Here is a 72,089-nt window from a genome sequence, read left to right as displayed (position 1 = left end):
GCTAACATTTTGTGCTTTAAAATGATGAAATGGATATTATACTTAAGTAAAATCATAGATATGTGATGATTGATTGGTGATATACATGTTTAAATAACAAGCATGCAAGTTAGGTGTGAAAGAGTGATTTGGTAATAAATCTGCTTGGGACAGCAGCAGTAATGTGACTTTGGAAAATCACCATAAATTGTGGGAGATGAGTTAGAAGCTGCATAAATTATGTAATTAAAGCTTAATGAGTCTAGTTTCAAATGGAATAAACGAGAACATATTTTGAATTCTGTACAATGCGAAATTTGATTCGTAATGAAGAGTGGTCAGATTAGTCAAACAGTGAAACATGGTAAACTTTGAGAAAAATCTGGTATTGATTGGCTAAACCAAAAATTCTAAAAATTTTATCGATAGAAGATATATGAGTCTATTTTCAGGGAAAATTAACGGAACTTTATTTGGAGTTTCGTATCTCCAGTTATAAATAATTTAGTGACTGTTGCTCAGGAAGACAGCTTGCAGTGAAATTATGATTATGTGGTAAACATTGACAAAAATTTGTTAATGAGTTGCTTATTGATTTCTTATAAGCTTACTATGATCTGTAGGTGTGGTTGGCCGAATATTGTAAGGGGTTAATCGTAGTTTGTATTTGAATAGTTAGATTAACGTGTTAGTAATCCAATTGTAGGCGGTTCGTGTGTGGATCTAAATCGACATATCGTCGCAAAGCATGTGTGTAACTAACACCCTCTTTCTTAGTCTAGATCGGCAAAAGCGAAAAGCGAAATGCCGAAAACCGGTATTTTGTAGATTTTGAAGTGTCACGAATGCTCGTGAGATAAATCGATTAATGTTTTTGGTAAGCTGCAATGTTTGGACGCAAAGTGCATGATTTTTGTGCCCTCGATATTTTTGGGCTTAATGGGCTAAAATTGGAATGATGGGCCAACGGCCCAATTCAGAAGAACCCTCGAGACGTGATTACGTAGTACGTGAAAGGTAGGAATATGCATGAAAAACCCTAAAATAGATAAATTACTGAAATACCTTTAAAAGTGGAAAATTTACGTTTACCCCTAGCAGATAAATTACCAAATACCCCTAGGTTAAATTGACTTAAATGAATGTTTGATGTTGTTATTTATTGCATGCCATGTTGTTATTATCTCGATGCATGGGATTGGGATATTGACGGAGGAAGTACTAAAAGTGGCTTGTCCACGTCTTGGAGGCTTTGCCTCAATTTATTGTTAATCGAGCGACAAGAATGCAAGCTGTGGAGTGTTAAATTTGGGTGGGTTGAGCTATCCCACATGGAGTGTATGGCTGGTACGGGTGGAGTGTAGTGGTTGGTGGGTTGAGTAGTCTCCCAAATGGGCTTGCATATGTTATTGATGTTGCATGTATTTTGAAATGGGCCTATGGGCCATATGTTATCTGAATAAGGGCTAAGGCCCGGTTTATTGTAATCTGAAAAGGGCTCGGTCCAATTACCCTTCACATTACTGAATGGGCTTAGGCCCAATAGGCTTGAGTGACTTGGGCTTTGAATGGGTTTTCCTTACACATTGAGTTTCCCAAACTCACCCTTTTCATCCATGCAGAAATCCCCAACCATAGTGGGCTTGGAGTCGTGAGGGAATTTGAGTGGCCACCGATTCGAAAGTTTGATTTTCTTCGGTGAATGGACATCCTTTTATTTACATTTGAAGTTTTGGGTTTTTAAATGTAATAAGGCCGCTTAATTATTTTTGATGGTTTTAATATGTATTACTAAGATAGGTATTACTTATTTTAACTGTTGAAATTGGATAGCTTTAGGGTGCGTTTTCAAAAACAACAATTGATTTCAAAATAACACGACAACAAGCAAAGCTTCCGCAATGAAAGTATTTTCCAAAATTAATCACTTTTCCTAAAAATGACTTAATCAAATCGGTTTCCTAGAAATATCCATGACGTTAAGGTGTGGCAATGGCGGTATGCATGTCTAGGATTGGATCCGAAGGGAGCTTGGTACTTAAGCAGTCCGATGGACTCACCACCTCTTTTTTGGTTTCCTACCTGGTGCACAGCTTCCATTCACTTTAACCTATAATGAAATTATCTTTTAAAACACTAAGTAAGTTTTTCTGGATCAACAATAGAAAATATTTTGAACGCTTCGATGTGGCATGTCGGATCCGGTCATAACGTCTGGGCCGGGTTTGGGGTGTTACAGTTTGGTTATATTTGGGCCCGCAAATTGGGCTTGTACATATATGATACTGACTAAATTTATGGTCGGATTTTTGTTTAAATTTATTTTTATTTTAATCATGAGATATATGATATTGTAGTTACTGACCTCATTTATTAACCAATTAATCGGAAATTCAATCCTAGTTAAAGAATTTGTTAGAGTTGTGTGACCGAAATTACTGTTAAATAAGAGATTACTTGCAAGTTAAGTTAAACAAAATATATTTTCTTTGTAGAAGGTTTAGTATTTATTAGTATAATATATTTAGTATTTATTAGCATAATTTATTTCAACTACGAATGTAGCCTACAAATAGGTTCTTTTTCAACATTAGAAAACACACCCATTAAAAAGATTAGAACTTATAACACTTTTGGAGAATTTTGCGTTTAAGTTTCGAGGATTCTTTGTTTTCAGGTTTCGGGGTTTAGTTTTTGTCTCCATTTTTTGTATTATTCGTTCTTTTTCTATTATAGTAAAATTATTTTTGCTCGTGATTTTTTACTCCTTTTGAAGGAGTTTTTTCATGTTAAATTTGTGTGCTCATTCCGCTATTTTTACTTGTTCGTTACTATAATCTAGAGGTGAATCTAGAGGGCTGGCAGGGGCCTCAGCCCCCCTAAAATGAAAAATTTCTATTTAAGTCCTTTAGGAATTTTTAAAAATTTAAATTAGTAAAGATAAAATTACACTTTGACCCTCTTAAAATTAAAAAAAATGAATTTAATTATTTAAAATTATAAAGATATAGACTATTAAATTCTATAATTTTATTTTGGCCACTAAAAAAAATTTCTCCCCTCCCTGTGCTATAATCGAGAGCTATGGCTTTGGAATGAATATTTTCGTTTCCTGTAATAATTAAAGGGTAAACTACAAAAATAGTCACTTTTATTTGCCTCATGTTACATTTTAGTCACTTATGTTTGAAATGTTACGTTTTAGTCACTTATGTTATTATTTTGTTACGAAGTGATCACTCTTCCGTTAAGTTCATTATCTCCGTAACGGTAATCCTACGTGGCGATCCAACTAGATATTATTGAATCGCTAATACATACTTCATCCGATAAAGTATGCATTATTAAAATTAAATTAAAATATCAAATAAGAAATAAAATTATAAAACAATATGTTATTTGGAAAATAACTATTATTGTAATAAGATACACGTTTTATTAGGTATAAGTATTTAAAATTTTGTTTTTGTAATGTGATACATGCGTATCTATATATATATATATATATATATATATAATCATATTAGTGAATCTGCTAATACATACTTCATCCGGATGAAGTACGTATTAGCAGATTCAGTAATATCTAGTTAGACTGCCACGTAGGATTACCGTTAGGGAGATAACAGAACTTAACGGAAGAGTGATCACTTCGCAACAAAATAAAAACATAAGTGACTAAAACGTAACATTTCAAACATAAGAGACTAAAATGTAACATGAGGCAAATAAAAGTGACTATTTTTGTAGTTTTCCCATAATTAAAATCCCAATTTTATGGTACTGTGGAGAAACAAGAGATGTTTAAACTTTTATTGAAAATCATGCATGAAACTTTGCTTATAACAAGAATACACGGAAAATATTATGGAAAAGATGTTGGAAACAAACCCTATATCATCCACTACTAATTCTTTCTCCTTCCATTTTGATTGATCCTTCTTCTCTTTTGTGGGTTTTGCTTGATCATCTTCACTAGCCAACGGGGTCTCCCAGTTGTGAAAACTATGTATCCCATACTCAATCCAAGCACTAGTCCACTTCCATAACCCATTGCTGCAATTTTCCAAACAAGTGTTGTTTCAAATTCGTCCGCAACTATTGATGGAGGTGATTCTGGTTCCTGATTGTTGCCACATTTCTTTGACAATGGAAATCCACATAGTCTAGAATTTCCATTGAAGGAATCATTTGAGAAAGTATCGAAATGATTAGCTAATGGTATTTGCCCCTCAAGATTATTATGAGAAAGATTCAATGCTCCAAGAAATGTCAAGTCAGTTAACTGCATTGGGATTTTTCCTTGAAGCTTGTTTGACGACAGATCCAATGATTCAAGTGCTACCATTTTTCCAAGTGATGGTGGGATATTTCCTGCTAAGCTATTGTGCGAGAAGTTGAGCACTATGAGTGACTTAAGTTCTCCAAGTTCTTTGGGAATCGACCCCTTGAAATGGTTGCTTGAAAAATCAATTACTGTGAAAGAAGTTAAAATTCTCTCAAGTCTGAAATTCAACCCTTTCATTGTTACAATTAAAGAGTCTTGATAATAATCTCCTCCCATGTACACTGGACCACTTTTTTCTACTTGAATATCTTTCATTGATTTTGAATTTTCAAATAACTCAGGTGGGATGTGACCAATAAAATCATTTCGAGAGAGATCAATCACTCGAAGGCTGCTGAAGGAAAATGTTCCATTGAAATTTTGTATGTCACCATGGAATCTATTAGATCAAAGGGCAAGAACATTTAGATTTGGAAGCGTACCTAACCAATAAGGAAATGTATCATTTATGTTGTTGTTGCCCAAATCTAAAACTTCCAAGCTCTGGCAGTTCGTTAATGACCGTGGAATTGATCCTTCAAGTTGTTTACCATTGAGTTTAACTGTTCTCAAAACAACCATTGAGAGCTGGTCGTTAAAAGTCCCAAAACAATCTGGAATAGTTCCGCCCAACTTGTTCATGGACAAGTCAAGTACATAAAGAAAACTCAAATTGCAAATCTTGGAAGGGATTTCTCCAACCAACCCATTGTTTGAGATTAAGAAATAACCTAATGCCTGTGGTGGAGTTGGAAGTGATCCTTGAAGTGAATTGTAGCGAAGGTCCAGAACAGACAGATAGTTCCCTGGAATTTGCTCTATGCTAGTTATGAAGTTCATAGAAAGCTTCAAAGTGCCCAAGCCCTCCAATCCTTCGGCTTCCCATTTTGTAATAGAACCATGAATTTGGTTATTAGAAATATCTAAAACTTGCAAGTGCTTGGATGCATTCAAGAAGCTTGGGAAATGTTGCATGTTGCCAGAAGAGAAATGAAACTGATTTATCATGGGTAGGGTAGAATTGACATCATTACTACACCTTGTTAATGATAGTAAGTTGTTAAATGAAAGATCAAGAAACTCTAGATTCCTAAGCTTCATAAGCATGCATAACTTGATATTGCCACTCAAGTTATTAGATGAAAGGTTAAGAAAAGTAAGGTTGATGAGGTCAAAGAAAGAACTTGGAATTATTCCTTGTATTTCATTCTATGATAAATAAACAAATCGGAGTAGATTGGGCTCTTGGATTGTGTCAATGGGACCATAAAGTTTGTTAGAGCTGAGGTCTAGATGCTCCAAAGATGGTAGACGAAAGAACAGACCTGGCACTCTATCAGTAAGCAAGTTTGCATTTAAGTAGAGTTCTCGTAGATACGAAAGTCCACTTATGTTGTTGGGAAGAGTATCGTGAAGGAAATTCCCAAAGAATTTCATGTAAGTAAGGTTGGTGAGGTTAAATGCTGATAATGGGAAGACACCGCTGAAATTGATAAAGGAAAAATCCATGGAACTTAGATCATTTAAGTTCCCAAAAACATCTGGAATTTGCCCTTGAAACATGTTGCCTGAGATATCCAAGAAGGTGAGTTTTGTGAGGTTTCCAAGTGCTGAAGGGATGAACCCCGTAAAAACACAATGAAAAAGGCTGAGTGTTTTCAAGTGTTTAAGGTTACCAATTGAGCCGGGTAACCCTTTTGAAAACCTTGTCTCTGAAACATCCAACAAACTAAGGGAACTGTTCCAATTTGTTTCTGGTAGATAACCAATGAGATTTGGACTACGTCTTAAACTGATGTTTTGAAGATATGGAAGATGGAAAACTTGGGTTGGAAATTTCCTTGCAAATAACAGTTAGAAAGACTTAGATGCTTCAATGAGAAAGTCAAGTTAAGGAAAGAAGAAGGTACAACCAGAGACAAATCCATATGGTCAAGGACCATATTTTCTAATTTTGTAAGGTTATGGACAAGCACGTTAAAATCATGGTTCCTAACCAACAAACCATAATTCAGACTGAGATCAAGCGAAACTAGTTCTGACAAAAAGAGAGATATCAGGTGGGACAAAACCAGTGAATCCAGTGAGAGAGAGATTGAGATAAGTTAGACTCCTCAACTTACCAAATTCAGATGGGATTTCAGTGTTGCCGAAATCATTTCCGGCAAGGTTGAGCCATCGAAGGTTTTGAAGTGAGAAGAGGGAACTGTCTGATTGGAGAGAACCAATTAGTCCACTACTACTGAGATCAAGGCCGACCACATTGCCTTTCTTGTTATCACACACCACACCCTTCCATTTGCAACAGTCAGTACCTTCATCCGAAGATTCCGTCTCATGAAAAGAAGGAATTTGAAGTTCTTGTAGGCAAATACTATAGGAAAGGGAAAGGCTTCTCTTGAATTTCAACAATGCAGAACTGTGTTCGGGACGACATAAATGTGTTGGAGGAAGAGACAAAGAAAGGGATAGCAATGAAGAGTTGAAGAAGCCCAAAAGGAAGCATAGGATTAAATATAACATCTTTCTCTTATGAACCCAATAGAAAAAAGATGAACTAAGAATTTGGTTGTGGAGTTGCTTATATAAGTTTCAAATGCAAACATTTCCACTATCAATTTGTGGCATTCGTCAACTCATGGAGTACCCTTTTTGTTTTGTTTCTCTTTTGCTTAGAAACATCCAGCAATGGCCGGACATTATCACTCCATTTGGCATTATCACTCTTAAGGTTTCTTTAAAATAATATAATTTAGAATAAAGTTAATGCATGTCTTGATTTGATTTGATAGTCTTTTACTTGCACGACACAGTTAGAGTCCAATTTTATGTTCTGAATTAATATTTAATAAACCAACACTATGCCTATGTATTAAATTATATATTATAAATGCATTAGTATTTTGCCATGACTTATATTCTAACCAAATAATTTGGCCTACTGTTAAAATAGATGAAACGGTTACCATTGCTGGGATTTAAACATTTGTTGGATTATACTTTGTTAAGTAGATATAATCAACCAACATAATTAAATTCGAATTAAATCGTTGACAATCTTCTGTAATGTGCGTTGCAATATGGTGTCTAGTGTTGAAGTGTTACTCTTTCTTTTTTATTTATAATATATATAAAAATAGGAATTTAAGAAAAAATTTGAACTCATGAGAATGCTTTTATTTTTCAACATATTACTAAATTTACATTTTAAATAAAAAATTATAATAAAAACCCTAAAAAAAATTCACTTTTTTTTTGAAGCCCTTTGTTTCTTCTCTTTTGTTTTTTTTTTAGCGATGGTGCCAATTTCCAGGGCTAGCTATCGCCCGTTTTCTTTCCCCTCTCACCAACTCTCTCTTCCTTTCTTCTTCTCATTCACTCTACATGTCTTCTCTCTTTTTCAATTTGCAGATCTATTTTGTGGATATCTTTGTTATCTTCACAAGTTGTGATGGATAGATGACGATGCCTGTCGTTTGCTAAAACTCAACCGACCACCAATAGTTTTTCTTGGAAAGTGGTTGGCTCTTCATCAGCTTCTTAATCTGTTTTTTTTAGAATTTTTTAGAATAATAAATGATTTCACGAGTCGATATGGACTTGTGTTGTCTTAAGTTTTATATGTAATTTTTTATTTGTTTTACAATGGTTTAATAAGTCTTTAGTTTTAGAAGTTTTAGTATGCTCTTGTAGCACGGCTTTTAATCTTGCTTATGCATGTAATCTTAGTTTTACAAATGATTTTAGGGATAGTTTTGTTGTCATCCTCTATAGTTTGGTGAATGCTCGATTCTTTTTTCGATTTTCGCTTGTCGCTTTAGACCATCCGGGGCTGATTTTCTTATCGTGTTAAGTGATTGCAATCACTCCAGATATGTCGTGCTTGAGTTGTGAGAAAGTCAATTGTCAACGTGTTACAATGTTTTATTGATGCTGAGGCTAAAGCCTTTGTTGTGTTGGTGGAGCTTGTCCTTCCCCATCTACGACGACTGCTTGTTATTTTTTTCCCCTGAATTGTATATAGTTTCATTCATTTAATGAATTAATGAATTAATGAATTCACCTCTCAAAATAAAAAATAAAAAAATTGAAATAAAATAGAAGTTATGATAATTATACATTTAAAAATAATATAATTTAATCGAAGTTGTTATAATTATTATATTTTTAAAAATATTAAAATTGTTATAAAATAAAGAGAGATGGAGAGAATAAAGAACAAAGAAAATATAAAAGCAATAGAGAATGTACTTTATTGATCAAATGGATAATTACAATATTTTATTAGAGTCTCTATTTATAGGCATAAGAAGTATAAAAGAAGTAGCGATCTAATTCTAATAACTATTAGAATTTAAAGCATATCAAAACTTTATCTTGATCATGATGGACATCCACTTAATAAGATATTCATAATACTGCCCCTTGGATGTCCATTGGTAGATAATGTGCCTCGTCAAAACCTTATTAGGAAAAATCCTGTGAGATAAAAAACCTAATGAAGCAAAAATAGTACACAATCTTCTATTACAAGCTGCCTCGTTAAAAACCTTTACCAAGAAAACTCAATAGGGTAAATCTTTGGTTAAAGGAAAAGAGTACAACTTGTTTTTAGACTCCCACTAATGACAACATTACATTACATTTTTTAGTCGACATGTTCCAATCTTGTGTGGTAGTCTTTCAAATGTTGAAGTTGACAATGCCTTAGTAAAAGGATCTGCTAAATTATCACTAGAACGAATTTGTTGAACATTTATATCACCTTATTTCTTAAAATCATGGGTGAAGAATAATTTTGGTGAAATATGTTTCGTTCTGTCACCTTTGATATAACCACCCTTCAATTGAGCTATACATGTTGGATTATCTTTATATAAGATAGTTGACATCTTTTCCTATAAAGGCAAATTACATATCTTCTGGATATGTTGAGTCAATAACCTTAGCCAAACACACTTTCAACTTGCCTCATGCATTGCAATTATTTCTGCATGATTTGAAGAAGCAGCAGGTAATGTTTGCTTTGTTGAACGCCATGATATGACAGTACCCCCACATGTAAATAAATATTGTCTTTGAGATCGACCTTTATGTGGATCCGATAAGTATCCAGCATCAGCATAGTTGACTAATAGGGATTTTGAATCATTTGTATAAAATAATCTCATATTAATAATCCCTCTAAGATATCTAAATACATGTTTAATTCCATTCCAATGTCTACGTGTTGGAGAAGAACTAAATCTTGCTAACAAGTTTACAGTGAAAGCTATATCAGGCCTTGTGTTGTTTGCAAGATACATCAATGCCCCTATGCCACTTAAATATGGTACTTCAGGATCAAGAAACTCTTCACCATCCTCGCAAGGATGAAATTGATCTTTATTCACATCTAACGATCGTACAATCATCGGGGTACTTAATGGGTATGCTTTATCCATATAATTTTTTAATATCTTTTCCGTATAAGTTGATTTATTTAATTTTAATGATTAGATAATATATTAAATATGAATGATTGTTTAATGATAATTTTATGTTTTAGAAATTAATGAGGAAAAATTAAGTTTTATAAATTATTCTCTTAATATAAAAATGAATTTATTATAAAAGATAAATAAAACCCTTTATCCCATTATAATATTCTTATATGTCTTAAAGAATAATTACAATCCCAATTTTATATTACTATATTAAGAGATGACAATAGGCTACTTCGTACTATTACCCAACAAGAGTCTCAAGTGGTTTTTTAGAAATAATAATTAAAATAATTCAATTTTATTTGTAATCGAGATTCTATGGCTTTGGAATGAATATATATTTCCTGAAACAATTAAAATAATCCAATTTTATATTACTGTGGAGAAACATGACATGTCTAATTTTTTTTATTGAAAATCATGCATGAAACTTTGCTTATAACTAGAATACACGTAAAATATTGTGGATCCATTGCTAATTCTTCCTCCTTCCATTTCGATGGATCCTCCTTCTCATTCTCTTTTCTGGGTTTCGCTCGATCATTTTCACTAGCCAACGAGGTCTCCCAGTTGTGAAAACTATGTATCCCATGGTCAATCCTAACACTAGTCCACTTTCATAACCTATTGCTGCAATTTTCCAAATAATTGCTATTTCAGATTCATCAGCAACTGTTGATGGAGTTGACTTTGGTTCCTGGTTGTTGCCACATGTCTTTGACAATGGGAATCCACATAGCCCGGAGCTACCGGCGAAGAAATCATTTGAGAAAGTATCGAAGTGATTAGTTAACGGTATAGGCCCTTTAGGATTGTTATGAGAAAGATTCAATGCTTCGAGAAATGTGAAGTTGGTTAATTGCATTGGAATTCTTCCTTGAAGCTTGTTTGACGGGAGATGCCGTTAATTTTTTAAGTGAAGGTATGATATGCCACAAGTAGAATAGGTTTTAAATCCGTTCATGGATCTATTCACTCATATTGTTTATAGTGTGGTATACTTCAATTTTTTCGAATTGAGTCGAGTAAAATAGAATTTGAATCGAATATATTTGTTTAAGTTAAATAAAATTCAAAACAAACATAAAGTGGAACACAAACAACATGCACATAAATTACAATCATACATTTTGCTAAGGACAATCGATGGAGACATGCCTTTTTCAATTTTCTGAACAATAATACTGGAATGCTCTCAGAACATATCAAATACTTCAAAATTTAGCACATGTGAAATATATCAAGCACTTTAGAATTTCTAAGTGATCCCATCCCAAGTGCAACAATCTATATCCCCCTCCATGGATTTCTTTTAGGATAAGATTTAAGGCACATAAATTACAGCCAAAGTACTAACCTTCTGGCCTTATTCGATCCAATCTGAATCACATTTATGCAAACTCAAAACATAAAAATTTAATCATTTACCCAAAGTCAATAATAATGCCAATAAAGCAATTGTTTCTTTTTCATTTTAATAACAAACTCAAAATGAAAAACAAAGCCCAATAAAACTGAAGCATCATTAAAGACATGAAATCAAACCCGAAAATCTAAAATAAAAGCGAAAAAAAAGTGTTTCATAGCTGTGACAATGATTGGATGGGACAAACCTAGATTGTTGGGTCTAGGGTTAAGGAGATGCAAAAAAGTTTGAGGTGAGGAGTAAAGAGAATAGAGCAGTAAGAAGGAACAACAGTTTAAGTAAGCAATAGCATAGTAAATGGAGGTTTAATTTATACCATTTAGATCCAAGGGCTACATTCTTTTCTTTCAATCCAAAGGGTGAGGAATGGGAGACCGGAAATCGGAAATGGGTGAGGAATTTGCCTAACATCAGAAAGCCTAATGAATTGATAAAGAAGAAGAAGAATGGAGGGTTTAATTTAGGGATTTTGATTTGGGAGTTTGAATTTGATAATTGATTTCGAGATAGGAATAGGATTTTGATTTGAGGAAAATGGTGGGGTAGACGGGTGGTAAAGTAAAATGGTTTAGAGGGGAAAATGTAAAATAGTAAGAAAACTTGAAACAATAAATAATGATTTAAATTTTATTATGAATGCTATTAAGTGGATGTTCATTATAATCAATATTGTACCTTTCATTTTCCTTAACTCTTGACCTTTCATCTTATTGTAACCTCTTTCCTCTTTATATATTAAAATTGAGGAATGTAATCTCCATATATATATATATATATATATATAGGAGTATACTACGTACTTGTAATGATGATGGAAAAGAAGAGAAATGCAATAGAAATCTCCCTTTATTCTCATATATTATTCTTGTGTTTAGTAGCACAAGCTTGCTCGATAATATTCAATATTTCATTGGAAAATAATTAATCTAGATGTACAACATCCTTGTTGAAGCAACAATCCTAAGGTTTGTGATTTTCTATGTGTGCTTGAAAGAATTTGAGATTTTGATGTGTCGTTGAGAGCACAAAAAATATCCTATTCCCTGTAAAATAGTAAAAATAACAGTAAAGGGGAAGTAGGATCGAATCCTCAGGGACTGGATTGTACGAATGCTCGTTTCTTGAAATTCTAGACAATTTATTGGCCAAGAAAACCTGCGTTCCTGAAAAATAAAAAAATAGAATTAAGAATCTGGAAAAATAAAAATAGAATTTAAAGTGAATTAAAATTGTAAAATTAAATAAATTGCAGAAATTAAAATGAGGAATATAAAAATAGATAGTGTTGGGAAAAGATAAAGTTTCTTATGTGGCAAGATTTCAGCCTCCGGTTTCTCGTTCTGCCTTGGGTTCAATCCTTGGCTTTTAAATAATCCTTCTCGAGCAGGATAAGCCAGTTATAGTGGAAGAGGACGCCTACGACCACTAGCTCCAAGGATTTGGACTTAAGATTTGGCGGAGCCTGACTCTAGCCAATAATCGCTTTTGTGGGACTATCTTCTACTAGATCACCTCTTCCCAACGGCGAATACCATGCCGTTTTGTCTCTTGGATTCGCCAACCTCTGAAGTAGAAAGCCAACGAACCGACTATGCAACCTTCCCAAAACGTACAAAGCGGCCGTTCCTTGCACAAGCTGAAAAGATCACCTATTAGGGGATATGGACGGAAGCGTCAATCCCGTAATGCAGAGAAACGATGAATTCCCAGTTGAGAAGGCTAAGCGCGGATTCTAAGCCTCATAAACCATTTTGGGGAATTTTGACAACCTTCAGCTAGATTGGTTTAGTGGATCATGATTTTTGGGGAAAAAAATATAATATAAATGAGATTTTTATTGAAGAAAATATGGAGAGAACAAAAAGACAGAGTTTTTGGGAGAGGGAGTGTTTACAAAAAAAAAAAGAGATGTCCAATATGTGTCACTCCATCTCCTATTTATAGTACTAGAAAACCTAGTCTATTCCTAATGAAATTCTAAAAGATAAATAATTAAAGATAATTAAAGATAAATGAAAATAAATCCTAAAATTTAAATTTAAATAAAAATCCTTAATAATTATCCTAATATAATTGAAATTAAAATAGAGTCTTGTGCTATAAAATCTCTTCTTTTGCATTTTAGTCCTTGGGTCTTCCATGTTTGCATTTTTGGCACCACTTCTCTCTTTCTTTGCATGTTGGCCCATTATATCTTCAAATTTGCACTTTTTGCCCTTAAATTTCCTCTTGTCTCTAATTTAGTCCCTAAAAGATAAAATACCACAAAATAATCCAAATTAGTAGGATCATACTCAAAATAATTATGCAATTAGCACATAAAATATGTCATTCTAGAGTATTATCAAATTCCCCCTACTTAGCCTATGCTTGCCCTCAAGTATGGTTCATGTCCACTATGAAAATTAAATCCTGCCATGAAAGAAATACTACTCCAAAGTTTTATAAAAATTAGTCAAAATGCATACGAAAAATAAAGAGAACCTTTAACTTGATTTAAGTAAAATTGAAAAACTGTTCCAATTAACACACAAAATTAAGATCGACTTGGGTTATTTAATGAAAATTAGGTAATTTACCAAACCTATCAAGACACCTAATTTATTTCTCCCTTTAGTCCACAAATTTTATTAATGCATCTTTTTTTCTTTTTTTTTTCCTTTTTTTAATATAATTTTAATTTAATTTATTTATTTTTACTTAGGAATATATTGAACCTTTTGACGCGAAGAAGGATGACAGCCAAGCACCTCACCCCGGTTATTCAGCCCAACATACTCCTAATTTTTATTTTTCCTAAGAACATATCGAACCTTTTGACGCAAAGAGAGATGACAGCCAAGCACCTCACTCCGGTTACTCAGCCCAACACATTCTTAAAAATTAATTCCAGTTAGCGGAGTTTTACCTAACACGTCACACAACCTTTTGACGCGAAATAGGATGACAACCCAAGAACCCTACCCCTGTTACTCAGCTAGTCACGTCTTAAGCTGCACTCATAACCACAGAAACATTATTATTATTAAACGAAATTTAATTTTGGAGGACTTAGGAAAAACAATCAAGTGTCAAAAATAAGTTTCAGTAACCACCTTAATAGTCATGAACATATTTAAGCATGCAATTGTATTAAGTGTCCTCTTAAATTTAGACTTAATCAAATTTACCAAAATCAAGATAGAGTTAACTCCATTAATCATAATCATTTAATCTAAAAGAAATAAAACAGTGGAGATGAAATTTATCAAGCAAAATTATAATTAACTCAGTAGATAAGAATCATGCATGTGGGTCAAATAGTGGGCAAGTCGTGGTCAAATTCTTGGGCATGAAAAGAGGCAAAATGTTCTTAAAAAAATTTATATGGGCAGCAACAACCGAATCAGCAGCAACAACAAAGATTAAGCATCTAAAACGATAGAAATAATGAGGAATGCCTCCCCCTACTTAAAACACATAGTCCTCGATGTGGAATAAATAAAATAGGAGAAAAAGGTGTAGAGGAACTCCCCGTGTAATTACTGTCGTTCGCGTATGATGACAATGAGATCCGCTAGTTGCTGGCCAAAAGTGTCGAATAGGGGCTGTTTGGCTGCAGATTTGTCTCTTCCTATCTTCGTTTCGGTTACCTAGAAGAAGAGAATTTAATTAATATTTGAAAATAATAAATAATAAAATGATAAGAAAAAATAAAAATAAAAATAAAAATAAAAATTGGGTTGCCTCCCAATAAGCGCTTGTTTAACGTCTCTAACTTGACACCCCAACTAGTATTGGGGCTATTCCAGCTGAATTCTTTCGTTCTTATGAGCTTGCAAATTCTCATTTTTTAACACGTCCACCATATTTGGGTTTAATCGTCCTTGCACCTCTTTTTTTGTTTCCGTATTTTCCTCCAAGGGGTTGATCCCTTTTAAGTCGGGAATGGTCTCATCATTCTCCAAAAATGTGCATTTGAGATGTTCAGGAAGTGGTTTTAATTTCAGATCTGGTGCCTGCACAACAGAAGGTAGAAGTTTAGTATTTATGGGAGCCAATAATTTATTAACAGATTCAAAATCATCAAACATCATTTTAGATTTATCTCCATAAGATGAATCAAAAGTTTTTTCTACTGATGGGTCAATTATGTCAACACGGTTTACGTCCAAGACTTCACTTGGGTGACTAATAGTGCCATAAACGTTAAACTTTATGATCTCCCCATCAAACTCCATGTGAGGGTTCCGCTTCGTACGTCAATCTTAGTATTTGCAGTACTAAGGAAAGGTCGCCCCAACAAGATGTCTGAAGACCCAGGAGCGTTATCCTCCTCCATTTTTATCACATAGAAATCTACAGGGAAGATAAGCCCATTGACTTTGACTAATACGTCATCGAGGACTCCTTCGGGGTGCACAATAGACCTGTCTGCCAACTGAATTATAACACCTGTTTTCATCAAAAACCCCGCGTTAAGTGATTCATAAATAGAAAAAGGCATTACATTTATTGAGGCCCCTAAATCACACATAGCTTTCTTAATTCCCAAATGGCCTATTTTGCATGGTATTGCAAACATACCCCTATCTTTGCATTTTGCTGGCATTTTCCGCTTTAACACTGCTGATACATTCTCACCAACACTTACCTTTTCATTACCTGTTAATTTTCGTTTGTTGGTGCAGAGTTCTTTAAGGAACATGGCATACCGCGGAATTTGTCTGATAGCATCCAACAGTGGTATATTGATCTCGGCATTTCTAAATGTTTCGAGGATCTCATTGTTTTCTTTGCCCTTTCGACACTGAGTTAATCGTCTTAGAAATGGAGGTTGGATTTTCGACAGTGGGGTTTCACTCAGACCTGTTCGTCATTTTCAAGATTTTTTTGGGCGTTTTCTTGGCCAAGATTCCTATCAGGAATTGGTTCCAGTACCTTTCCACTTCGCAACATCACTGCATTTGTGTGTTGTCTTGGATCAAGTTCTGTTTGTGACGGCAGCTTCCCTTGAGAGTTCAATTTCTCAATTGATATGGTCAATTCTCTTATAGGTGCCTCGGTTTTCTGTTGAAAATCAAGCATAGTAGCTGCTAATTTATTGACCAAAGTTTCTAGAGAATTATCTGAATCTTGTGGTTGTTGTGGAACTCGATTTTGGTATGGATAGTTATATTATGGATTGGCCCCATAACTCAAGTTAGGGTGGTCCCTCCATCCTGGGTTGTAGGTGTTAGCGTAAAGGTTGTATCGCCTTTGTAGTGGCCCAGGGAAATTTCCCACAGCATCTAAATGAGCCATAGTATTATCATTCAAACTAGGACAAGCATCAGTTGTCTATTCAGGGGTAGCACATATTCCGCATAATCGGGCTGTTTTTGCTTTTTCTGTAATAAGAGAATGTATAATATTAGTAAGTCTGTCAACTTTATCTTCTAAGGTTGAATTACTTAGCTGATGAACCCTTCTAGGGAGTTCAGGATTGGCTCGAAATTGCTGAAAATTTGCAGCCATAGTGGAGATCAAGTCTCTTACTTGTTGTGGAGTCATGTTGACCAATGCTCCTCCACTAGCAGCGTCTACTATATTCATTTCCATGGGTTTCAGGCCTTCATAAAAATATTGGAGCAAAGACTGTTTCATTATACCGTGTTGTGGGCAACTTGCACACAACTTTTTAAATCGCTCCCAATAGTCGTACAGAGACTCTACATCTTTTTGCCTTATGCCCACGATTTCTGTTCTTAATTTGGCTGCACGCGATGTTGGAAAAAACCTGTTGAGAAATAAACGAGACAGATCAGCCCAATTCGTTACAGATCTAAGAGGTAAATAAAATAACCATTCCCTAGCAGAATCTGCTAAGGAAAAAGGGAAAGCATGCAGTTTAATTTGATCCTCAGTTACCCCATTAGGTTTCATAATAAGGCAAACCATATGGAATTCTTTCAAATGCTTGTGGGGATTTTCGTTCTGTAACCCCCGAAAAGTTGGCAGTAGCTGGATCAAGCCTGACTTTAATTCAAAATCAGTATCCATAGTAGGATACGCAATGCATAGCAGTGGTTGTTCAGTCAGCGCTTCGGCCAATTGCTGAATTGTTTGAGCTATAGGTTGAGGTGCTAAATTAGGGTTTTCGTCAACCCTAGCATTAAGCACTTCTTCTGGGGAATCGACTTCTACTTTTTCGCTTTCAAAAGTTTGAGTAGGGTTTTCGTTAGCCCTAGACTCTGCTTCATCGTCGATTCTGATTTCTGGCAGTGGATTACTTTGAGTCCCAACCGCCACTGACTGCTTTTTCCTTAGCTTTGTTTCCTTACGATTAGCTCTCGCATTCTTTTCAATTTCTGAATCAAACGTAAGAGTTCCTGGAGCAGATCTGGTCATAAGAAACAAAAAACAAGATCAGTACGTTACCAATCCCCAGCAACGGCACCAAAATTTGATGTGTTTTTGAGAGCACCAAAAATATCCTATTCCCTATAAAATAGTAAAAATAACAGTAAAGGGGAAGTAGGGTCGAATCCTCAGGGACCGAATTGTACGAATGCTCGTTTCTTGAAATCCTAGACAATTTCTTGGCCAAGAAAACCTGCGTTCCTGAAAAATAAAAAAATAGAATTAAGAATCTGGAAAAATAAAAACAGAATTTAAAGTGAATTAAAATTGCAAAATTAAATAAATTGCAGAAATTAAAATGAGGAATATAAAAATAGATAGAGTTGGGAAAAGATAAAGTTTCTTATGTGGCAAGATTCTAGCCTCCGGTTGTCTCGTTCCGCCTTGGGTTTAATCCTTGGGCTTTAAGTAACCCTTCTCGAGCAGGATAAGTCAGTTATAGTGGAAGAGGACGCCTACGACCACCAGCTCCAAGGATTTGGACTTAAGATTTGGCAGAGCCTGACTCTAGCCAATAATTGCTTTTGTGGAACTATCTTCTGCTAGATCACCTCTTCCCAACAACGAATACCACGCCGTTTTGTCTCTTGGATTCACCAACCTCTGACACAGAAAGCCAACGAACCGACTGTGCAAGCTTCCTAAAACGTACAAATCGGGCGTTCCTTGCACAAGTTGAAAAGATCACCTATTAGGGGACATGGACGGAAGCGTCAATCTCGTAATGTAGAGAAGAGATGAATACCCTATTGAGAAGGCTAAGCGTGGATTCTAAGCCTCATAAACCTTTTTGGGGAATTTTGACAACCTTCAGCTAGATTGGTTTAGTGGCTCATGATTTTTGGGGAAAAAAATATAATATAAATGAGATTTTTATTGAAGAAAATATGGAGAGAACAAAAAACTCTGGAGAGGGAGTGTTTATAGAAAAAAAAAAGATGTCCAATATGGGCCACTCCATCCCCTATTTATAGTACTAGAAAACCTAGTCTATTCTAAATGAAATTCTAAAATATAAATAATTAAAGATAATTAAAGATAAATAAAGATAAATCAAAATAAATCAAAAAATTTAAATCTAAATAAAAATCCTTAATAATTATCCTAATATAATTGAAATTAAAATAGAGTCTTGTGCTATAAAATCTCTTCTTTTGCATTTTAGTCCTTGGGTCTTCCATGTTTGCATTTTTGGCACTTTTCTCTTTCTTTGCATGTTGGCCCATTATATCTTCAAATTTGCACTTTTTGCCCTTAAATTTCCTCTTGTCTCTAATTTAGTCCCTAAAAGATAAAAGACCACAAAATAATCATAATTAGTGGGATCATACTCAAAATAATCATGCAATTAGCATATAAAATATGTCGTTCTAGAGTATTATCAGATTTCAATATTCTTAATGAAAAAAATGTTAAAAATGATGCTCTTTTTTTTCTTCATATTTAAGTATGAAATTATGTTTTATATATTCCATAGTATGCTTGTTTATGGTCTATGACTTTGAATAAGATTGAAGTATCAACAACTTCAATATTTTTGCTTAAATTTGTATATCTTTCATAACATATGTCATTGATATGATAACTATGTTGCCTATTAGATTATTTCTAACACATGATTTGTGAGTATAAATGAATTTGACTTTTTATATAGACAAACCCCAGAAGAGGTTCAGATAATTGAAATTATGAATATAATGAGATATCCCAATCAGTTATGTCATAACTAAATATAATGGAGATGATAAAAAGAAATTGTTATCGGCAACGATAATATACATAAAACACTTCAATATAATGGAAAAGTGAGAATCTTGAATGAAAATATATTTGAAAGCATTGATATGGGAACAATTCATCAAAATAAAGAGCCACTTCTATTATAACTTATGAAATGTATCTTGAACTTGAAGTCCAAACACCCGAAAGGTGTAAGACCAAGGGAAGTACATGTTAGGATAATAGCGAAAAAAAGTACAAGTCATAATAAATATAATTGACTTCTAACAAGAATTTTCACGAGACACTTGATTTTGGTTATGAAAAATGATTAATTTGTGGTGGATGCAAACACCAAATAAAGTTATTTATTTATGTCTAGCGAATTTGTATTCAGCTAATATAAATTTGATAATATTGATGTCTGAAGGATAAAACTCGAGTTTCATGATAAAATCATTAAATGTAAATATGATTTTGTTTAGGAGTTTTTGTTAATTAATCATTAAATTAAGTCCTGCACATGATAATTACATTTTGGAGAGAAATTAAGTGTATTTGTCCTAGTCAAACTCTAAGGACGTCAATGATAACTTAGAAAGTTTAAAATTCTGAGTTTAGCCTATATAAAGGCCATTGTAATCAATTTAAACACACAATTTTAGGGTTTTGATTCATAGGTTTTTCTTTCATTTCTAGTTTTTACTTAGTGTATTTTATGTTCTTGTAATCAGAAAATCCTATTCTAAAGTGAGACTTTTGCGAGTAGAGATTATTCTGGAGCCACGCTTTCATCGATAAATCCATGAGCATCTCTTTCCTTTATTCTATTCTTTATATCTTTTTATTTAACATTTTTAATTGAATGTTTGTGTAAAGATTAGAATCAATTTATGCTTTATACATATTTCGTGTGTTTCAATTGTATTAACCTAATCAATTGATTGAAAGGTAGGTTTTCTTAGATGATCAGCTGACCTTAAACCCTAGGCTTGACAATCTTAGGAAGTCATTTAGGTGGGAATTAAACCAAAGCATGGTCTATCCATGAACACCTTAGCCCCAAACCAATCTGGATTATGAAGTCAAGAGATAAATAGTTCTTACCAACTCATTAATTTAGTGGAAGATCGAGGGATCATACTAGGGTAATAACTAGTTGATTGGTTAATGTCCTACATCAATAATTAATTAGGTAAATCAATTGGATTATGTTAAAGGAACTCGAGTAGTCGAAACAAGGGATAAGAGAAGTCGATACATGAACTTAGGAGTAGATTTAAGTTTATTTCAATTTATTTAGTTTATTAATATAATTATCACATTGCTTCCATATAACACTACTAATTCATGACTCAAGTAGATTATTAATCATCTTCGGTAATTGATTTGATAATCGTTTTCCCCAAACTACAATCCCTTGAGTACGATCCACAAATGGCTTCATTGCCTCTACCATCATAGAGTTGTAATGCAAGGCTACTAATGGCTTCTTTTCTAATACATTCAACATTTTTTTAATAATCTGGATTACTTGTTTTTAAAATTTTAACTAAATTTAAGTTGAATTAGAGAATATATTAAATAAATTGAATTAGAAATATATTCTTAAAAAAGAAAATAAAAAATTGTGCTTATGATTATATAAATGATTGGCTACTGCTATGTGCTATATACTGTTTGTGAATAGAGAGAAAGAGTTGCAAGGGAAACCGAATCCTATATAAAGGAAGAAGAAAATAGGATTTATTTAATTTCAAGTATAGAGAATATATTAAATATAGATGAGAGTATAATATTAATTTTATATTTTAAAAATAATGATATATCATTATTTTATCGATGTCTAAAAATTAAGATTTTTGGTATATTTTAATATAAAAATGAGTTTGTTCAGAAGTAACAATTTGTTGTTATAGGATATTTCAAGACAATGACTTTATTATTAAGGACAAATAAAACCCTTAATACCAATATAACAATGATTATTCTTAGATGTTGAGAGATGACAATAGGCTGCTTCATACTATTACCCAACAAGAGTCTCAAGTGGTTTTCTAGAAATAATAATTAAAACAATTCTATTTTATTTGTAATCAAGATTCTATCACTTTGGAATGAATATATATTTCCTGTAATAATTAAAAAAATGACTATTTTACCTATAAAGGCCCTTTTTCAAGTTTATTTATGAAAATGGGCCTATTTTTTCATTATTTACTGAAAAGGGCTGAAAATAACAAAACGCGTCCACATAGGAGCGTTTTTAGGCGAAATTTCAGCAAAACGCTCCCTTAAGGAAATGATTTTGCCATGTCAGCACAAAACACGCTGACGTGGAAGCGTTTTGCTGATGTGGCAAAATAGCTCACCCTAGGGCGCATTTTGCTCCGTGTTTTTCTAGGTTAGGGCTTTTTATATGTTTAGTCCTTAGGGTTTTTTCGGATTTTAGTGTTAAGATTTTGTTAAAATAATTTAGGGTTAGGGTTGTAGGGGTAGAGTTTTGTTAAAATAATTTAGGGTTTATGGTTTTAGGAATTTTAAAAAATAAAATCAGGATTTAGCTTTTTTTTAATTAATTAAATTAGGGTTTAGGGGTTTAAAATAAATAAATAAATTAAATTAGGGTTTACAGCTTTTAAGAAAACTAATTAAATTAGGGTTTAGCTTTTTTAAAATAATATTGTGTTTAGGTTTAAGGTTTAAGGAAAATTATATTGACAATAAGGATTTTATTTTTTTTCTACAGTTGTTTCAGGAAAATTAATTTTAAGAAGACGGTTCTGAAAAGATAATGTCAAAAACGCTTCAAGCAGGATGCACTGTCACAAAAATTACTGAAAAAAGCTTCCACGTGAACGCTCTTTTTCTATAGTAGTTACTGAAAAAATAATTTTGAGAAGATGGTTTTGAACAAACAGTGTCAAAAACGCTTCAAGTACGATGCACTGTCGCAAAATTGATTAAAAAAGCTCCCACATGGACACTCTTTTTCTACAGTAGTTCTTAAAAAAAGAATTTTGAGAAGACGTTTCTGAAAAATAGTGTAAAAAATGCTTCAAGTAGGATGCACTGTCAGCAAAATTGATGAAAAAAGCTCCCACGTGGACGTTCTTTTTCTACAATAGTTCCTGAAAAAATAATTTTGAGAAGATGTTTCTGAGTAAATAATGTCAAAAATGCTTCAAGTGGGATGCGCCGTTAGAAAAATTAATGAAAAAAGCTCCCACGTGGACACTCTTTTTTTACAGTAGTTCCTGTTTGGCCTTAGGCTATAAATGAGCCAAATTTCATTCTCAGGTTGCATAAGTTATAGCAAGAAAAATTAGAGAGGCTAAGCAGAATAGAAATTGAAGATGAGTGAACGTATTAATGCTGTTATTTACTATGATGGTGAGGTCTGTTACACCGAGAACAACGCTGTTTTTTTATCGGAGAACACAACGCGACTGGCATAGATTTGACAGAACTTCGTAAAAGAATTAAGCGCGAAATCTTTGGAACGACACCAATGAGAGTTTCTTCTATTAAGTATCAATTTTGTGCTTTGATTGATCCCATGACATATGACTCATTTCATATCAAAGTTGGTCGTAGCTTGGAGGTGATGGTGCAGACTCATCTTGTGACAGCACTAATTTGACCCTAGTCGGAAAGTGGTTTCGGGACCACAAAACCGAGCTATAAAAATAATTATAAGTTATATTTCATGTTTATGAAGTGAGTAAATACAAGTGTGAAAGTTTCAAGCTTTGATTTGGTCATTTGCATGTGAATTTATTCAATAGGACTTTTATGTGATACTTTTGAAATGTGATTGGTTAATTTTTAATGGTTTAATAATGCATGTGTTTAAAGGAATGGTTTTGCATGTTAATTTACCCATTTCTAGTTAGTGGCCGGCCATGTTACTATTATATTATAAAATATGATAATTTTTATAAGCTTTATTTAGTTAAATGCCATATTATCATGAATGAATGTAATAAAATAAAGAAATAAAATAGTAGGTGGGTGAAAACAACAAAGTATTCACCTTGTTTCTTTCCAAAAATCGAAAGAGAAGAAGAGCTGGGGAGAAAGGAGCCATTCGATCATTTAGGTCTTCATTGAGGTATGAAATTCATGTAAATTTTTGAAATGTTAGATAAATTTGAACTAATCACCAAGTTCTTTAGGTAACCCATGTTAGAAATTTCGGTATTAAGATGTCTAGAACTTTCGGCCATAGTAGCTATGGAGAAATAAGGTTTTTGTTTCTTGTTAAATTGGATGAATCTTGTTGTATGAGTGCTTGAACAAACTATGATCAAATAGATGCATAGATGCAAAGTGGGAAGAATTGGCTATTATGTTTGATGCTAATGCCGAATATGAAAATGTTGTACTTGAGTAATGTATGTGGTTTGAGTTAGTAAAATGAAAAGAATGCTTAAATGTGTTATAATCGATTAGGTGTTAAATTAAAAATTGCTAAAATTTCCATGGTTCTAGCCAAATATGCATTTGATTAAGAAGAAATTGTTGAAAAATGTAGGTGAACATGACAAGTGTATTCGCTTAGGGCATAAAGGATATGAAAATTTTGGTATTTATTTTTGATTGTGTGTGTGTATGACCATGGATAATTGGCGCATAAATATTATAAATACATGATGTATATTATAATTATTAAGCTACAAAACATTGTACATGTTCGCCAAGGTAAATTATTTGAGTAAAGTATATCTTGATGGTACATTTCGGCTAGTATAAAATGTATTAAAGCTATATGTATAATTGTTTAATGTGACTTACCAAATATACAAATTTGAAAATGAAATGATGAGAGACTTAAGTGGGCAATTAATTCAAGTGAATTGGTTCTAAAATGTATATGGATGCCGTATGACTATGTTTGATTTGAAAAGTAAATTGTTTGATTTAGCTCAAGAGCTTAGAGGATCAAAGTTGGATAGGGGAAAGGAAAAAGTGATCGAATAGCCGTTGAAATCGTTCGACAACATCCGAGGTAAGTCTTTGAGTAATGGAACTTAGTTTATGATTTGATTAAATCACGACATATAAGCATAACAAATAAACAGTGATATAATGATTCTACTTGAATTATGTATCAAGGTAATTAGTTTATACTTATGACTGGTAGCCGAATGTGTATAGAAATCATGTTATAAAGCAAATCGAAATCATGCTCTTTGTATGTGGCTATTGAGCCGAAAATGGGAATGGTTGATAAGTGTCTTGTGCTTGAGTTCTAGTAATGAAAATGAAATACGGATGTGTTATGATATATTGATATATGTGCATGATTATTCGGATGATATCCGGACTAAGATCTGAAGGCAATTGTGCTAGTTATTATAACCGGGTTAAGTCCTGAAGGCATTCGTGCGGGTTATTATAACCGGGTTAAGTCCCGAAGGCAATCGTGCGGGTTATTATAACCGGGTTAAGTCCCGAAGGCATTCGTGCGGGTTATTATAACCGGGTTAAGTCCCGAAGGCATTCGTGCTGGTTGTTACATCCGAGCCAAATTCCGAAAGTAATTATGTTTGGAAAGGCGTGATTCTGTCGTAATAATTCCGATTAATGTGCTCATAATCCCTAATATGACCAGGTATGGATCGTATATACATTGGAAAAATGTGGTACAGTATAAGTTGTGATTATGTAATTGAATAATGCTCTCCCGGCCATTCCTTAAGGTTATATGAAGTCTATAGCTCACTCGAGTTACATGAAATTGATTCAAATGAAATTTAGTTAAGTTTGACTTCGAATGTGCAAACATATTGATAGAAGTGTAAATTAAAATGAATATGTGATCTTGTGCATAGACAATTATTTATCCTTATGAATGCTATTTCTTTTATGTTTTTGTTTCAAATGATTTCCTTACTTATAAGCTTACTAAGCATCAAACGCTTACTCATTACTTAAATTCTACGTATTATAGATTTTGTTCGTCACCTATCGGACTCGGAAGTGTCAAAGTCGAAGTCATCCACACTATCTAAGCCCCTTTTTGGTACTCTTTTAGTTGAACTTTGATAACGGCATGTATAGGACCGACCTTTGTTGTTAATTAAGTATCTTTTGGTAATGTATATATATTCGTATAGCCATGCGAAAATGGCATATATATTTTGAGTATAGCATTATAATCATTTTGTATATATGGTCTTATGATATGGTTATTGAGAGGTATGGAAATGCTTGGTAATGATTAGCCATTGGAATGGCTAATCATGATCATATTTGGTGCTATGTATGTCAAATTGCTAGCTAATCCATGGAAACCATGAAATAGGTAAAATTTATCACAAAATAGATTCAGACAGCAGTAGTGACATGAATTTGAAAAATCACTAAAAATATTAGAAATGGAATTAAATAATGAATAGGTTATGGAATCGAAGCTTGATGAGTCTATTTTCATATGGAAGAAACAAAACAGCTATATGAGCTATATTTTATGAGATGTTTAAATTTTTGTGAAATAGGGCTAGAGCAATTTCTGGATCCCCTGTTATGACTTTGGAAATTCACCATAAATTTTACAAAGATAATTAAAAGTCATGATTTATATGTACAGACTCATTGTTGAGTCTATTTTTATTAGAGACAAACGGCATAGTCATTGAAGCTTTATACATAGAGATATCTGATTCGTAATACACAGAGGTCAGAGTAGTCGAACCCTAAAATGGGGGAGACTTTAACTAATAAACTGTACTAATTGGCCTAGTCAAAAATTCTAGAAACAAATTAGTAGATAGATGTATGAGTCTAGTTTCAGGAAAAATTTACAGAATTGGATTTCGAGTTTTGGAACTCGAGATATGATTTTTAAAGCGACTGTGATGCAGTTAGCCAGCTTGTCTGGAAAATTTTAAAATGAATTGTATGAGTTGTTTAAGTAATGAATTAAGTCCGTTAACACCTCGTGTTCGATTCCGGCAATGTTCTCGGGTACGGGGTGTTACACATCTTGCTAGTGGATCACTCTATCTTGAGTTATATGTACAATTTTCATTGCCAAATGAAGCATTTGCGACTTCAACATCTACTGCTGTTCGAGAGGAATAAACGACCGCTACCCGACACTCTATTAGTGGGAGACAGAACACGAAAATGTCCGTGTTAGGTGGCAGTATAGAATACACAACTCCTGCATGACACTCGGTTAGTGGATGGGACATGCACATCAATGGGTCGATGTTCGATGTTGGAAATACGTGTTGGGGAATGACATCAACTTCTAGTGGTTGGCAATCCGCATTTGATTAGGGACGTTATGAAACGTCTACAATAAGGGATGATGTACTCCCTATGATGTCCACCTGGTAAAGGATCTCGTATGTTGCAAATGATGGTAGGTTGGATGATGAATCCGATGTGGATCCACCTCGAGAGCCTGGCCTCGATGGTGCATAAGTTGCATTATTTTTTGAACCGAAGCCTATTCCATCCGAACCTAAAGACATTGAAGGGGATTTAGATGAAGAAGAAGAAGATATGTGATTCAAGGCGTATTCGCCTCCAGCCCACATGCATAATGTTAATATATAGGCAGATGATGCATTGGAGTTTCCAGATCTACCGCACAGAAGGCGTGACCTTACAAGTTCGTTATTGGATTCGGGTGAATGGGAAGTTGGTAAGGATTTTTCCAGTAAGGATAGTTTTCTTGGTGCATTGAAACAACATAGCATCAATCACGGGGTTAACTATAATGTGGTTAAATCCAAACCTGAGAAGTTCGAGGCCAAGTGTGCAGTGCAAGATGGTACATGTTCATGGAAAATCATGGCTTCGATTAGGAAAAAAACAAGCTTGTAGGAGATAAAAAAGTACAAAGGTCCACATACATATGTTGTCGGTACAGTATTATTGGGTGTTTAGGGTTTTTGAATAATAATGTTATTACTTAATGTTGCATTATTTAACTTACTCCATTGACAAGTGTTTCACAAGATCATCCCAAGATAGATTCAAGTATGATAGCTAGCTTAATACTGCCAATGTTGAAGGTGGATCCTAGGACTTCCATGTTGGTCTTAATTGCCAATATTTGTAGCCAATTGAGGTACACGCCCTCTTACTACAAGGCTTGGATAGCTAAGTAGAAGGCATTGGAAAAGATGCATAGTGGGTGGGACGCTTCATATAATAAGGTGTATCAATGGTATTAGATGCTAGAGAGGTACATCCAAGGTTGCGTAACAGACCTTGAAATGGTCCCTATGTACTACAACAACCGATTGCTCCATGGATGACAAGTGTTCAGGCATCTGTTCTGGAGTTTTAAGTAATGCTGGGACGCATTTGTGTACTACAAGCCTTTGTTACAAATTGACGGTACCTTTATGTATGGTAGATATACCCATCGGCTATTGCTAGCTGTGGCATAGGATGGCGGTGGGAGAATCTTTCCAATTGCATTTGCAATAACATCGGGGGAGTCAGGTGATGACTGGGATTTCTTTCTTTCTAAGTTAAGGGGGAATGTATTCCCCCAACCTGATATCTGTGTTATAGCGAATTGGGGCACTGGAATACTAGCTGCAACTAAATGATAGGGGAGCCTATGGGTTTGCACACACCATCGGTGTTGTCTAAGGCACATTGCGTTCAACTACTATGGGCAATATTAGTCTACCACTGAATGACGACAATTGTCAACATGGGTATTTAATCTCTATTAATATAATTTCATTTGTAATATTCAATTTATTCTGAATGGAATAGTGGTATTTTTTTTTTGCTATCAACTTATATTAGTAGGGTATGAGATCATTAAGGACCGTTGAGATCATTAAGGACCGTTTTCATGAGATGATGGGGATTTTGTGTTTAGTTAATGAACCAGGCGCAGACTTCCTCTGTAACATACCTTTTGAGCAGTGGACACAAGCATACGACGGCGGCCTACGATATGGTCATATGACAACAAACCTGACCGAATGCATAAATTCTGTTCTAAAAGGAACAAATCATTTTCCAATAACCTCGATTGTGCGAGAGACATATTTTCATTTGGTGGCACTATTTTCAAAGCAAACAGAGAGTTATAAAGGCCAAATGCAGGGAGGCCATGTATGGTTCTGGAAGATATTGTAAGAAATTAACAAGGAGAAGGCACGAGCCAACATCATGCACACAGTGTGTCACGATTGTGACAACATATGGTTTCATATGACGGAGTTTGACAGATCGAACGAAGGTATTACTGGGGGGCAATATTGTGTAAACTTGAGAAATAGAACTTGCAACTGTGGGACGTTTGACGCACTTCGTTATCCATGCGCTCATACAATTGCAGCTTGTCAGAATCTCTGCTTGGATCCCATGAGATATGTCGACGAAGTGTACAAAATAGAATACATGTACAATATGTGGAGAAACATATTCCCACCAGTCCTAGATGAATGTAAGTAGCTGTCTGTATCACTTGCTCTGTTTAAGTTGTTAACGGATAGAGAATTGCGTCGCAAACCAAAAGGTTGACCTTGCTCGAGTAGTATACGTAACAATATGGATATCCAGGAAAGAATGAACTAACAAAAGTTGTGCGGATGGTGTAAGAACCCAGGTCATACAATTCGATCATGTCCAAACCGAAATAGTTGATAATTGCTGTAATGAAACTATGTTACATTATTTCTATTGTCTTGTTCAAAAAAAAAACTTCTATTTTATTAAAAATATAAAAATAATTTACTATTAAAATTTTAAAAACAACTTTTATTTTATTAAATGAAACAATATAAAACATTTTGTACAAATATATTAAAAAGAATCAATATATGTGTCAGTCGAAATCAGTGCCACATAGGGGGTGCTCGATGATTACGCGTTGGATTCCTCATTGGTTTAGCTTCCAGCGAGGGTTGTGATTGTTCGAGCGGGGGTTGTGGTTGCTCCGGTTGTGGGTGTTGGGAGGATGACCCACCTTGATAGAACAAAGAATGTGGAGGTGTTTGCATCACCCACGGCGAAGGTGTTTGAATCTCATAAGGGGATGGGGATTGGTAATAAGATGAGCTCCCTGATGGTGCCTCGTGCGATCCCTCCAGCGATGATGGCCTTTATATCATCGGTTGACTCAGAGTCATCGAGAAAGGAGATGCACTAGGCCATGCATTCCAACCTAGCATAAGATTGAGAAAAGGAAACATATAAGGGTTAGGATACATATAAAGGCTAGGATACGCACCTGGCATAATCTGAAAGGGCTATGGTGTGGGTGTCATCGGTTGAGGAGTTGGGCTCAGTGATTGTGTAGGCACTATTGATGGGCCTGTGTCGTCATCCTTTCTCCTTAGATTTAAAGGGCCCCGTCATTCCCTTTCGACATGAATTTGCCGACGCCTTTGCTCTTCCGACAGCAAATATAGCTTACCAAGGATACTAAACCATAGCATGTAATCCGGTGCGCACGCTAACTTTAGAACGATGATCGGTTCGCGATTAGGTATATGATCATACTGATTTTCACAAATTTCAATATATTTTGAGAAGAATACCGGCCAATTCGTATTCGATTACCGTAAGTCGATTTTGTGCTCATCATTGAGCACCTCAAGTGCCTCAGGAATCAGTTGTCGGAATCCAAATTGCCGCATAGTAGCATGGTTGACCAATAGGACCTTAACATGCCAAATGTTCAGATTTTGAAAGAATTCATATGAAATTACTGCCTGAATTGCCAAATCCTCGTATGGTGTCCATTAAAACTATATTAACGTAATAAAAATATTAGTTATATACATAATACTAAAAACAAAATATGAAATGACTATTTTATGTATATATATTTTATTTAATACTTACTTGTGCTTTGATCGTTGGTCTAATAGAAGTCGTATATCTTCAAGAGTGGTAGGTATTCCAACATAACTCGTCGAATAGTTCCACCTAATTAAATAAATTTTTAGCATAGAATTTTATTTTAAATCTATGTAATAATTGTAAAATAAAATAAAAATTTTACCTCGTAATGAGTGAGAATTTATATGGGTGGTTCACTCGAGGACGTAAACATGGAAAGCAAAATCGAGCCCATGATTGTAGTAGTGATAGACAACCTCTAATTTTTGCTTTATTCGGTGGCGTCGCCCCGCACATGTCCTAGTAAAATATTGCCAGCATGGCAAATCCCTAACTAAATTCGCCAGTTGCTCTAAAATCAACTAGTTTCAGCAGCCACCTGAGATATACGAGGTTTCGTGACAAATTCGACATCAAATAACCTCCATTCATCTCAAGGATGTATACCCGAGCATATCGTATTCTTTCTACTTCAGTCGAATCATTCCCCGACTCCAGGAATATGTCTTGTAACTAGCCCATCTCGATCCAACCTCCGTAAATATTATCCAGAATTGCACCCAAAAGATCGTAGCATATGGCTCCCCAATCAACAGATTGATGGACCCAGTGAGTGCGGACCCATCCACCGGCAATCCCAATTGTAATTGCACGTCCTCCAAAGTGATGGAACACTCTTCACATGGAAGATGAAATGTGTGCATCTCGGGTCTCCACCTCTCTATTAACATGCGAATGAGTTTCGGGTTCAATTTGCACCCTCGGCCTATAGTGGCCATGTGCCCAAAACACGCTTTCCTCAAGTAATTTTCTATCAACGGTGATGGAGGATCAAACATATTACGAAATATAACATTGTAGCACCCGATCCACAGACTGTTATAAAAATTATAAAATAAAAATTAATTAAAATTACATAAATGAAAAAAATTTAAATAATATTCAAAAATTAAAATTAACCCTTACTATTTTCATTTGTTCGACGGAGATATGTTTATGATCAAGATGAATTAATTCCCTAGCCATAGCTAACACAATTAAATATTTTTGAACTTATAAAAAAGTAATACTAATTTAGAAAAAATTTAAAGGAAATAATAAATTAAAGAGAGCTTTAAGAAATTTAAGGAGAAATTTGAGAGATTTAAGAAATTTAGGGAGAAATTTGAGAGATTTTTTGCTAAAATTTGAAGAAATATTGTGTAAAAAAATATGAGGGAGGGGTTTTTATAGTTTTTTTTTACCGTTGGACCCCCAACGGTCAAAAAATCAAATAGCCATTGGGGGAAAAAAACACGGAGCAAAACGTGCCCCTGGGGGAGCGATTTTGCCATTTTAACAAAATACTTCCACGTCAACGCGTTTTGTGCTAACATGGCAAAATCGCTCCCCCAGGGGCTCGTTTTGCTGAAATTTCACACAAAAATGTTCCTACGTGAATGCATTTTGTCATTTTTAATCATTTTCGGTAAATAATAAAAAATTAGCCCATTTCCGTAAATAAACCTGGAAAAGGGCATTTATAGGTAAAATAGTCTAAAATAATCCAATTTTATATTACTGCGGAGCAACATGACATGTCTAATTTTTTTATTGAAAATCATGCATGAAACTGTGGTTATAACTAGAATACAAGGAAAATATTGTGGAAAATATGCTAGAAACAAACCCTACAGCATCCATTGCTAATTATTTCTCCTTCCATTTCGATGCATCCTCCTTATCATTCTCTTTTCTGGGTTTCGCTTGATCATTTTCACTAGCCAATGGGGTCTCCCAGTTGTGAAAACTACGTATTGCTGCAATTTTCCAAACAAGTGTTGTTTCAAATTTGTTCACAACTGTTGATGGAGGTGATTCTGGTTCCTGATTGTTGCCACATTTTTTGACAAAGGAAATCCACATAGTCCGGAGTTTCCATCGAAGGAATCGTTTGAGAAAGTATCAAAATGATTAGCTAACGGTATCTGCCCCTCAAGATTGTTATGAGAAAGATTCAACGCTCCAAGAAATGTCAAGTTGGTTAACTACATTGGGATTCTTCCTTGAAGCTTGTTTGATGAGAGATCCAATGATTCAAGTGCTGCCATTTTTCCAAGTGATGGTAGGATATTACCTGCTAAGCTATTGTGCGAGAAGTTGAGCACTATGAGTGAGTTAAGTTCTCCAACTTCTTTTGCAATCGATCCCTTGAAATGGTTGCTAGAAAAATCAATAACTGTGAAAGAAGTAAAAATTCTCTCAAGCTTGAAAACCAACCCTTTCATTGTTATAATTACAGAGTCTTGATAATAATTTCCTCCCATGTAATTTGGACCACTTTTGTCTACTAGAATATCTTTCATTGATTTTAAATTTTCAAATAGCTCAGGTGGGATGTGACCAGTGAACCCATTTCGAGAGAGATCAATCATTCGAAGGCTGCTAAATGAAAATGTTCCATTGAAATTTTGCATCTCACCATGGAATCTATTAGAACGAAGGACAAGAACTTGCAGACGTGGAAGCGTACCTAACCAATAAGGAAATGTATCATTTATGTTGTTGTTTCCCAAATCAAAAACTTCCAAATTGTGGTAGTTCTTTAATGACGGTGGAATTGATCCTTCAAGTTGGTTACCATTGAGATTAAGTGTTCCCAAAACAACTGCTGAAAGCTGGTCGCTAAAAGTCCCAAAACAATCTGGAATAGTTCTTCCCAACTTGTTAGTAGACAAGTCAAGTACAAAAAGAAAACTCAAATTGAAAATCTTAGAAGGGATCTCTCCAACCAACTCATTGTTTGAGATTCAGAAATAACGTAATGCCTGTGGTGGAGTTGGAAGTGGTCCTTGAAGTGAATTGAAGCGAATGTCCAGAATAAACATATGCTTCCCTGGAATTTGCTCTGCTGTAGTGATGAAGTTCATAGAAAGGTTCAAAGTGTCCAAGCCCTCCCATCCTTCGGCTTCCCATTTTGTAATAGAACCATGAATTTGGTTATTAGAAAGATCTAAAACTTGCAAGGACTTGGATGCATTCAAGAAGCTTGGGAAACATTGCATGTTGCAAGAAGAGAAATGGAAGTTAATTATCATGGGTAGGGTAGAATTGACATCATTACTACACCTAGTTAATGATAGTAAGTTGTTAAATGAATGATTATGCGACCTTAGATTCTTAAGCTTCACAAGCATGCATGACTTGATATTGCCACTCAAGTTATTAGATGAAAGGTCAAGAATAGTAAGGTTCATGAGGTCAAAGAAAGAACTTGGAATTGTCCCCTGTATTTCATTCTTTGATAAATCGACAAGTTGGACTAGATTGGCCTCTTGTATTGTGTCAATGGGACCATTAAGTTTGTTAAAGCCGAGGTTTAGATACTTCAAAGATGGTAGACTAAACAACCTACCTGGTACTCTACCATTAAGCAAGTTTGCATATAAGTGGAGTTCTCGTAGATACGAAAGTCCACTTATGTTGTTGGGCAGGGTACCTTGAAGGAAATTAGAAGAGAAGTCCATGAAAGTAAGGCTGGTGAGGTTAAATGCTAATGATGGGAAGAGACCGCTAAAATTGTTAGAGGAAAAATCCATGAAACTTAGATCGTTTAAATTCCAAAAAACATCACGAATTTGCCCTTGGAACATGTTGCCTGAGATATCCAAGAAGGTGATTTTTGTGAGGTTTCCGAGGGCTGAAGGGATTGACCCGATAAAAACACAACTATCAAGGTTAAGTGTTTTCAAGTGTTTAAGATTACCAATTGAGCCGGGTAACCCTTTTGAAAACCTTGTCCCTGAAACATCCAACAAACTAAAGGGACTGCTCCCAATTTATTTCTGGTAGATAACCAATGAGATTTGGATTATTTCTTAAAATGATGTTTTGAAGGAATGGAAGATGGAAAAGTTAGGTGGGAAAATTTCCTTCCAAATCACAGTAAGCAAGACTTAGATGCTTCAATGAGACAGTCAAGTTAAGGAAAGAATAAGGTACAACCAGAGACAAACTCATACGGTCAAGGACGATATTTTCTAATTTTGTAAGGTTGTGGACAAGCTTGTTAAAATCATGGTCCCTAAACAAAAGAAAATTCTAGCCGAGATCAAGCAAAACTAGTTCTGACAAAAGAGAGATTTCATGTGGGACAAAACCAGTGAGTGCAGTATCAGAGAGATTGAGATGATTTAGACTCCTCAACTTACCAAACTCAGATGGGATTTTAGAGTTGCGGAAACAATTACCGGAAAGGTTGAGCGATCGAAGGTTTTGAAGTGAGAAGAGGGAACTGTTTGATTGGAGAGAACCACTTATTCCACTACAATTGAGATCAAGACCGATCACATTGCCTTTCCTGTTATCACACATCACACCCTCCCATTTGCAACAGTCAGTATCTTCATCCCAAGAATCCATCTTATGAATAGAAAAAATGTGAACTTCTTGCGAACAATTACTAATGGAAAGGGAAAGGTTGCTCTTGAATTGAAGCAATGCAGAACTCTGTTCGGGACGATATAAATGTGTTGGAGGAAGAGACGAAGAAAGGGATAGCAACGAAGAGCTGAAGAAGCCCAAAATGAAGCATAGGATTAAATATAACATCTTTCTCTTATGAACTCAATAGAAAAAAAGATGAACAAAGAATTTGGTTGTGGAGTTGCTTATATAAGTTTCCAATGGAGACAATTCCACTACCAATTTATGCCATTCGTCAATTCATTGAGTACCCTTTTTTTTCTTTCCATCTTGCTTGGACACAGTCGTAATCAAACTTTTTCCGATGAATTATGATAATCATATAAAAAATGGCGTGGCTTATAAGATTGCACAAATCAATTAAAGATAATCACAGATCATTTTAATAAAAAACTATCTTATTGTTGGACAATTGACTTGGTGTAAATAAACAAGTAAATATAATACTTATCCCTCTTGCTTCATATCAAAGCCTTGAAAGCCTATAAATAATCGGTTGACTTGTAGGATTATTGAGAGACTGATTGTACCATTTGTTTCATTTACAAAAGTATTCGAGTGATTTGTATTTTTAATTTTATGTTATTTATTTTCTACCTTTAGGTATGGTAGAGTAAAAGAGAGTTCATGTTAAGTGTAATTGAGTGAAGTTATATTTATCCAAAAGTTAAAGTAGATTGAGTTGAAATTTTTATTTATATAGTGAGAAGTTTTCTCTAAATAACTAGGTAAGGCGCTGAAAATATAGGTTAAATCCGAATTTTATTAACAAGTCTTTTGTGCTCTCTTTCTATACTTCTGTGTGTCCAATGGTGTGATTAAAGTGTCCAGACTTAACTTACATTTTTTAAAAGAGTATATGCTTTATTTCAATCATTCATATATATGTTTATATGTATATATATTAAAAAATTTAATCCATAAATTGATATTTAAATTACACCATTTTTCCTAAGTTGGTACCTAAATTTTTTGTCACTAGTGATACCCAAATTAATCTTATGTTACAATATTTACACCAAAATGTTATATTCATAAAAAAAATTCAACCAATATTAAACTGCCACATCATAGCAACTTTAAAATTATTTTATCTTATTTTCTTTTTACACTATTTATCTTTCTTTATTTTTTTTCCTATTTTTTCTTCTTCCTTTATAGTGTCTAGCAATACTAGCAATGCTCGAAATTTGCCCTCTCAAGATCGAGACACTAATAATTAATTCTATTTTTGAACTTTATCTTCTGCTTGTTCTACCTGATGACATTGAAAAAGTTATTTCATTGATCAAAAGAATTAGATCGGGAATCGATCAAGGTACTGGTTTAAAGATAAGAGTTGAACTAATTGACTTGCCAATAGATACAAATCAATTGAACCAAGCTAAGCAACCAATTGAACCAATCTTAGGAAGTCATTTAGGTGGAAATTAAACCAAAATTGGTATGGCCTATCCATGAACACCTAAGCCCCAAACCAATCTGGATTGTGACGTCAAGAGATAAAAAGTTCTTACCGGCTCATTAATTTAGTGGAAGATCAAAGAATCATACTAGGGTAATAGTTCTTAGATGTTAAGAGATGACAATAGGCTGCTTCATACTATTACCCAACAAGAGTCTCAAGTGGTTTTCTAGAAATAATAATTAAAACAATTCAATTTTCTTTGTAATCGAGATTGTATCACTTTGGAATGAATATATATTTCCTGTAATAATTAAAATAATGACTATTTTACTTATAAAGGCCCTTTTTCAAGTTTATTTACGGAAATGAGCCAATTTTTTTGTTATTTATCGGAAAGGGCTGAAAATGACAAAACGCATTCATAGGAGCATTTTTAGGTGAAATTTCAGCAAAACGCTCCCCTGGGGGAGCGGTTTTGCCATCTTAGCACAAAACACGCTGATGTGGAAGCGATTTGCTGATGTGGCAAAATCGCTCACCTTTGGGCGCGTTTTGCTCCGTGTTTTTCTAGGTTAGGGCTTTTTGCATTCTTAGTCCTTAGGGTTTTTTGGGTTTTTAGTGTTAGGGTTTTGTTGAAATAATTTAGGGTTAAGGTTGTAGAGTAGAATTTTGTTAAAATAATTTAGGGTTTATGGTTTTAGGAATTTTAAAAAATAAAATCAGGATTTAGTGTTTTTTAAAATTAATTAAATTAGAGTTTAGGGATTTAAAATAAATAAATTAAATTAGGGTTTAAAGTTTTTAAAAAACTAATTAAATTAGGGTTTAGTTTTTTAAATAATATTTTGTTTAGGTTTAGGGTTTAAGGAAAATTATATTGACAATAAGGACTTTGTTTTTTTTCCACAGTTGTTTCAGGAAAATTAATTTTGAGAATATGGTTCTGAAAAGATAATGTCAAAAACGCTTCAAGCAGGATGCACTGTCACAAAAATTACTGAAAAAAGCTCCCACGTGGACACTCTTTTTCTACAGTAGTTCCTGAAAAAATAATTTTGAGAAGACGGTTTTGAACAAATAGTGTCAAAACCGTTTCAAGTAGGATGCACTGTCAGCAAAATTGATTAAAAAAGCTCCCATGTGGATGCTCTTTTTCTATAGTAGTTCCTAAAAAAAGAATAAACGCTTCAAGCAAGATGCACTGTCAGCAAAATTGATGAAAAAGCTCCCACGTGGATGCTCTTTTTCTACAGTAGTTCCTGAAAAAATAATTTTGAGAAGATGTCTCTGGGTAAATAGTGTCAAAAACACTTCAAGCAAGATGCACTGTCAGCAAAATTAATGAAAAAAACTCCTTTTTCTACAGTAGTTCCTATTTCGCCTTAGGCTATAAATGAGCCCAATTTCATTCTCAGGTTGCATAAGTTACAACAAGAAAAATTAGAGAGGCTAAGCAGAATAGAAATTGAAGATGAGTGAAGGTATTAGTGTTGTTATTTACTATGATGGTGAGGTTCGTGACACAGAGAACGGCGTTGTTTTTTTATCGGAGAACACAACGAGACTGGTTTTTAACCAGAACATAGATTTGAAAGAACTTCGTAAAAGAATTAAGCACAAAATCTTTGGAACGACTCCAATGAGAGTTTCTTCTCTTAAGTATCAATTTTGTGCTTCGATTGATCTCGTGACATGTGACTCATTTGATATCAGAGGTGGTCGTAGCTTGGAGGTGATGGTGCAAACTCATCTTGCTAGTGGATCACTCTATCTTGAGTTATATGTACAATTTTCATTGCCAAATGAAGCATTTGCGACTTCAACATCTATTGTTATTCGAGAGGAATACACGACCCCTACCCGACACTTGGTTAGTGGGAGGCATAAATCAGAAGTGCCCGTGTTTGGTGGCAGTATAGAATACACAACTCCTGCACGACACTCGGTTAGTGGATGGGACATGCACATCGGTGGGTCGATGTTCGATGCTGGAAATACGTATTGGGGAATGACATCCACTTCTAGTGGTTGGAAATCCACATTTGATTAGGAACGTTACGAAATGTATACAAGGAGGGATGATGTACTCCCTATGACGTCCACCTGGTAGGAGACTTCGTACGTTGCAAATGATGGTGGGTTGGATAATGAGTTCGATGTGGATCCACCTCGAGAGCCTAGCCCTGATGGTGTAGAAGTTGCATTATTTTCTGAACTGGAGCTTGTTCCATCCAAACCTGAAGTCATTAAAAGGGATTCATATGAAGAAGAAGAAGATCTACTATTCAGGGCGTACTCGCCTCTAGTCGACATGCATAATGTTAATATATCAGCAGATGATGAGTTGGAGTTTCTAGATCTACCACATAGAAGGCGTGACCGTACAACTTCGTCATTGAATTCGGGTGAATTGAAAGTTGATAAGGATTTTTCTAGTAAAGATAGTTTTCTTGGTGCATTAAAATAATATAGCATCAATCACGGGGTTAACTACAACATGGTTAAATCCAAATCTGAGAAGTTCAAGGCCAAGTGTGCAGTGCAATATGATACATGTTTATGGAAAATCATGGCTTCGATTAGGAAAAAGACAAGCTTGTGGGAGATAAAAAAGTGCAAAGGTCCACATACATGTGTTGCCGGTACAGTATTACTGGGTGTTTAGGGTTTTTGAATAATAATGTTATTACTTAATGTTGCATTATTTAACGTACTCTATTGACAAGTGTTTCACAAGATCATCCCAAGATGGATTCAAGAATGATAGCTAGCTTAATACTACCAATGTTGAAGGTGGATCCCAGAACTTCTGTGTTGGTCTTAATTGCCAATATTCGTAGCCAATTGAGGTATACGCCCTCTTACTGTAAGGCTAGGATAGCTAAGTAGAATGCTTTGGAAAAGATGCATAGTAGGTGGGATTCTTCATATAATAAGGTGTATTAGTGATGTCAGGTGCTAGAAAGGTACGTCCAAGGTTGCATAACAGACCTTGAAATGGTCCCAACGTACTACAACAACCGATTGCTCCGTGGATGCCAAGTGTTCAAGCATCTGTTCTGGAGCTTTAAGTAATGCCGGGACGCATTTGTGTACTACAAGCCATTGGTACAAATTGACGATACCTTTATGTATGGTAGATATACCCATAGGCTATTACTAGCTGTGGCATAGGATGGTAGTAGGAGAATCCTTCCAATTGCGTTTACAATAACATCAAGGGAGTCAGGTGATAACTGGGATTTCTTTTTTTCTAGGTTAAGAAGGCATCTATGCCCCCAACCTGATCTCTACGTTATATCGAATTGGGGCACTGGAATACTTGCCACAACTGAATGACAGGGAAGCTTATGGGATCGCACACACCATCGGTATTGTCTAAGGCACGTTGCGTCCAACTACTACGGGCAATATAGGTCTACCACTGAACGACGGCAAGTGACCAACATGGGTATTTAATCTCTATTAATATAATTTCATTTGTAATATTCAATTTATTCTGAATGGAATAGTGGTATGTAATTTTCACTTTCAACTTATATTGGCAGGGTACGAGATCAATAAGGACCATTTTCATGAAATGTTGGGGATTTTGTGTTCAGTTAACGAACAAGGTGCAGACTACCTCTGTAACATACCTTTTGAACAGTGGACACAAGAATACGACGGCGGCCTACGATATGGTCATATGACCACAAACCTGACCGAATGCATAAATTCTGTTCTAAAAGGAACGAGTCATTTGCCAATAACCTCGGTTGTGCAAGAGACATATTTTCATTTGGCGGTACTATTTTCAAAGAAAGCAGTGAGTTATAAAGGCCAAATACAGGGAGGCCATGTATGGTTTTGGAAGGTATTGTAAGAAATTAACAAGGCGAAGGCGCGGGCCAACGCCATGCACACAGTGTGTCACGATTGCGTCAACATATGGTTTCGTGTGACGGAGTTTGACAGATCAAACCAAGGTATTACTGGTGGGCTGATAAACCTTAATACATACATATTTTTACCTATGCATGGCATATTTATGGATGATATTTCCTTGGTTTCATTGAATTCAATGCTCCTAATCCTTTAAATTCATGTTTTATACTTAGACGAGCATTGGAAGGCTAAAAGAACAAGAAACAGGCCAAAAACGGACAAAATGGGCCTAATTCAGCATGGCACACGGCCTAGGCACTTCCACACGGGTGATCTACACGCCAGTGTGCGACACATGGGTAGACCACACGCCCGTGTGTCATGGCCGTGTTGACACTAAACCAAGTTAGAATTGCACACGGCCTGAGCACTTTCTCACAACCGTGTCCTTGTCGAGCCCAATTCTAATTCTACTCGGAAAAGGCTAATTTTGGGCTATTTTGGGCATTCAAATGTCTATATAAACACTCTAGAAGAGGATTAGAGGGGGACGCAGAGTAGAAGGCAGAAAATAGTGAAAGAAAGCCATCGGAATCAGCTCAGAAGCAGGATCTACTTCAAGACTGAGGATCTCCATTCAATTTCCTTAGAAGTTCTTTGGGTTCTTTATGTTTTGTTGTTTTCCCAATTTTGAGATGTTTTCCTTTATAGTTATGAACTAAACTCCCTAAATACCTAAGGGAGATGAAACCTAGGACAAATCTTATTACTATTTGAATTATATGATAAATACTTGTTCTTATTCTTAATTGTGAGTTCTAAGTCTTGCTTTAATATTCCAGGATATTAATTCAAGTTTTTGATGTGCTTATTCAGTGGAGCAAAAGTCTCTGTTTAAGAGTAGATCATTCATAATTAAGCGGAGTTGCATGTAATCCTAGAAATAGGACGACATAAATCTGTCGGATTATAGTCAAATTTAATAAGGGAATCCATACATGAGTTAATGCGACAGTAGGGGTTTTAATTAGAAAGAAATTTCAATTAATCAACCTAGAGTCAGTTGTTTTTAGTCTCGAGAGAGATACTAACATAAATTAGGGATTTTTACGAATTAAGTCAAGTCAATAGTTCATTTAATTCAGAAGTAATAAGTGAAGTCTAGGAGGATTCTTTCTTGGGTATTGTCTTCTCTATCAGTTTTCTGAAAAGTATTTTCCAACTTTAATCTCCATCGTAATCCTAGTTAATTAGATAATTAGTTTTAGTTTAAAAAACATCCTTTAAATCTTAGGCTGGATAATAAAAAGATAGTAATTACAAGTACTTTTAGTCCTCGTAGATACGATATTTTCGGTCTTACCATAACTATACTACTGTTCGATAGGTGCGCTTGCCTTAGTCGAATTTTGTTAGTTAGTTTCACGACCATCAAGTTTTTGGCACCGTTGTTGGGGACTAAGATATTAGGAATGCTTGATTTTTATTACTTTAGCCATTTTTACTTTTATTGCAATTTACTTTTTGTTTTTAGTTTAATTTTTCTTTTCTAAAATTTTCTTTTATTTACTTCTGGCAGGTTTCTATAGTTTATGACTAGAAGAAACCCGTCAGGACCTCTACTTTTCGACAGTGAGATCAAAAGCACAGCTCGCAGAAATTAAAGAGAAATAAGGTGAAGCCTACAATACATAGAGGAAGGGCATGAGGACGACACCAATAACATCGAGGAGATGGCTGATAATCAGAATAATCTGTTACCTCCTGTGGTTGCTACAAATCTAGTAGATTATGATTATGCTAAACCTACTTTAACAGGAACTGAATCGAGTATAGTGAGACCTGCTGTTGCTGCAAATAATTTTGAACTAAAACCTAACATGATTCAAATGATACAGTAGTTTGTTCAATTTGATGGTTTGCAGGACGAGGATCCAAACACTCATTTAGCGAATTTTCTGGAATTCTGCAACACCTTTAAGATCAATGGCGTTTCTGACGATGCCATTCGCCTTCGGTTGTTTCCATTCTCATTGAGGAATAAGGCTAAACAGTGGTTGAACTCGTTACCGCGAGGGTCAATCACCACTTGGGAACAAATGACCGAAAAATTTTTGCTTAAATATTTTTTGCTGGCTAAAACAGCTAAATTGAGGAATGATATCTCTTCTTTTGTGCAGATAGATCTAGAAACTCTTTATGATGCATGGGAGAGATATAAGGACTTAGTAACAAGGTGCCCTCACCATGGGTTACCTCTATGGCTACAGGTTCAGACTTTTTACAACAGTGTGAACCCCTTAACAAGGCAATTGATCGACGTAACCGCTGGTGGAACTTTAAACAATAAAACACCTGAAAAGGCTTACGAATTTACTGAAGAGATGTCACTGAATAACTATCAGTGGCAAGTTATGAGAAGGAATTTGACAAAAGTAGCTGGTGTTTTCAACCTCGACGCGGTCACTATGCTATCTAACCAGGTAGAACTTTTAAATAAGAAGATTGATGGTTTGTATGGTTCTACTTAGGTACATCCAGTGATGAGGTGTGATTCAAATGAAGGAGGAGTGCATAATACAAATTATCCATCCTTCAACCCTAGCACCGAGGAGGAACAAGTCCATTATATAGATAATAATTCTAGACCTCAAAATAACCCGTATAGTAACACTTATAATGCAGGTTGGAGGAACCACCCCAATTTCTCATGGGGTGGTCAAGGAAATCAAAGACCATAACATCCTCTAGGTTTTCAACAACCACCTCACCAATAAGAGAAGAAACTGAACCTTGAAGAGATGCTCACAAAATTCATCTCAGTGTCAGAAACTCATTTTCAAAATACCAAAACAGCACTTAAAAATCAACAAACGTCGATTCAAGGACTCAAAACTCAAATAAGACAGCTTGCTAAGTTGCTTTCTGAATGACCACAAGGTAGCATGCCCAGTAACACAGAAACTAACCCAGGGGAGCAACTCAATGCCATCACTATGCGCGATGAAGAAGGGTTAGTTGAATCTAAATTTGAAACAAGGCACGAGGTTGTAGTGATTAATGGTAAGGATAAGATGAATCATAGTACACAAGTTCCGGTAAGTAAAGAGTATAAACCGCGTGTGCCATATCCTAAAGCGACAAGGAAAGACCACACGGACGAACAATTCGGTAAATTCCTTAAATTATTAAAAATATTACATATTAACTTACTGTTTATTGAAGCTCTTTCGCAGATGCCAAAAGCAGAGAAATTTTTAAAGGAGCTCTTGGCTAATAAACGAAAGTTAGATGATGCGTCGCATGTGGAATTAAACATAGTTTGCTCAGCCATTCTACAGAATAAGCTACTCAACAAGTTGAAAGATCCAGGGAGTTTTACGATTCATTACTTAATTGGTAGTTTAAATATTAATAATACGTTGGCTGATCTAGGGGCGAGCATTAATGTTATACCCTATAAAATGTTTAAACAACTAGGTCTTGGGAAACCAAAACAAACTAGGATGAGCATTCAACTGGCAGATAAAATAATTAGATTTCCTAGGGGTATCATAGAAGATGTGCTAGTCAAAATTGATAAATTTATATTCCAAATTGATTTTGTTGTTTTAGACAAGGAAGAGGATAATGACGTGCCTTAGATTTTAGGATGACCCTTTTTAGCAACTGGTAGGACTATTTGATGTTGGCATAGGATAATTAATACTTCATGTAGGAGATGACATCATTACTCTCCAAGCTTGTGATTCGACTAAAATATCTAGTAAGCAAGATGACTATACAAGTTCTGTTGATATGAATAACATTATGGAACAAATTTCTTTGCAGGAAACACCTAGAAAAAACGTTAAGGAGCCACATTCTAGTCCATGTGACAAAAATAGAACGAGTTATGAGGAACGAAGACTACAATTGATGAACTAGATGAATGGTGGACACATATCAAGGAGAAACCAAAAGTACACGATGAATCAAAGCGATACCATGATGAGCATAGGGATGAAATAACGCAATTTAAGGTCGGGGATAGAGTATTGTTAGATGAAAAGGACCCCCGAATTGCTACTTCAGAGCTTAATGCAAACGGGGCAACTTCTTTCACAGTACTGAATGTTTTCCTATACAGTACAGTCGAGGTAAATCATTCTCAATTCGGCACTTTTAAGGTAAATATTACTCGACTTAGACTTTATGTGGATGATAGAATTGATAGTGAGAAAGAGGATTCTCGACTCCGTGATCCGCCTTGACCATGCCAATGAGAGGTAAGTTGAGCTTAGACTCTAAATAAGCGCTCATCCGGAGGCAACCTGAGTATTAACCTCACTAAGTAAATTAGTTTGTTTTTCCATTTGTTTTACAGTATAACTGCAGATGTTCTTGGCACATACGGCCTAGCACACGGGCGTGCTTTAGGCCATGGGATCCCCACAGGCAGTAGACACGGGCGTGGCCTTAGCCGTGTTAAACAGGACAAATATTTTTCCCAAGACAGGATGACACATGGGCTACGATAAATAGCCACAGCCGTGCGACACGGCCGTGTGCACCATACGGTTAAGGGAAACAGGCATGTCCCAGACCGTGGTAAGACTGCACCTTAATTTCCAAAAAGATCAGCAGAGACACGGCCTATGATAAATCACCACGGCCGTGCGAGGCAGTCGTGGGAGTCACACGGATTGTCACGTGGGCGTGCTTGAAGCCGTGTCAGAACTTGCCCAAAAATTGAAATGATAAACAAAGTCAAAATTGACAACGGGCGTAGGCCACGGCCGTACCTAAAGGTCGTGCGCAATACTGATCAATTGACACGGGCATGTTGGACTGAACACGGGCATGGGAGAAACGAAAGGAAGAATAACATGGCCGTGAGATGTGGCCGTGTGGGTCACGGCCTAGACATACGGCATGTCTGAAGGCCGTGTGCGTTATTGACTTAAAACATGAACCCATAAGCATAAGCCATGCACATGGGCGTGGAGAACCTAACACGAGCGTGGGTGAAGCGAACGAAAGTGCACACGACCGTGCGACGCAGCCGTGAGCACCACACGGCCTGGGCACGTGGGCGTGGCCAATGAACTGTGTGCAACACTGACTTCGATTTCACGAAAAACACGAGCTAGGAACACACCACATAGGCGACTCTACAACAAATTTGCCAACATTTTCACATATTGCCTCCAACACCAATACCTCAGGATCCAACTATCGATGAGGACTTTTGAATCCATTTATTTTTCGATTTGTTTTTCTTTTTATTTGATTTTTATTTTTGCATTTCTTTCTATCTTTATTTATCATTTTCTTAAAAGACCTTTATTAGTATAATTTGAATTTCCTTTTAGCTAGTTATTTCATTATTACTAACCATAATATCCCTAATAATATAACTCCCTTAAACATTATTGATGGCATCTTAGTTTCAAAAGGTTCAGTCAATTGGTGCTACTCAGAAATATACAAACAGTCCCCCACGACTGTCATGTCCTACTCGACCACAACCATAGCTACCACGACACTGACTACCATGATAACCTATTCGCTGGGCACTGTGATTGTGGAACCCAACCTCTACCACCACCTTCACCTCTGTCTATATGTCACTTACACATCACGTTCATTGTCTCTAAACTTGTTTCCGCTCTTTCAAGGACTACATCCAAATTCAGGGCAGTTTCACTTCTATCCCTCTCTTCTAATATTATGCTTATATTTCTATTATTTATCTTTGTACATTGAGGACAATGTACATCTTAAGTGTGGGGAGGTTATTTATTGTAATTATCAAGAAATCCCTGAATTTTTATCTTGTTCTCAAATAATCTTCTCATATCACTATTAGAATGAATTTTGATTTATTTATGATTTTTATTGATTTGTTTTGAATTAAATCATAGGTAACGATGCATTGATTGTTTAAACTTTAAGATACTAGAGGATCAAGCATGATAAGTTTACTTTTGAGAGTTAAAATTTCTAGGCTATTTCCCTGAATTGAGGTATTATCTTGAAGTTTTGAATTTACAGGATTGACATCAAATACCCATAACTTTCGTGAGATTTTGAGCCTTTTAGAGCATATATTTTTCTTGCTCACTGATTTTATTGGTTATGAGTGTGTCACCCCAAACCCGGCCCAGACGTTAAGCCCAAATTCGACGTGCCACATTGAAGTCAAAAACCCGTGTTCCCTTTTCAGTATTTTAAAAGCCGACTTTTGTCAAACTAACCAAGTGAATGGAAGCTGGGCACCAGGTAGGAAACCGGAAAAGAGAAGGTGAGCCATGAAGGCTGCTTAAGTACCAAGCACTCCGATTGGATCTAATCCTAGACATGCCCACATCCACTGCCACACTTGGTTATAACAAGTTGAAATTTCTTTGAGTGATTATCTTTGGTAAATCGAATATTCGTGACGTCGTGTTATTTTTTAAAAAAAATAAGTATTGTTTTGAAATCGCGCCCTAAGTCTAGCCCATTTGAATTATTATCCATCAATTTAAAGTTGTTTAAAATAATATAATCCCAGAAAATCAAAGAAGAAAATAAAGTTAAAATGGCCTTATTATAACCCAAAAATTAAACAGTAATTAAAAATAACTTAAGAAAACCAGTCTCTTTTTCAAACCCAAAAGTATTCACCATGGCCACTCTGAATCCCCTCCGGCTCCAAGTCATCCACATCAAGGCTCACCTGCAAGGTTAAAGAAGGGGTGAGTTTGGGGAAACTCAGTGTGTAAGGAAAACCCATTCAAAGCCCAAGTCAGCTCAAGCCCATTGTACCTAACCCAATTCAGGTAACAGTGGTACTGGGCCAGAGCCTTTTTCAGATTACAGTAAACTAGGCCTTAGCCTCTTATTCAGATAACAGTATGGCCCATAGGCCCATTTCAAAATACATGCAACATCAATAACATATACAAGCCCATTTGGGTAGACTACTCAACCCACCAACCACCACACTCTACCCGTACCAGCCATACACTCCATGTGGGAATAGCTCAACCCACCAATTTAACACTCTCTGGCATAAAAGATTGTTGCTCGATTAACAAATAAATTGAGGCAAAGCCTCCAAGACGTGGACAAGCCACTTTCAGTACTTCCTCCGTCAATATCCCGGTCCATGCATCGATAATAACAACATGGCATGCGATAAATAACAACGATCAAACATGCATTTAGGTCAATTTAACCTAGGGGTATTTCGATAATTTATCTCCTAGGGGTAAAACTGTAAATTTTCCACTTTTAAAGGTATTTCAGTAATTTATTTATTTTAGGGTTTTTCATGCATATTCCTACCTTTCACGTAATAACAGAATCACTACCGAGGGTTCTTACCGAATTGGGCCCGTTGGCCCATCATTCCAATTTTGGCCTATTAAGCCCAAAAATATCGAGGGCACAGGAATCATGCACTTTGCAGTCCAAACATTGCAGCTTACCAAAAACATTAATAGATGTACCTCACGAGCATTCGCACACTCACAAATCTACAAAATACTGGTTTTCGGCATTTCATCTTTTCGGCTTTTGCCGATCTAGACTAAGAAAGAGGGTGTTAGTTACACACCTGTTTGCGACGATATGCTAACGAGATCCACACATGAACCGCCTACAATTGGATTACTAACACGTTAATCTAACTATTCAAATACAAACTACGTATTAACCCCTTACAATATTCGGCCAACCACACCTACAGGTCATAGTAATTAACAAATTTTTGTCAATGTTTACCACATAATCATAATTTCACTTCAAGCTGTCTTCCTGAGCAACAGTCACTAAATCATTTATAACTAGAGCTACGAAACTACAAATCAAGTGCTGTTAATTTTTCCTGAAAATAGACTCATATATCTTCTATCCATAAAATTTTCAGAATTTTTGGTTTAGCCAATCAATACCAGATTTTTCTCAAAGTTTCCCATGTTTCACTGTTTGACTAATCTGACCACTCTTCATTACGAATCAAATTTCTCATTGTACAGAATTCAAAATATGTTCTTGTTTATTTAATTTGCAACTAGACTCATTAAGCTTTAATTACATAATTTATTCAGCTTCTAATTCATCTCCCACAATTTATGGTGATTTTCCAAAGTCACGTTACTGCTACTGTCCCAAGCAGATTTATTACCAAATCACTCTTTCACACACCTATCTTGCATGCATGTTATTTAAACATGTATATCACCAATCAATCATCACATATCTATGAATTTACTTAAGTATAATCTCCATTTCATCATTTTAAAGCACAACATGTTAGCCGATTTTTCCCTTTAGCATCTAAGGCACATGCATGCTCATTTGTTTGGCTCAACTTCACCTATCTTCCATTTTTCATCAAAAGAACATGAAACAACAACCATTTCATTCATTTTAATTCATGACCAAATGCTCACAACACAACCAAAAACCAAAATATGTTTCATGACTTAGGGTAGAATCAAGAAGAACTCATGACCATCAAGATAGAAGCAAACTACCATGAACTTACCTTCTACTTTCTTCCCCAAGTGACCGAACATTCAAGAGCTTTCTCCTCTCCTTTCTCTTCTCTAACTTTCGGCTATGAAGAACAAAGATGGACAAAACTTTGTTCTTTTCACCCCTTTTTCTTTTAATAAAATTTCATATTTCATCCATTTAATTCTTTAATACAAAAGACATGAAATGCCCATCATGGAACATTTACCTAACCCATTATCATGGAACATTTACCTAACCCATTATCAATTTTTATCAATTTGTACCATAAATTATGGATATCAAGTGCACATATTGTCTTCAACAATATGATGGCCGGCCACTTCATGTAAAATGGGAGGTTTGACATGCAAATCCTCCTATTTTGTACTCCTATTTATTTGGCCACTACAAATTAGCCTATAGCATTTTCAAACATTTTCACATAGGTCCTATTTCATAATTTCACTCACTTTTTCTTATGGAACAAAAATTAACTAAAATTACCGGGTTCTATCTTAAGCTTGGGCCTTCTAGAGGCCCACTAACATAATTAAACCTATGCCAACATTCACAGAATTCCCAAAATTTGGGGCGTTACGTCAACATTGATTTGTTATTCTAGAACTTGCATTGATTATACATGTCGAGACCACACTTTTGATTTGATATACTGAAATGATAAAGGCACTTACATTTTAATCCATTTTTTCCCATAAAAAGCCTACCCACATAATTGACCCCTAGTGAACCCATTTGAGTCTTAACTATTATTTTTTTGATTTTCCCCTAAATGTCAACCCACAACTTAACCCTTTTTGATTCATTAAGAATTTCCCTTTTTCATTGACTCCTTTTTATCGAGATCTAATTTGATTAGTTACCTAATTATGTTCGTTTATTCCAGTTGCTAAATTATTTCTTATTATGTACTTTCTATTTAAGTACTTGTTCTTATTTAAAAAAAAACCTGTATATTTATATTCATTCAATTACATATTGTTCTAAAGAGCTTGGATAAGTAAAGTCATTATATTCAGAGAAAAGCTCACTTCATTAGTTTGGTTAGTCTTAATTCTAGCACTTGTTTGTAATTCAGTGATTAGTTTCATTTTTTCTAAGTTTGGTAACCTATTAAATTAATCTCGATTCTAACCCTCTTTTTCAGCCTTTGTCCACACCTTTAACCCAAGCCCCATTAAACCCGGTTAAAGACCTTTTGATTTATGTATCATCTTATTATAGTGGTGGAGATTTGATTTTCATGCAAGCCTATGGTAATAACTTTTCATGCTTGACTATTGAATGCTTAATTATTGAACCTTAAACACTTTGAATGATTAGAGTGAGTCTTTAGTGAGGATGTCAACCCTTGTCAATTTGGAATTGAAGGTAATTACTTAGATAAAGGGGGATACCTACGATTTTATGATTGAAATGTTCAATTTGGTTTGTTTGAAACTTTAATGTTCTTTTAGTTAAGCTCTTAATGTATGATTACTTGTGAATTATTTTGAACATTATTGATGAGAATTATAAGTTGAGAAGAATTTATTTTAATTGTAAGTTAAGGATTTTGCTTGAGGACAACCAAATGCTTAAGTGTGGGGACATTTGATAAACCGTAATATAACATATTTTTACCCCATGCATGGCATATTTATGGATGATTTTTCTTTGGTTTCATTGAATTCGATGCTCCTAATCCTTTAAATTCATGTTTTATACTTAGGCAAGCATTGGAAGGTGAAAGGAGCAAGAAATAGGCCAAAAACAGACAAAATGGGCCTAATTCAGCATGGCACATGGTCTAGGCACTTCCACACGGGTGATCCACACGCCCGTGTTTCATGGCCGTGTTGACACTAAACCAAGTCAAAATTGCATACGGCCTGAGCACTTTCACACAGTCGTGTCCCTGTCGAGCCCAAGTCTAATTCTACTCAGAAAAGGCTAATTTTGGGCTATTTTGGACATTCGAAAGTCTATATAAACACTCTAAAAGAGGATTGGAGGGGGAAGCAGAGTAGAAGGCAGAAAATACTGAAAGAAAGCCATCGGAATTAGCTCGGAAGCAGGATCTACTTCAAAACTGAGGATCTCCATTCAATTTACTTAGAAGTTCTTTGGGTTCTTTATGTTTTGTTGTTTTTCCAATTTTGAGATGTTTTCCTTTATAGTTATGTACTAAACTTCCTAAATACTTAAGGGAGATGAAACTTAGGACGAATCTTATTACTATTTGAATTATATGATAAATACTTGTTCTTATTCTTAATTGTGAGTTCTAAGTCTTGCTTTAATATTCCAGGATATTAATTCAGGTTTTTGATATGCATATTCAGTGGAGCAAAAGTCCCTGTTTAAGAGTAGATCATTCATAATTAAGCAGAGTTGCATGCAATCATAGAAATAGGACAACATAAACCTGCCGGATTAGAGTCAAATCTAATAAAGGAATCCATAGATCAAGTTAATGCGATAATAAGGGTTTTAATTAGAAAGAAATTTCAATTAATCAACCTAGAGTCAGTTGTTTTTAGTCTTGAGAGAGATATTAACATAAATTAGGGATTTATACGAATTAAGTCAAGTCAATAGTTCATTTAATTCAGAAGTAATAAGTGAAGTCTAGGAGGATTCTTTATTGGGTATTGTCTTCTCTATCAGTTTTCTGAAAAGTATTTTCCAACTTTAATCTTTGTCGTAATCCTAGTTAATTAGATAATTAGTTTTAGTTTAAAAACATTCTTTAAATCTTAGGCTAGATAATAAAAAGATAGTAATTACTGGTACTTTTAGTCCTTGTAGATACGATATTTCCAGTCTCACCATAACTATACTACTGTTCGATAGGTGCGCTTGCCTTAGTCAAATTTTGTTAGTTAGTTTCACGACCGTCACGGACAATATCATGTACACCTGAGAAATAGAACTTGCGACTGTGGGCGTTTGTTTCACTTCGCTATCCATGCACTCATGCAATTGTAGCTTGTCAGAATCTCCGTTTGGATCCCATGAGATATGTCGACGAAGTGTATGAAATAGAATACATGTACAATATGTGGAGATACATATTCCCACCGGTCCTAGATGAATGTAAGTGGTTGTCTGTATCGCTTGCTCCGTTTAAGTTTTTACCGGATAAAGAATTGCGTCTCAAACCAAAAGGTCGACATTGCTCGAGTAGAATAAATATTATGGATATCTGAGGAAGAATGAACCAAAAGAAGTTGTGCGGATGGCGTAGGAACCTAGGTCATACAATTCGATTATGTCCAAACTGAAATAGTTGATAATTGTTGTAATGAAACTATGTTGCATTATTTCTATTGCCTTGTTCAAAAGTACTTCTATTTTATTAAAAATATAAAAAAAATTTACTATTAAAATATTAAAAATAACTTTTATTTTGTTACATGAAACAATATAAAAAAGTTTGTACAAATATATTAAAAAATTCAATATATGTGCCAGTGGGAATCAGTGCCGCATGGGGGTGGTCGATGATTATGCGCTAGATTCCTCCTTGGTTAAGCTTCCGGCGGGGGTTGTGGTTGCTCCAACAGGGGTTGTGGTTGTTCCGATTGTGGGTGTTGGGAGGATGACCCACCTTAATAAAATAAAGAATGTGGAGCTGTTTGCATCACCCACGGCGAAGGCTTTTGAGTCTCATAAAGGGGTGGGGATTGGTAATGAGGTGAGCTCCCCGACGGTGCCTTGTGCCATCCCTTCAGTGACGATGGCCTATATATCGTCGGTTGACTCAAAGTCATTGGGAAAAGAGATGCACTGGGCCATGCATTCCAACCTGGCATAAGACTAAGAAAAGGAAACATATAAGGGTTAGGATACATATAAGGGATAGGATACACATCTGACGTAATCTGAAGGGGATATGGTGTGGGTGTCATCAGTTGAGGAGTTGGGTCTGGGGATTGTGTAGGGGTTGTTGATGGGCCCGTGCTGTCATCCCTTCTCCTTGGATTTAAAGGGCCCCGTCGTTCCCTTTCGACACTAATTTGCCGACAAATCTGCTCTTCCGACAACAAATATAGCTTGTCATGGATCCTAAACCATGGCATGTAATCCGGCCCGCACGCTAACTCAAGAATGATGATCGATTCGCGATTAGGTATATGATCATACCGATTTTCCCAAATTTTGATATATTTTGAGAAGAATACCGGCCAATTCGTATTCGATTGCTGTAAGTCGATTTTGTGTTCACCATCGAGCAACTTAAGTGCCTCAGGAATCGGTTGTAAGAATCCAAATTGCTACAACACTCTATCCATCTGGTGCATCTCGATAGTAGCATGGTTGACCAATAGGACCTTAACAGGCCAAATGTTTAGATTTTGAAAGAATTCATCCGGAATTACTGCCCGAATTGTAGAATCCTCATATGGTGTCCATTGAAACTATATGAACGTGATAAAAATATTAGTTATGTACATAATACTAAATACTAATTATGAAACGACTATTTTATGTATATATATTTTATTTAATACTTAATTGCGCTTTCGACATTTGGTCTAATAGAAGTCGTATATTCCAACATAACTCGTCGAATAGTTCCACCTAATTAAATAAATTTTAGCATACAATATTATTTTAAATCTATGTAATAATTGTAAAATAAAATAAAAATTTTACCTAGTAATGAGTGAGAATGTATATAGGTGGTTCACTCGAGGACGTAAATATGGAAAGTGAAACCAAGCCCATGATTGTAGCAGTGATAGACAACCTCTGATTTTTGCTTTAATTGGTGGCGTCACCCTGCACATCTCCCAATACAATGTTGCCAACACGGTAGACCCCCAACTAAATTTGCCAGCTGCTCTAAAATCAACGAGTTTCAGCAGCCACCTCAAATGTACGAGTTTTCGTGACAAATCCGACATCAAATAACCTTTATTCATCTCAAAGATGTATGCCCGAGCATATCGTATTCTTTCTACTTCAGTCGAATCATTCCCTGACTATGAGAATATGTCTCATAACCAGCCCATCTCGATCCGACCTCCGTAAATATTATCCAGAATCGCACCCAAAAGATCATAGCATATGGCTCCCCAATCAGCAGATTGAAGGGACCCAGTGAGTGCAGACCCATCCACCGGCAATCCCAATTGTAACTGCACATCCTCCAAAGTGATGGAACACTCTTCGCATAGAAGATGAAATGTGTGCGTCTTGGGTCTTCACCTCTCTATTAACGTGCTAATGAGTTTCCGGTCCAATTTGCACCTCCGGCCTATAGTGGCCATGTGCCAAAAACCTGATTCCCTCAAGTAATTTTCTATCAAGGGTGATGGAGGACCAGACATATTACGAAATATAACATTGTAGCACCCGATCAACAGATTGTTATAAAAAATTATAAAATAAAAATTAATTAAAATTACATAAATGAAAAAATATTAAATAATATTCAAAAATTAAAATTAACTCTTACCATTTCCGGGGATATATTTATGATTGAGATGAATTAATTCCCCGACCATTACTAACACGATTAAATATTTTTGAAATTATAAAAAATAATACTAATTTAGAAAAAAATTTAAAGGAAATAATTAATTAAAGAGAGCTTTGAGAAATTTAAGGAGAAATTTGAGAGATTTGAGAAATTTAGGGAGAAATTTGAGAGCTTTTTTGCCAAAATTTGAAGAAATATTGTGCGAAAAAATATGAGGGAGGGGTTTTTATAAATATATATATTTTACCGTTGGACCCTCCAATGGTCAAAAAATCAAATAGCCGTTAGGGAAAAAAAGCATGGAGCAAAACGTGCCCTTGGGGGAGCGATTTTGCCTCGTTATCAAAATGCTTCCACGTCAACGCGTTTTATGCTGACATAGCAAAATCGCTTTCCCAGGGGCTCATTTTGTTGAAATTTCACCCAAAATTGCTCCTATGTGGATGCATTTTGTCATTTTCAGTCATTTCCGATAAATAATAAAAAAATTAGCCCATTTCCGTAAATAAACTTGGAAAATGGCCTTGTAAAACAGTCTAAAATAATCCAATTTTATACTGAGGAGAAACATGACATGTCTAATTTTTTTTATTGAAAATCATGCATGAAAACTTTGATTATAACTAGAATACATGGAAAATATTGTGGAAAATATGCTAGAAACAATCCATTGCTAATTCTTTCTCCTTCCATTTCGATGGATCCTCCTTCTCATTCTCTTTTTTGAGTTTCGCTTGATCATTTTCACTAGCCAACGGGGTCTCCCAGTTGTGAAAACTATGTATCCAATACTCAATCCAAGCACTAGTCCACTTCCATAACCCATTGCTGCAATTTTCCAAACAAGTGTTGTTTCAAATTCGTCCGCAACTGTTGATGGAGGTGATTTTGGTTCCTGATTGTTGCCACATTTCTTTGACAAAGGAAATCCACATAGTCCTGAGTTTCCATCGAAGGAATCATTTGAGAAAGTATCGAAATGATTAGCTAATGGTATCTGCCCCTCAAGATTGTTATGAGAAAGATTCAATGCTCCAAGAAATGTCAAGTCAGTTAACTGCACTGGGATTCTTCCTTGAAGCTTGTTTGACGAGAGATCCAATGATTCAAGTGCTGCCATTTTTCCAAATGATGGTGGGATATTACCTGCTAAGCTATTGTGCGAAAAGTTGAGCACTATGAGTGAGTTAAGTTCTCCAACTTCTTTAGGAATTGACCCCTTGAAATGGTTGCTTGAAAAATCAATAACTGTGAAAGAAGTTAAAATTCTCTCAAGTTTGAAATCCAACCCTTTCATTGTTATAATTATAGAGGCTTGATAATAATTTCCTCCCATGTAATTTGGACCACTTTTGTCTACCGGAATATCTTTCATTGATTTTAAATTTTCAAATAGCTCAGGTGGGATGTGACCAGTGAACCCATTTGGAGAGAGATCAATCATTCGAAGGCTGCTAAAGGAAAATGTTTCATTGAAATTTTGCATGTCACCATGGAATCTATTAGACCGAAGGACAAGAACTTGCAGATGTGGAAGCATAACTAACCAATAAGGAAATGTATCATTTATTTTGTTGTTGCCCAAATCTAAAACTTCCAAGTTGTGGCAGTTCTTTAATGACTGCGGAATTGATCCCTCAAGTTGGTTACCATTGAGATTAAGTGTTCCCAAAGCAACCGCTAAAAGCTGGTCGCTAAAAGTCCCAAAACAATCTGGAATAGTTCCACCCAACTTGTTAGTAGACAAGTCAAGTACAGAAACAAAACTCAAATTGCAAATCTTAGAAGGGATCTCTCCAACCAACTCATTGTTTGAGATTAAGAAATAATGCAATGCCTGTGGTGGAGTTGGAAGTGGTCCTTGAAGTGAATTGAAGCGAAGGTCCAGAATAAACAGATGCTTCCCTGGAATTTGCTCAACGCTAGTCAAGAAGTTCATAGAAAGGTTCAAAGTGGCCAAGCCCTCCCATCCTTCGGCTTCCCATTTTGTAATAGAACCATGAATTTGGTTATTAGAAAGATCTAAATCTTGCAACTGCGTGGATGCATTCAAGAAGCTTGGGAAACGTTCCATGTTGCAAGAAGAGAAAAGAAACAGCTTTATAATGGGTAGGGTTGAATTGGCACCATTATTGCAGCTAGTTAATGATAGTAAGCTGTTATGTGAAAGATCAAGCCACATTAGATTCCTAAGCTTCACAAGCATGCATGACTTGATATTTCCCCTCAAGTTATTAGATGAAAGGTCAAGAGAAGCAAGGTTGATGAGGTCAAAGAAAGAACTTGGAATTATTCCCTGTATTTCATTCTCATATAAATAGACTTGTTGGACTAGATTAGGCTCTTGGATTGGGTCAATAGGACCATTAAGTTTGTTATAGCTGAGATATAGATACTCCAAAGAAGGTAGACTGAACAACCAACCTGGTACTCTGCCACTAAGCAAGTTTGCATTTAAGTTGAGTTCTCGTAGATACGAAAGTCCACTTATGTTGTTGGGAAGGGTACCCTGAAGGAAATTGGAAGAGAAGTCCATGGAAGTAAGGCTAGTGAGGTTAAATGCTGATGATGGGAAGAGACCACTGAAATTGTTAGAGGAAAAATCCACGAAACTTAGATCGTTTAAGCTCCCAAAAACATCAATAATTTTCCCTTGGAACATGTTGCCTGAGATATCCAAGAAGGTGATTTTTGTGAGGTTTCCGAGGGCTGAAGGGATTGACCCCATAAATACACATCTATGAAGGTTAAGTTTTTTCAAGTGTTTAAGATTACCAATTGAGCCAGGTAACCCTTTTGAAAACCTTGTCCTTGAAACATCCAACAAACTAAGGGGACTGCTCCAATTTGTTTCTGGTAGATAACCAATGAGATCTGGATTACTACTTAGAATGATGTTTTGAAGGTATGGAAGATGGAAAAGTTGGGTTGGGAAATTTCCTTGCAAACCACAGTTAGAAAGACTTAAATGCTTCAATGAGACAGTCAAGTTAAGGAAAGAATAAGGTACAACCAGAGACAAATTTATACCGTCAAGGATCATATTTTCTAATTTTGTAAGGTTGTGGACAAGCATGTTAAAATCATGGTTCCTAAACAAAAGATAATTCTGACCGAGATCAAGCGAAACTAGTTCTGACAAAAGAGAGATTTCAGGTGGGACAAGACCAGTGAATCCAGTGGAAGAGAGATTGAGATAAGTTAGACTCCTCAACTTACCAAACTCAGATGGGATTTCAGAGTTGCCGAAATAATTACCGGCAAGGTTAAGCCACTGAAGGTTTTGAAGTGAGAAGAGGGAACTGTTTGATTTGAGAGAACCAATCAGTCCACTACAACTGAGATCAAGGCCGATCACATTGCCTTTCTTGTTATCACACACCACACCCTCCCACTTGCAACAGTCAGTACCTTCATCCCAAGAATCCATCTTATGAACAGAAACAATGTGAACTTCTTTTGAACAAATACTAATGGAAAGGGAAAGGTTGCTCTTGAATTGCAGCAATGCAGAACTCTGTTGGGGACGACATAAATGTGTTGGAGGAAGAGACAAAGAAAGGGATAGCAATGAAGAGCTGAAGAAGCCCAAAAGCAAGCATAGGATTAAATATAACATCTTTCTCTTATGAACTCAATAGAAAAAAGATGAACAAAGAATTTGGTTGTGTAGTTGCTTATTTAAGTTTCCAATGGAAACAATTCCACTACCAATTTATGCCATTCGTCAATTCATTTAGTACTTTTTTTTTTTTTTGTTTCTATCTTGCTGGACACATCCAGCAATGGCCGGACATCTATACTTATTAACAGCAACCCATGGTTGTATTGACTCCATATGGCATTATCACTCATAAGGTTTCCTTAAAATAAGTTAATTTAGTATAAATGGCGTCAAAAGCACAGGTCAAAGGTGAGAAGGATAAAGCTAATGCATGTCTTCATTTGATTTATATATTATAAATGAATTATTATTTCGCCATGACTTATATTTTAACCAAACAATTAGGCCTAATGTTGAAATAGGTGAAACAGTTACCATTGTTGGCATTTAAACATCTATTCCATTTTATTTTGTTATAATCTACATAATTAAATTCGAATCAAGTCGTTGATCATCTTCTGCAATGTGCCTTGCAATATATTTTCTGGTGTTGGCACGTCTTTTTTTTTTTTGTATTGATTTATAATATATATAAAACACGAGTTTAGAAAAATTTTTGATTCATGAGAATGTTTTTTTAACATATTACAAAATTCACATTTTAAAATAAAAATTCAAGTAAAATAGAACTTGTGATAATTATATATTTAAAAATAATTATAATTTAATCGAAGTTGCGATAATTATTATATATTTAAAAATACTAAAATTTAATTTACATTTATTAGTTAAAATAGGGTAAACTACCAAGATAGCCAGTTTTGTTTGCCTCATGTTATATTTTAGTCACTTACGCTATTATTTTGTTACAAAATGGTCACTTTTGTTACGTTATTTTTGCACTTAATTTTGATTGTAATTCATGCTTGGGCCATCCATTGAATCGATCATTTATTCTTCCATTTTGAATAAAAAATCCAACCGATTGATGGAGCACTCAATTTGATTTCTACTATTTCGATTCAACAAAGAAGAATATGAAAATGGATGGTTTTTCAGTCAAAATGGAAACGAAAACTAAAAGAAAAAAGAGACCAAGCTAGTTCAAGGATTAATCTAATGCATTTAGGGCTTAGATTGGTTTTGATTATTTCGGGAAACCAATTTAACATTTTTCTTTAATTAATTTAGAAATTCAATTAATTCAATTTATTTAATTAAAAAATAAATTAAGTTACTTGGCTAAACATCCACGTTGGCATTTAAAATTCAATTTAACAGTCATGTTTGGACTGCCAATTGTGAGGTAACAGATCCTAACAGCAGAATGACCATTCGGTAACAAAACGATAACACAAGTGACTAAAACGTAACATTTCAAACATAAGTGACTAAAATGTAACATGAGGCAAGCAAAAGTGACCATTTTGATAGTTTACCCTAAAAGATATTGTGCTAATTTTAAAATAGAGTTATTACTTGAATAAAACTATAACACCACATTTGGTTGAGGGAAATGGAATAGGGTTGTAATGAAATAGAGTTTGTAGAAGGCCCAATCTGCCCGGGCCCGTTACAGAAAACAAACCAAAAATAAATTAAAATAAAAATCAATAAACAAAACAACCTACAATCCAAAATAGTCCATTTACAATTCATTTAACCCAAAAATAAAAGCCCAAATATTAAACTTAATAAACCTAGACCCAATGGCCCAACAGCCCACTTCTAAAATGAGCCCGAATGGCCCAGATCTTTGGCTCCAAAAGTTGAAACCCTAGGACCAGTTTGCGCCGCAGCCTCGCATGGAATTGGTCTCCTCCGTACACTCCAGGTGCACCCTCGTACGGCCTCCATACATCCACGTCAATGGAACTTGCGAGAAGAAAAGAATAACAGAAAGCAACAGCAGCAATAGCAGTAGAAAAAAAGGGAAAAAAACAAAAAATTGTAATTATTCGGCTATAAAAGTCATACACGAGTCTTGTATTTTTTATGCATACTGAATAAAAAAAAAAGCATTTCGAAAGCAATTTTGAAAAGGTGATTTTTTTAAATCTAGCTTTTCCTTCGATTTAGTTCTTATTTCTTCTTTCTTCATGATCTTTATTTGCTGTATAAAAAAAATAAAGAGAAGGGACTTATCTTAGTTTTGGCTCCTTCGAATCCTTGCTTACTTCGTCATAATCGAAGCTTAGGTGAGGATTCTGAGACTTGTGAGCAAAACTCACGGATCTATGGTTGAACAACGCCTTGATAGGCCGTCATATGATACTATCCGTTGAGAAGAGAGGTGTAAGGGCGTCCGAATGAGGGACTGTTGGTCGACCGAATATTGGAGAGAGTAGCTTAGGTTTTGTTTTGATTTTTTTAAATGGCTAGGTGTTTCACTTTAGGGTTTATTTTTGTTGTTATAAGGGGCATTAGACAACGTCGTTTTAGGCCAACTTCAATGGCCTCAATGGCCTCAAAATGGCACCGTTTAGGAACAATGGCCCGATGACCCGACCCACGCACGCTGAGATCCGCGCGTTTTGGTATTTGAGGGCTATTTGTGCGATTGGTCCCTTCCTTTCATACAAGCAATCGATTAGACCTGCTTCAGATTTCTTTGTTCTTTAATTTTTTCCCAGAATTTGGGCATAAATCCATTTTGGTCCGCGCCTAAACCCCGTGTTTTAGGATCTAGAATATTTTCAGTTTTGATCCTTGTACATTCGCGCGTATTGCGCTTTAGTCATTATCTCAATTTCAATAGTTTATTTCATATATTAATTAGCCCTTTAGTTTGATTTTATTTCAATTGATTTTTTTTCTTCAATTTGTATAATTCATTATTTTTAAATTCATTTAGCACCCATCTTTTAAATTTATTTATATACATTTTAAATTACTTTGATAATTTACTTTGTTTTTAAAATTATAAAATTATTATTTTAAAGCTACCTTGTATATTATATTGTTTTTAAATTTGTGTATAATATTTAATTAAAATTACCCTTATATTAATATATGTGAATAACCCGTCCTCCTCTCTTTGAAACAATGGGCGCTACGGTTCTATCGGTGCTTGAAACAATTTTGTCTTCTTCATATTACTATATCTCTAGAGTCAATAATTTTATATGAGGAACTCTGAACTCAATCACTTCTTGCCGTTACTCTTCGTTTTCGTTGAGGTCTATCTGTAGAGGTACTCAAATTGGATCGTGATCGATTTTTAGGTTTCGTCGTAAACCTAATTGGTTCCTTCAATTACATAAATCAATAGTTCAAACCGCACATATATATATAGTTCATGTTGAAATGAGTTTTATCCTATATAGATTATTAATTCCATGTTATTATATATATATGATTTCTTCTAAATCTATATATAAATATATATATTATGTATATAGTTCATTCCTTATGAGCATATTTTGTTATATATTTTATTATTTAAAACCTTTCATATTTTATATATTATTTAATTTATTTTTTATTGTATGTATATTGTCAACTTTAAATAAATGTTTCATTTTAAAATATTTTGTACATTATTTGTTCCAAAATTTTTCTTTCATAGCATCTATTTTAATAATCATTTATATATTATTAGTTTTTTATTTTATACATGTAAATTATTTTAAATTCCAGCATGTGTTATTCGTTTGTAAATATTTTGTATAGTTTTTCTAAAATTGCTTTGTATCAAATTGGCTCCTAGTTTCCATATTGTTTGTATATTATGTGTGGTTTTTGGTTTTCATATTGTTTCATATATTGTTATTTTATTGTCTATTAGTCTTTTGTATTACTATCTTAATTTTATTTATCTATATTTGGAAACTTATTATAGTTTTTTCTGATTGGTTTCTTTAATTAGTTATATTTCTAGTTTTCATTATTTTGATTATTAATGTTTGGATGTGAGCTCATTGTTATGGTGTGTTTATTAACCTGTTCTTACCATTTTACGTTTATACTATTATCACTCATTAGTAAAATACTCTATCCATGTATATTGTTCTATGTTTATAATTTCACCTTTCATTCACGAGTGTTACATTGTAATTTTCAACTTATTGATCCAAAATTAATTATTCCATTTTATTTCAAGTCAAACTAATGCATTTTGAGCCAATTTTATAATTGTTTATTTGTAAATTTCCCAAAACAAAGGCAATGTTTGATGTTTAGAAATTCGAGAAATCGTGCCCTAACGTGCTGAGTTTCGATTTTCCGTTTGTTCAAATGATCAAATATCCCTTCTAAATTTCATCCGTGTTTTCTAAACTTCAAAACAAGGCAATGTTATATGTTTGGAAATTCGAGAAATCATGCCCTAACATATTAGGTTTCGGTTTTTCATTGAACCAAATAGTCGAATATCCTTTTGTAATTTTCAACGCCTGAATTTTTGAAGGTCAAGAGTCGACTTTGGTTCCGAAGGTTTAAAAGGTCATGTCCTAGTGTACTGGATGTGATATTTTTATTCCTTCGGAACAAGAAAATCTTAGCATCCAATTCGAGTTATTCAAATTGTTTTAAAGGGAACCATATCCAATTTTAGACATAAGGACATTATTTAATCAATTCGGTACCAATTTTGGGTATAACGAGGGTGCTAATCCTTCCTCGTACGTAACTCACTCTCGAACCCGTTTTTTAATTTCGTAGGTCAAAATTGATTTTTTTAAATAAAACAAACGTTTTATTAGGTGATCCAATCACACCTAAACAAAAAGGATTGGTGGCGACTCTATATTTCATTTTTAAAGTAGATCCCCGTTTTTCAAAATAAAAAAATAGTTTCGACAGAGTTGTAATGGAATAAAACTGTAATAGAATAGAACTATAATAAGTAATTTAATTATTTGATTAAATAGAATGAAATGGAATAGAACTGTAATAGTATTCTTATGTTTGGTTTAATGGAATAGATATTAAATAACATAAGCAAAAAGGCTTAAATGATACTACCCTATAACAGAATTTTTTAAATAGATGATTATAGTTATTGTTATTAAATGATAATAAAATTATTATTAAATATAATTTAATAAAATAAATATATATAATTTAATAAAATTTTTAATGTAATTATTATTAAAATATAAATTAATAAAAATAAAATATATAATATTAGTAATAAATTCTAAAGGAAAAGAAGTTTGAGAAAGCTTTCGGTCAAAGTATAACAATGGCAAAAATATCCATGTCTTTTATAAAAATAAAAAAAGTGATTCTAACTTCCAGCATAAATTAAAATTACAAAATAAACCGAAAAAGGACATCAACCACTAGTTTTTTAAAACAAAATTCAAGTTTTTTTTTTTAATTCATTCTCCTAATTAGCTCATTGATGTAATTCTCACTGCTGCAGACATCTCCACCTTCAACGTAATGATTCCTCTTCTTCTTTAGACCGGTATCTCCACCTTCGACATAATGGTTTCTCTTCTTCTTCAGACCACCCAATGGTGCCTTGAGCTTAAATGGCCAAAAGAAGTTGTTGGCCTCCTTGAAATGAGGTCCCACTATCATTATCTCATGGATGAGATCTTTGACACAAATGCTGCAGAACTTGCCTAGTGCCTAAAAGTAACATTTTGCGATAAAAGCATGCTTAGTGTCTTCGTTTTTGTTGAAATACTCGTACATGGTGCAAATCCAAACATGGATACAAGGATATGTGAGTACCCTTTAGCATAAAATATAAGGGAGAAAGTTGTGATAATTATCATTTAAATTAAAATTATTAGTTAAAAAATTTTATGTTAATTTTTGTTGATTTAAAATATAATGATTTTACTTTAATAGAATTCTAATCATCTTAATTATTATTTAATTAATATATTAGAGTTAATTATGTTAATAAACTATTGTACTGAATAATATTAATTTGTATTAATTATATAAAATAAAACTATATTGTATGTTTAATATGTTAAAATACTTTAATTATTATCCAAAATTTTAAAAATTAATTAAATATTGAACACATAAAATCACATGCAACACATGTGATATTAGAAGTTAATTTATTTAAATTAGTAAAATTACATAGATTTTTTGATACACTTAGGTCTTGTTCAAGCAAGTAAAAAGCGAAAAGACTATTAATTATATAAGACAACTTAAACACGCACAGACACAGTCCTAATCAAACTTTTTCCGATGAACTATGATAATCATATAAAAAATGGCATGGCTTATAAGATTGCACAAATCAATTAAAGATAATCAAAAATCATTTTAATAAAAGACTATCTTGTTGTTGGACAATTGAGTTGGTGTAAATAAACAAGTAAATATAATATTTATCCCTCTTGCTTCATATCAAAGCCTTGAAAGCCTATAAATAATCGATTGATTTGTAGGATTTTTGAGAGAGTAATTATACCATTTGTTTCATTTACAAAAGGATTATTCGAGTGCTTTGTATTTTCATTGTTATGTTATTTATTTTCTACCTTTAGGTAAGGTAGAGTAAAAGAGAGCTCATGTTAAGTGTACTTGAGTGAAGTTATATTTATCCAAAAGTTAAAATAGATTGAGTTGAAATTTTTATTTGTATAGTAAGAAGTTTTCTCTAAATAACTAGGTAAGGCACCGAAAATATAGGTTAAATCCAAATTTTATTAACAAGTCTTTCTGCTCTCTTTCTATACTTCTGTGTGTCGAATTGTGTGATTAAAGTGTTCAAACTTAACTTACATTTCTTTAAAAGAGTATATGCTTTATTTCAATCATTCATATATATGTTTATATTTATATATATATTAAAAAAAATTAATCCATAAATTGATATTTAAATTACACCATTTTTCCTAAGTTGGTACCTAAATTTTTTTGTCACTAGTGATACCCAAATTTATCTTATGTTACAATATTTACACCAAAATGTTATATTTATTAAAAAAATTCAACTAATATTAAACCGCCACACCATATAAACTTTAAAATTATTTTTCTTATTTTCTTTTTACACTATTTGTCTTTCTTTATTTTTTTTTCCTATTTTTTCTTCTTCCTTTATAGTGTCTAGCAATACTAGCAATGTTCGAAATTTGCCCTCTCAAGATCCATACACTAACAATTAATTCTATTTTCGAACTTTATCTCCTACTTGTTCTACCTGATGAGATTGAAAAACTTATTTCATTGATCAAAAGAATTAGATCGAGAATCGATCAAGGTACTGGTTTGATCAAAAGAATTAGATCGAGAATCGATCAAGGTACTGGTTTAAAGATAAGAGTTGAACTAATTGACTTGCCAATTGATACAGATCAATTGAACCAAGCTAAACAATCAATTGAACCAGTTTTATCTATTTTTTAAATATTTTTATGAATTTTTTAAATAATTTATTTTATCAAACCAGAAAACTAATCAAATTAGGAATTGATAGCTTGATTGATTTAACTATCGGTTTAGTTCGAAGAAAGAAAAAAAAAAGAAAAAGAAAAGAAATATATATAAGAGAAAATAATAAATTTTTATCTTTCTTTGTCACATAACAATTTTTAATTGGTGTTTTTTAAAATATACTTAACGGTTTAACTAACGATTGAACTAATAGAAATACTAGCTTGAAAAACAATAGTCTAGGGACCATTTGTGACAATAAAAAATTTAATGCTGTTCAACCAAGCTTTACTTGCAAATTATTGTGATATAAAAATATAATAAATAAATTTTAAATAAAGATCGAAGAAATATTTCATTTCAAATAACATTTAAAAAGAAAAATTTGTTACTTCATATTTAGAAAATATTTGTGAGGCTAAGTTGTTAAACTATCTTTCAGACAATTTTTAAATTTGTTAAAACTGCTTCAGGCCACAAAGTATGGATAGTTTTTATTGAGCATCGATAGAATCAATAATTTATCAATACATTTTTAATATTAATATCAAAATGACATTCTGTTTTTAAAGTATTTATCAAGTATTGATTCAGTATCAACACGGTTTGCACGATATCGATAAATTTATTCAAGTCTCAATAATGATATACTTTTATCTATACATTTTTAGTATTGATATGAAATTGACATTTTGACTTTCAAAGGATTCATCAAGTATTGATACAGTATAGATACATTTAATTTGGTATCGATATTGATGGTCCAACAATCACTAAATTAAGCATTAAATATAGATGAGAGTATAATATTAATTTTATATCTTAAAAATTAATGATATATCATTATCTTATCAATGTCTAAAAATTAAGATTTTGGTATATTTTAATATAAAATGAGCTTGTTCAGAAGTAACAATTTGTTGTTATATGATATTTCAAGACAGTGACTTTATTACTAAGGACAAATAAAACCCTTAATACCAATATAACAATGATTATTCTTAGATGTTGAGAGATGACAATAGGCTGCTTCATACTATTACCCAACAAGAGTCTCAAGTGGTTTTCTAGAAATAATAATTAAAACAATTCTATTTTATTTGTAATCGAGATTCTATCACTTTGGAATGAATATATATTTCCTGTAATAATTAAAATAATCCAATTTTATTTTACTGTGAAGAAACATGAAATGTCTAATTTTTTTTTTTATTGAAAATCATGCATGAAACTTTGGTTATAACTAGAATACATGGAAAATATTGTGGAAAAGATGCTAGAAACAAACCCTACAGCATCCATTGCTAATTCTTTCTCCTTCCATTTCGATGGATCTTCCTTCTCATTCTCTTTTCTGGGTTTCGCTTGATCATTTTCAATAGCCAACGAGGTCTCCCAGTTGTGAAAACTATGTATCCCATACTCAATCCTAACACTAGTCCACTTCCATAACCCATTGCTGCTATTTTCCAAATAAGTGCTATTTCAGATTCATTAGCAATTGTTGATGGAGGTGTTTCTGGTTCCTGATCGTTGCCACATTTCTTTGACAATGGAAATCCACATAGTTCGGAGTTGCCATCGAAGGAATCGTTTGAGAAAGTACCGAATTGATTAGCTAACGGTATCAGTCCCTCAAGATTGTTATGAGAAAGATTCAATGCTCCAAGAAATGTTAAGTCAGTTAATTGCACTGGGATTCTTCCTTGAAGCTTGTTTGACGAAAGATCCAATGATTCAAGTGCTGTCATTTTTCCAAGTGATGGTGGGATATTACCTGCTAAGCTATTGTGCGAGAAGTTGAGCACTATGAGTGAGTTAAGTTCTCCAACTTCTTTAGCAATCGACCCCTTGAAATGGTTGCTTGAAAAATCAATAACTGTGAAAGAAGTTAAAATTCTCTCAAGTTTGAAATCCAACCCTTTCATTGTTATAATTACAGAGTCTTGATAATAACCTCCTCCCATGTAATTTGGACCACCTTTATCTACCTGAATATCTTTCATTGATTTTAAATTGTCAAATAGATCAGGTGGGATGTGACCGGTGAACTCATTTCGAGAGAGATCAATCATTCGAAGGCTGCCGAAGGAAAATGTTCCATTGAAATTTTGTATGTCACCATGGAATCTATTAGATCGAAGGACAAGAACTTGCAGATGTGGAAGCGTACCTAACCAATAAGGAAATGTATCATTTATGTTGTTGCTGCCCAAATCTAAAACTTCCAAACTATCGCAGTTCGTTAATGACCGTGGAATTGATCCTTCAATTTGGTTACCATTTAGATTAACTGTTATCAAAGCATCCATTGAGAGCTGGTCGCTAGATGTCCTAAAACAATCTGGAATAGTTCCGCCCAACTTGTTCTTAGAGAAGTCAAGTACAAAAAGAAACTCAAATTGCAAATCTTGGAAGGGATTTCTCCAACCAACTCATTGTTTGAGATTAAGAAATACGCCAATGACTGTGGTGGAGTTGGAAGTGGTCCTTGAAGTGAATTGGAGTGAAGGTCCAGAACATACAGTCTCTTCCCTGGAATTTCCTCTACTGTAGTGATGAAGTTCATAGAAAGGTTCAAAGTGGCCAAGCCCTCCCATCCTTCGGCTTCCCATTTTGTAATAGAACCATGAATTTGGTTATTAGAAAGATCTAAAACTTGCAAGGACTTGGATGCATTCAAGAAGCTTGGGAAACGTTGTATGTTGCAAGAAGAGAAATGGAACTCAATTATCATGGGTAGGGTAGAATTGGCATCATTACTACACCTAGTTAATGATAGTAAGTGGTTAAATGAAAGATTAAGCGACCTTAGATTCTTAAGCTTCACAAGCATGCATGACTTGATATTGCCACTCAAGTTATTAGATGAAAGGTCAAGAATAGTAAGGTTCATGAGGTCAAAGAAAGAACTTGGAATTGTTCCCTGTATTTCATTCTTTGATAAATCGACAAGTTGGACTAGGTTGGCCTCTTGTATTGTGTCAATGGGACCATTAAGTTTGTTAAAGCCGAGATTTAGATACTCCAAAGATGGTAGACTAAACAACCTACCTGGTACTCTACCACTAAGCAAGTTTGCATATAAGTGGAGTTCTCGTAGATACGAAAGTCCACTTATGTTGTTGGGCAGGGTACCCCGAAGGAAATTGGAAGAGAAGTCCATGAAAGTAAGGCTGGTGAGGTTAAATGCTGATGATGGGAAGAGACCACTGAAATTGTTAGAGGAAAAATCCATGAAACTTAGATCGTTTAAATTCCCAAAAACATCAGGAATTTGCCCTTGGAACATGTTGCCTGAGATATCCAAGAAGGTGATTTTTGTGAGGTTTCCGAGGGCTGAAGGGATTGACCCCATAAAAACACAACTATCAAGGTTAAGTGTTTTCAAGTGTTTAAGATTACCAATTGAGCCGGGTAACCCTTTTGAAAACCTTGTCCCTGAAACATCCAAAAAACTAAGGGGACTGCTCCAATTTGTTTCTGGTAGATAACCAATGAGATTTGGATTATTTCTTAAAATGATGTTTTGAAGGAATGGAAGATGGAAAAGTTGGGTGGGGAAATTTCCTTGCAAATCACAGTAAGAAAGACTTAGATGCTTCAATGAGACAGTGAAGTTAAGGAAAGAATAAGGTACAACCAGAGACAAACCCATACGGTCAAGGACGATATTTTCTAATTTTGTAAGGTTGTGGACAAGCATGTTAAAATCATGGTCCCTAAACAAAAGATAATTCTGACCGAGATCAAGCGAAACTAGTTCTGACAAAAGAGAGATTTCATGTGGGACAAAACCAGTGAGTGCAGTGTCAGAGAGATTGAGATAAGTTAGACTCCTCAACTTACCAAACTCAGATGGGATTTCAGAGTTGCCGAAATAATTACCGGCAAGGTTGAGCCATCGAAGGTTTTGAAGTGAGAAGAAGGAACTGTTTGATTGGAGAGAACCACTTAGTCCACTACAACTGAGATCAAGGCCGATCACATTGCCTTTCCTGTTATCACACACCACACCCTCCCATTTGCAACAGTCAGTATCTTCATCCCAAGAATCCATCTTATGAGCAGAAAAAATGTGAACTTCTTGTGAACAATTACTAATGGAAAGGGAAAGGTTGCTCTTGAATTGAAGCAATGCAGAACTGTGTTCGGGACGACATAAATGTGTTGGAGGAAGAGACAAAGAAAGGGATAGCAATGAAGAGCTGAAGAAGCCCAAAAGGAAGCATAGGATTAAATATAACATCTTTCTCTTATGAGCTCAATAGAAAAAGATGAACAAAGAATTTGGTTGTGGAGTTGCTTATATAAGTTTCCAATGGAAACAATTCCACTACCAATTTATGCCATTCGTCAATTCACTGAGTACCCTTGTTTTTTTGGTTTCTATCTTCCTTGGACACATCCAGCAGTGGCCGGACATCTATACTTATTAACAGCAACCCATGGTTGTATTGACTCCATATGGCATTATCACTCATAAGGTTTCTTTAAAATAAGTTAATTTAGTATAAATGGCGTCAAAGGCACAGGTCAAAGGTAAGAAGAATAATATTAATGCATAACTTAATTTGATTCAACAATTAGGCCTAATGTTGAAATGGATGAAACAGTAACCGTTGTTGGCATTTAAACATTTATTCGATTTTACTTTGCTATAATCAACATAATTAAATTCGAATCAAGTCGTTGATCATCTTCCGCAATGTGCCTTGCAATATGGTTTCAGCCGTTGAAGTGTCGGTACATTTTTTCAATTTATAATATGTATAAAAATACAAGTTTAGAATTTTTTTGAATTCATAAGAATTTTTTTATTTTCAATTTTTAAAATAAATAAAAAAATTGAAGTAAAATAAAAGTTGTGATAATTATATATTTAAAAAAAATTATAATTTAATCAAAGTTGCGGTAATTATTATATATTTAAAATATTAAAATTTAATTTACAATTATTAGTTAAAAATAGGGTAAACTATGAAGGTAGTCACTTTTGTTTGTCTCGGGTTATATTTTAGTCACTTACACTATCATTTTGTTACAAAATGGTCACTTTTATTACGTTATTTTTGCACTCACTTTTTACTGTAATTCATGCTTTGACCTTTCATTGAATCTATATTTTATTCTTCCATTTTGAATAAAATATCCAACCAATTGATGGAGTACTCAATTTGATTTCTACTGTTTTGATTCAACAAAGATGACTATGAAAATAGATGATTTTTTCAATCAAATAAAACATCAACCACTAGTTTTTAAAAACAAAATTCAAGTTTGTTTTTTTTTTTAATTCATTCTCCCAATTAGCTCATTGATGTAATTCTCACGGTTGCAGACATCTCCACCTTTGACGTAATGGTTTCTCTTCTTCTTTAAACCAGTATCTCCACTTTCGACATTGTAATAGGCCCATTTTGCCCGGGCCCATAAAGAATAAAAAAACCAAAAATAAAATATATTTATCAAACCAAACAAAAATAAATGAAAGACCAAATTGTTTATAGGGCTAAAGTCCATTTACAAAACCCAAAACTAAAATGAAAAAATAAAAAACAAGACAATAAAAGTCCAATAACTCATGACCCAATTGAATAAATCCTCAAACCCAATAGCCCAAAACCGAGGCCCAATACACCCAAAAATAATTTTAGCAGCCTGAGAATGCCAGAATCTTCTGGAATAAACTAGAGGGTCGGCTTCCCACGAGGATTCTCACGCACGTCGCTTCAGACATCCCAAAAGGCCCGTACATCCACATCAACGGAACCTACAAGAAAGAAAAATAAACAGCAAAGGAAGGCAAGAGAAAGAGGCTAACAGAAATTATAGCGATTGACAGCAAGAAAATGTAATTTTATTTTTTTGATTTTACTCTGTAAATCCGGCTATAAAAGCCAACGAATGTACCTGCAAAAAACTTACGCACACTGTATGCATACGCACGCACAGAGAATAGAGAAAAAGCAATTAAAAATTAGCAAAGGTGATTTCAAGTTTTCTTTTTTCCTCTCTTGTGATTTCTTTTTTCGTTTGGTTTGGATTTTTTTTAGTATGTGAGTCAACCCCAATGAGAGCCCGAATACTTCAGAGATACGGAGGTAAGGGCGAGGGGTCAAATAGTGTTGAATCTTTGTTTTATGAACCTTTCTTCGTTTTTTTAAAAAATAATGTGAGATTCGAAGTTTTTTTTTCTCAAATAAAACAGGAGAAAGAAAATACTTACTAAATTCCTCTAGGCGTGGTCGAGCACCTACAACGGCAGAATCGGGTACTGTTTGCGCGCTGTTGGACACCAAATCTGATGGTGGTTCGGCTGCTTGCAAAATAAACCCTAGCAGAATGGCGTCCTGGTTTTAAATCAAAACAATGGGTTATGTTCTAAAAGAAATAGGTGTGAATGAAGGCTTCAGGGCATACTCTAAAAACGGCGCCGTTCAATGGGTTAGGATCCGTGCCTTGACCTGATTAATAGGCCAGATCCACGCCCCTTTTGCTTAAAATGGGAGATTTATGCGCTAAGTCCTCCACATTCGCATGGATCTTCGATTGTGCCTTATGCGTTTTACCTCGTTTTTTTTGAATTGGACTCTGTAATTTGTGTGCATTTTCAATTTGGACCGTGCTTCAATGCTGTGTTTTGGAATCTAGATTATTTCCAACTTTAGTCCCTTGCCCTTTGCGCACATTACGCATTAGACCTCTGCTAAATTTCCAGAATCTATAAATTATCTCTTTTATTATGATTTTCTTTCAATTAAGGTTTTCCCATCATTCCTTTAAATTCACTTCACATTCATTGTAACGCCCCAATTTTCGGGAATCCTGTGAATGTTGGCATAGGTTTAATTATGTTAGTGGGCCTCTAGAAAGCCCAAACTTAAGATAGAACCCGACAATTTTAGTTAATTTTTGTTCCATAAGAAAAAGGGGGTGAAATTATGAAATAGAACCTATGTGAAAATGTTTGAAAATGCTATAGGCTAAATTGAAGTGGCCAAATAAATAGGAGTGCAAAATAGGAGGATTTGCATGACAAACCTCCCATTTTACATGAAGTGGCCAGCCATCATGTTGTTGTAGACAAAATGTACACTTGATATCCATAATTTATGGTACAAATTGATACAAATTGATAATAGGTTAGGTAAATGTTCCATGATAATAGGTTAGGTAAATGTTCCATGATAATGGGTTAGGTAAATGTTTCATGATAAGAATTTCATGTCTTTTGTATTAAAGAATTAAATGGATGAAA

The 72,089-nt window shown here is 34.5% G+C and overlaps 5 protein-coding genes and 1 non-coding gene across 6 annotated transcripts; all 6 read right to left on the bottom strand.

Moving 5' to 3' along the window:
* Window positions 1-3,886: 3,886 nt before the first annotated feature.
* Window positions 3,887-5,314, bottom strand: LOC108464912 (receptor-like protein 9DC3). Its single transcript, XM_017765197.1, has 2 exons — window positions 4,830-5,314; window positions 3,887-4,706 (listed from the first exon to the last, which is right to left on the bottom strand). Exons 1-2 carry the CDS (start codon window positions 5,312-5,314, stop codon window positions 3,887-3,889), a joined length of 1,305 nt encoding a protein of 434 aa, XP_017620686.1.
* A 201-nt stretch (window positions 5,315-5,515) lies between these two features.
* On the bottom strand, window positions 5,516-6,829 carry LOC108464913 (receptor-like protein 35). Its single transcript, XM_053027608.1, has 2 exons — window positions 6,430-6,829; window positions 5,516-6,018 (listed from the first exon to the last, which is right to left on the bottom strand). The coding sequence occupies exons 1-2, from the start codon at window positions 6,827-6,829 to the stop codon at window positions 5,516-5,518; spliced, it is 903 nt and encodes a 300-aa protein (XP_052883568.1).
* A 25,349-nt stretch (window positions 6,830-32,178) lies between these two features.
* On the bottom strand, window positions 32,179-34,552 carry LOC108464914 (receptor-like protein 35). Its single transcript, XM_017765198.1, has 3 exons — window positions 34,342-34,552; window positions 32,959-33,932; window positions 32,179-32,853 (listed from the first exon to the last, which is right to left on the bottom strand). The coding sequence occupies exons 1-3, from the start codon at window positions 34,550-34,552 to the stop codon at window positions 32,179-32,181; spliced, it is 1,860 nt and encodes a 619-aa protein (XP_017620687.1).
* A 7,485-nt stretch (window positions 34,553-42,037) lies between these two features.
* Window positions 42,038-42,144, bottom strand: LOC128293597 (small nucleolar RNA R71). The gene has a single exon (XR_008283778.1). It is a non-coding gene; the product is annotated as a small nucleolar RNA R71 (small nucleolar RNA).
* A 12,397-nt stretch (window positions 42,145-54,541) lies between these two features.
* On the bottom strand, window positions 54,542-57,487 carry LOC108464915 (receptor-like protein 6). Its single transcript, XM_017765199.1, has one exon. The coding sequence runs from the start codon at window positions 57,485-57,487 to the stop codon at window positions 54,542-54,544; it is 2,946 nt and encodes a 981-aa protein (XP_017620688.1).
* An 8,645-nt stretch (window positions 57,488-66,132) lies between these two features.
* Window positions 66,133-68,888, bottom strand: LOC108464918 (receptor-like protein 6). Its single transcript, XM_053027607.1, has 2 exons — window positions 67,260-68,888; window positions 66,133-67,197 (listed from the first exon to the last, which is right to left on the bottom strand). Exons 1-2 carry the CDS (start codon window positions 68,886-68,888, stop codon window positions 66,133-66,135), a joined length of 2,694 nt encoding a protein of 897 aa, XP_052883567.1.
* Between the last annotated feature and the right edge of the window lie 3,201 nt (window positions 68,889-72,089).

Source organism: Gossypium arboreum, chromosome 5 (assembly GCF_025698485.1).
Source record: "Gossypium arboreum isolate Shixiya-1 chromosome 5, ASM2569848v2, whole genome shotgun sequence".
NCBI lineage: Eukaryota > Viridiplantae > Streptophyta > Magnoliopsida > Malvales > Malvaceae > Gossypium > Gossypium arboreum.
The sequence above is the reverse complement of the archived record's forward strand: the minus strand, read 5'-3'. Positions and strand labels throughout refer to the sequence as shown.

Bases quoted from the DNA above. Each gene is read 5' to 3' on its own strand.
- LOC108464912 (XM_017765197.1), bottom strand. From the start codon at position 5,314: ATGATAAATCAGTTTCATTTCTCTTCTGGCAACATGCAACATTTCCCA. The intron at 4,707-4,829 runs GTCATTAACGAA...TTGATCTAATAG, and splicing joins CTTGAAGGATCAATTCCACG to ATTCCATGGTGACATACAAA.
- LOC108464913 (XM_053027608.1), bottom strand. From the start codon at position 6,829: ATGTTATATTTAATCCTATGCTTCCTTTTGGGCTTCTTCAACTCTTCA. The intron at 6,019-6,429 runs GTAAGTTGAGGA...TGGATGTTTCAG, and splicing joins TGAAATCCCATCTGAATTTG to AGACAAGGTTTTCAAAAGGG.
- LOC108464914 (XM_017765198.1), bottom strand. From the start codon at position 34,552: ATGGATTCTTGGGATGAAGATACTGACTGTTGCAAATGGGAGGGTGTG. The intron at 33,933-34,341 runs GTAAGTTGAGGA...TGGATGTTTCAG, and splicing joins TAAAATCCCATCTGAGTTTG to GGACAAGGTTTTCAAAAGGG. The intron at 32,854-32,958 runs GCATTACGTTAT...TCTACTAACAAG, and splicing joins CACTTCCAACTCCACCACAG to TTGGGAAGAACTATTCCAGA.
- LOC108464915 (XM_017765199.1), bottom strand. From the start codon at position 57,487: ATGTTATATTTAATCCTATGCTTGCTTTTGGGCTTCTTCAGCTCTTCA.
- LOC108464918 (XM_053027607.1), bottom strand. From the start codon at position 68,888: ATGGATTCTTGGGATGAAGATACTGACTGTTGCAAATGGGAGGGTGTG. The intron at 67,198-67,259 runs GTTGGAGAAATC...GACTTCTCTAAG, and splicing joins TAATCTCAAACAATGAGTTG to AACAAGTTGGGCGGAACTAT.